This window comes from Cannabis sativa, chromosome X, assembly GCF_029168945.1.
Source record: "Cannabis sativa cultivar Pink pepper isolate KNU-18-1 chromosome X, ASM2916894v1, whole genome shotgun sequence".
NCBI classification, from domain to species: domain Eukaryota; kingdom Viridiplantae; phylum Streptophyta; class Magnoliopsida; order Rosales; family Cannabaceae; genus Cannabis; species Cannabis sativa.
Window position 1 is genome coordinate 12484036 of NC_083610.1, and position 70290 is coordinate 12554325.

At 35.2% G+C, this 70290-nt stretch overlaps 9 protein-coding genes across 11 annotated transcripts in view; 1 reads left to right on the forward strand and 8 right to left on the reverse strand.

Annotated features, from left to right (window-relative positions):
• Positions 1–1970: 1970 nt before the first annotated feature.
• On the forward strand, positions 1971–4756 carry LOC133032817 (protein trichome birefringence-like 6). The gene is made up of 5 exons (XM_061107339.1): positions 1971–3192; positions 3292–3484; positions 3611–3801; positions 4088–4246; positions 4344–4756. The coding sequence occupies exons 1-5, from the start codon at positions 2333–2335 to the stop codon at positions 4654–4656; spliced, it is 1716 nt and encodes a 571-aa protein (XP_060963322.1). The 5' UTR covers positions 1971–2332; the 3' UTR covers positions 4657–4756.
• Positions 4757–6175: 1419 nt separating this feature from the next.
• LOC133032816 (histone-lysine N-methyltransferase EZA1-like) lies at positions 6176–12021 on the reverse strand. 2 transcript variants are annotated; one of them, XM_061107337.1, is made up of 16 exons: positions 11871–12021; positions 11624–11720; positions 11251–11531; positions 10998–11162; positions 10397–10481; positions 10039–10233; positions 9888–9959; positions 9107–9735; positions 8830–8983; positions 8279–8499; positions 7715–7846; positions 7422–7509; positions 7287–7334; positions 7081–7209; positions 6773–6850; positions 6176–6675 (listed from the first exon to the last, which is right to left on the reverse strand). In XM_061107337.1, exons 2-16 carry the CDS (start codon positions 11687–11689, stop codon positions 6484–6486), a joined length of 2535 nt encoding a protein of 844 aa, XP_060963320.1. In that variant the 5' UTR covers positions 11690–11720; positions 11871–12021; the 3' UTR covers positions 6176–6483. The 2 variants fall into 2 exon arrangements, with proteins under 2 accessions (XP_060963320.1, XP_060963321.1); XM_061107338.1 differs by lacking the exons at positions 11624–11720; positions 11871–12021 and having other exon boundaries at positions 10998–11167; positions 11251–11392.
• A 4374-nt stretch (positions 12022–16395) lies between these two features.
• On the reverse strand, positions 16396–18279 carry LOC115715793 (DELLA protein RGL2). The gene has a single exon (XM_030644465.2). The coding sequence runs from the start codon at positions 18277–18279 to the stop codon at positions 16396–16398; it is 1884 nt and encodes a 627-aa protein (XP_030500325.1).
• A 1160-nt stretch (positions 18280–19439) lies between these two features.
• LOC133031939 (uncharacterized) lies at positions 19440–20642 on the reverse strand. The gene has a single exon (XM_061105728.1). It carries the CDS (start codon positions 20466–20468, stop codon positions 19566–19568), a length of 903 nt encoding a protein of 300 aa, XP_060961711.1. The 5' UTR covers positions 20469–20642; the 3' UTR covers positions 19440–19565.
• Positions 20643–30710: 10068 nt separating this feature from the next.
• On the reverse strand, positions 30711–33601 carry LOC133032638 (ATP-dependent Clp protease proteolytic subunit 5, chloroplastic-like). The gene is made up of 9 exons (XM_061106700.1): positions 33208–33601; positions 32632–32751; positions 32312–32426; positions 32127–32219; positions 31946–31991; positions 31786–31858; positions 31647–31681; positions 31471–31559; positions 30711–31176 (listed from the first exon to the last, which is right to left on the reverse strand). The coding sequence occupies exons 1-9, from the start codon at positions 33333–33335 to the stop codon at positions 30931–30933; spliced, it is 945 nt and encodes a 314-aa protein (XP_060962683.1). The 5' UTR covers positions 33336–33601; the 3' UTR covers positions 30711–30930.
• Positions 33602–34253: 652 nt separating this feature from the next.
• LOC133032032 (uncharacterized) lies at positions 34254–36237 on the reverse strand. The gene is made up of 3 exons (XM_061105845.1): positions 35685–36237; positions 34739–35420; positions 34254–34677 (listed from the first exon to the last, which is right to left on the reverse strand). Exons 1-3 carry the CDS (start codon positions 36235–36237, stop codon positions 34254–34256), a joined length of 1659 nt encoding a protein of 552 aa, XP_060961828.1.
• Positions 36238–40669: 4432 nt separating this feature from the next.
• Positions 40670–46319, reverse strand: LOC133031751 (proline-rich receptor-like protein kinase PERK3). Of its 2 annotated transcripts, XM_061105383.1 has the most exons (9): positions 46110–46319; positions 45785–45835; positions 44788–45186; positions 44152–44523; positions 42995–43213; positions 42234–42605; positions 41802–42045; positions 41581–41728; positions 40670–41433 (listed from the first exon to the last, which is right to left on the reverse strand). In XM_061105383.1, exons 2-9 carry the CDS (start codon positions 45798–45800, stop codon positions 41059–41061), a joined length of 2145 nt encoding a protein of 714 aa, XP_060961366.1. In that variant the 5' UTR covers positions 45801–45835; positions 46110–46319; the 3' UTR covers positions 40670–41058. The 2 variants fall into 2 exon arrangements, with proteins under 2 accessions (XP_060961366.1, XP_060961365.1); XM_061105382.1 differs by having other exon boundaries at positions 45785–46319.
• A 14571-nt stretch (positions 46320–60890) lies between these two features.
• On the reverse strand, positions 60891–61841 carry LOC133032033 (uncharacterized). The gene has a single exon (XM_061105846.1). The coding sequence runs from the start codon at positions 61839–61841 to the stop codon at positions 60891–60893; it is 951 nt and encodes a 316-aa protein (XP_060961829.1).
• A 5277-nt stretch (positions 61842–67118) lies between these two features.
• LOC133031774 (uncharacterized) overlaps positions 67119–70290 on the reverse strand; it is a 4571-nt gene continuing 1399 nt past the window's right edge. Inside the window, exons 2-7 of the mRNA XM_061105431.1 lie at positions 69659–70290; positions 68448–69087; positions 68247–68347; positions 68068–68157; positions 67833–67960; positions 67119–67653 (exon numbers count right to left, since the gene is read on the reverse strand). The exon at positions 69659–70290 is cut by the window's right edge and continues 77 nt beyond it. Coding sequence (XP_060961414.1) covers positions 67509–67653; positions 67833–67960; positions 68068–68157; positions 68247–68347; positions 68448–69087; positions 69659–70290 — 1736 coding nt within the window. The 3' untranslated portion in view covers positions 67119–67508. The remainder of the gene's footprint in view (positions 67654–67832; positions 67961–68067; positions 68158–68246; positions 68348–68447; positions 69088–69658) is intronic.

The window sequence follows — 70290 nt, forward strand, 5'->3', positions numbered from 1 at the left end:
GGATGTTCAAACACCCATGGAAAATTCATCATCGTCACATTGAATTTCATGTTCTTCACTTCTTCCAACTCACTGTAAATTTAATAACACATCAAATTCAAAATCCACAACATAAACTCACCTAAGAAAATCACATGCTTGGGATCGGCGTTGCAGAATCTTCCAGCGCCGATAGCGTGCTTGATTTCGACAACGGAGGGCTGCTGTGGATGTCGCGTGGGGTTTAGATTTTGGGGCTTATTATTCTGTTGAGTTGGGGATTTAGAAAAGTTAGATGGTGATGGTGAGGAGCCAATGGAGTTGGAGATATTTTTGGTGATGGTAATTTTTGGTGATGGTGAGGAGCCACTGGAGAAGGGGAAAGGTTGAAGAAGAAGGTAGAGAGAGGTAAAAAAACAAAAATGGAAAAATTTAAAAAGAAGAAAAAAAACGAAAAAAGAAAAGGAAAAGATAATAATTTATTAAACCAATTATTTATTGTCACATGGCATTTTGAATTAGAAAACAGATCCGTTAGAAAAAGGGACTAACAGACTAACAAATATTGCGACCTTAGGGACTATTACAGCCAATTTTCGAGGTTGGGGACTAACCTGCATTAACTTTAAGTTTTTGGGACTTTTGCCGCGCAATTATCCCTAAAGTTAACTATATGGCTGGGAGTCTCAGTCTCAGGATATTATGATATAGAGCATTGTTATTGGGTTCTAATGGTGCCCAGCACCATCCATAGGTGTCATCTTATTATTAGTTAGCGATATTTCTTAAAATTTATTTTTTTAAGTTATATAGGACCTGCTATTTAATTACACCAATAGCAGTATGACACTAAAAAAGGTGCTAGGCACCATTACTACTCTTTAGCAATTCTCTATTTATAGGTCTGGTAAGGTGTGAAAGAGATGGTATAATAGAAGGGAAATTTGATTTTCTATACTTAAAAAATCATAAATTTTTTTCCCTAAATACATACTTAATAATATTGGTCATATATGACCACATTCCTAATATCCCACAAATACCCCTCCCATTTGAAAAAATCAAAAACTCAAATCATCCATCCATGGCTGCCTCATCCCGAACCTCTCTCTCCCTCTCGCTGACCACGGCTTCAGCGCCCGACCACCACGCCCGGCCACCGACGACTACCCACCACCCCGACTACGCACGACCACCGTCCGAACCACGCACGACCCAACCCCTTCTCTCGGACCCAACCCCTCTCTCTCTCTTCCTCTCTCTCAAACTGAAAAAAAACCAGAGGTCCGATGGTCGGACCACATGGTCCGATTGGGTCCGACCAATCGGACCCATTGGACCAATGTGTCTCTTTGTTTTTTTTTTTGTTTCAGTTTGAGGAAAACAAAGAGACACATTGTTCCGATGGTCGGACCCAATCGGACCATGTGGTCCGACCATCGAACCTCCGGTTTTTTTTTTTTTTTTTTTTTTTTCAGTTTGAGAGAGAGGAAGAGAGAGAGAGAGGGGTTGGGTCCGAGAGAAGGGGCTGGGTCGTGCGTGGTTCGGACGGTGGTCGTGCGTAGTCGGGGTGGTGGGTAGTCGTCGGTGGCCGGGCGTGGTGGTCGGGCGCTAAAGCCGTGGTCAGCGAGAGGGAGAGAGAGGTTCGGGATGAGGCAGCCATGGATGGATGATTTGAGTTTTTGATTTTTTTCAAATGGGAGGGGTATTTGTGGGATATTAGGAATGTGGTAATATTATTAAGTATGTATTTAGGGAAAAAAATTTAAAATTTTTTAAGTATAAAAAATTAAATTTCCCTAATAGAAATGGCCAAATGGGACCTTAAATTTTAAACCAAAAAACATTAAAAACGGATATAGTTACTAATAAATTTATATTTGTAACCACTATCCGGTTATCAATACATTTTCAAATTAAAATTTGAATTATTATATTTATATATATTTTTCGATAACTGGATGTGAAAGAGGATATGACACAGAATAGAACCACACACGAACTAGTGAAGGAAGCCAAGCATTTTGGTTATCAGAAAACAAAAAATAAATAAATAAAAGGAAGCCAAGCATTCTGTGTTTGATGAATGGAGGTCAGAAAAGTAAATGCACATTTATACTTTACTATTCCACAGCGATTATTGCAACTTACAGGTATATTTGGTAAATAAATCAAACTACACGCTTTATATCACAAGTTCACATGTTCTACTCTTCTTTAAGAATTGTTCTTCATTATCTGGCATCAATCAATCATTAACATGCATACCATTTACTAGTATAATAAGATTCTCAACCAATCTCCTTGACTTTTCTTTTTCGTCTCTGTGTGTCTCTTCTTTTTTCCAAACCCAATGAAAGAAGTTTTGGGTATGGATAGGCAGAGAAGTTTCTCCTTCAAACCCAAAAGATTATTGGTTTTTTCTTTGACAATCTGTTCTTCTATTATCTTCATGGTATTATTTTCCATTTGGGTTATCCAACTCACCCCTTCAGTTTTTCAGCAGACCCATCTTCAGTTCAATGCTTCTTCTCTCTTAACTGCTCAATCTCTTACTGGTTTCAATCGAAGTTCTTCAGTAGTAAGTGGTGTTCAAGGTTCAATTTTGATTCACACCCAGTTCAGTAAACATGAAAATGATTCTGACTGGTCAGGGATTTCAGTTATTGGTGGTCTAGAGGAAGAGAATAATGAATCCGAAGTGGTGGAAGATGGTGAAGAAAATGAAGATACTTCAGTAGTAAGTGGTGTTCAAGACCCTCTTTTGATTGATACCCAGTTGAGTAAACCTGTAAATGTTTCTGGGTTTTCTGGGATTTCAGTTATTGGTGTTCTAGAGAAAGAGAGCAGCGAATCCAAAGTGGTAGAAAAAGAAGACGAAGATAAGGAATCCTTAACTGAAAACTCACCACCGCCAATAGTGCGAAGTGAAGTTTCAAGAGATGAAAATGTTACAGAAACTTCATCCAAAAAAGTTGAGATTATCGTGGAGGAGAAGAAGAGTAAAGAAACTGTATTAAGGAAGGCTTTAATTTCAAGTGCAAGAGATTGTGATGTTAGAAGAGGAAAATGGGTTTTCGATGAAAGCTATCCATTATATACAAATACTTCTTGTCCTTTCATAGATGAAGGGTTCAATTGTGAGAGTAATGGGAGACCAGATAAAGGTTACATGAAATGGAGATGGCAACCACAAGGTTGTGACATTCCAAGGTAAATTTTTGGTCAAACATTTGTGTATATGAATAGCTTAGACTTCATTTTCATTTGTTAATTTGAAGTTCTTGTATATTGTTATTTGTTTGTTCCTAGGTTCAATGCCACAAAAATGCTGGAACTAATAAGAGGGAAAAGGCTTGTTTTTGTGGGTGATTCACTTAATAGAAACCAATGGGAATCCATGCTATGCATGTTAATGGGGGCTATTAAAGATCCAACTAAGGTTTATGAGACACATAAGCGTAGAATCACCAAAGGGAAGGGAAACTATAGTTTCCGTTTTGCGGTAACTCTCAAAAATTATTATTATTATTATATAATAAAAATAATAACTCTTTCCTTGCTGTCATATTCAGCTGTAATTTGATGATTTGATTACTTACTTTTTTCTTCGTTTATGTCGTTTTCATAGGATTATAGATGTACGGTTGAGTATTACGTGACCCATTTCTTAGTTCACGAAGGTAAAGGAAGAGTGGGGCAGAAGCGTTTACAGACTTTGAGCATTGATTCGATTGATCGTAGCTCATCAAGATGGAAAGGAGCTGATATTTTAGTTTTTAACACCGCACATTGGTGGTCCCATTACAAAACTAAAGCTGGGTAAGTCTTTTATTGTTAGACAACACTTGTAGTGTTTTGCACCCACAAATCCTGAGATCCAAGGTCAAGAGTTGGGATTCTCTGGGAAGTATAGGACTATCTATTTTCAAAAACTTGCACATGATAGCTCAAATAGGTTGCCATGTAGTTTGCTCCCGTAAGTTTAGAGGTTCGAATTCGATTAGGTGGTTTGCTTCCACAAATGTGTTGGGATTCAACTCTTGGGCTGAGCATCCACATAGCAATATCTCGTGTTGTATTTTAACACTTGTGAAGCTCATTTCAGGATTAACTACTATCAAGAAGGGGGTCAAGTTTATCCACGCCTAGATGTTTCTACAGCATTCAGAAAAGCTTTAACAACATGGGCATCATGGGTTGACACACACATCAACCCAAGAAAAACAAGAGTTTTCTTTCGAAGCTCAGCACCTTCCCATTTCAGGTTTTCACTTTCTTTCTGGAAAGCTCACTTCATAAATGAGAGTTTGAACCTTTTCATGTTAAATGCTGAGTATATTTTATTGTCAATTATTGAGCAGTGGAGGGCAGTGGAATTCAGGTGGGCACTGTAATAAAGCAACTAAACCACTTACTGAAATTTCGAGCACATTTGTATCTGACAAAAATGTAGTAGTAGAAGAGGTGATCAAACAGATGAAAACTCCTGTTACTGTGTTGAACATAACCGGTTTATCCCAATATAGGATAGATGGTCATCCCTCTGTTTATGGTACAAGAAGATCAAACAGTCAAGATTGCAGTCATTGGTGTCTTCCTGGGGTTCCGGATTCTTGGAATGAGATACTGTTTGCTTATTTATACCAGTCCAAACATGGGTTAACAGGATTTTAGCCATGTAATCCAGTGATATTCTTTCTTTCTTTTATTTATTTGTTTGTTTATATCTTGGTTTAGTTTAATTTGGAATGAATGCTGACGATTTCTTTGTAAAGAGCAAAAAAATCTCCCATGATGGTACAGTTAAAAATGTAGACAGATTCTGATACAAAGCAGTTGCTGCTTGTGGAGGTGGAGATTTAAAGGGGTCTCAACATTGTGTAGCAATAGTACAATTACTCATACTAGGATAAATTTTATTTACCAATAAAATGTAATATTATAGTCATAACCCTACAAAAAATAAAATGTTTGGGGTGACATTTTATCCGGTCAACGAAACTGGCTACAGGGGTAATATTCTGCTTACATCACCAAATCCGTACCACTTTTAAAAATTTAAAAATTTTATTTTACAAAACCGGTCCCATTCTCATAATATATATAAATAGATTAATTTGTAATGAAGAAGCTACCTGCTAATAGCTAGGGTGAGACAGTGAGAGTACATTTTCGACTTTTTTTTTTTCTTTTTGAAGAATGCATTTTAGACTTTCAAATTTAAACTTGTACACGTAAAGTGTAGTTCTAATGGGATAGGACAAAATGGCTAATCATCATGTATGATTTATCTTTTTTTTTTTTTTTTTTAATTAATATTATTTTAAATTTTGTGTTTTACAAAAATTATCGATTTAAATGACAAAATAAACCATGTATTTTTTAAAATGATACAATAGTATCTTAAGCTTAATTTTTAATAATTTTTGTTTTTAATATACCAAATTTGAAGATAATTTCTAACACTAATAGATACAGAAAACATAACTAGTTGTGTAGATCGAGTTATTATTAAATTTTATTTTAACAAAAAAATTAATTTATAGTACTATTTTAAAAAATACAAAATTTAATTTATAATTTAACAAAATAAAAATTTCAATCGAAAACTTTTACAAGTTAAAATTTAAAATGATATTAACTTTTTTTTTTTTCAATTAAAAGTTGAAGAAAGAAAACTTGTCAAGTTTTTTCTTTTAAGTATTAAGCTGGATAAGATTTGACCCGCCCTAGTTAGGAGACCTTAATGGGGCAGGATAAGACAGGCTGTCCCATAAATAGTTTGATTCTTTAGTTATCTATAGCCATTTCATATGTTTTGAAATTCATAAAACACACGTTATTTTATAGGGAAATTTACATGGTATACTATTTTTTTTACAAAAATACTGTTAGGCGAAATTTTTTACTTTTTTTCTGTGTTTTTTTATAAGTTTCATACTGCAGTATACTGTGTTAAGTTTCACTGGTGTTCTACTGGTGTTTTTTAATTGTTCTACTGTTGTTTTGAGTTGTCCTGCTTAATGTTTTACTGGTGTTTTATAAAAACACAATATTTTTGAAAAAATTTCTGTGACAGTATTTTGTAAAAATTCACTCAAATTCCAGTATTTTTGTAAATTTCCCTATTTTATAAGCACCATTCTATAACTTATGGTAGTTATTTGATAGCATAATTTGACTGGTCATAATATAAGCAACCTAAAATACAAGTCTCCGTTATTGTATAAGAGCACCAAACGATGATCTTTGTAGTACCTTACATTGATAAACTACAATTTGATAAGTGCTAGTAAAAATTTCTAGCTTATTGCCAAATGTAATAGTACTATTAATTTGTTGGAAGAATAGATATCTAGAAGCATATATTCATCTATAAGACATTTCTCATGTATAAAGGTTTAGAATAACTTCACAAAATCACAAGCTTTCCTTATGATAGAATAATGTGAGAGTTGACTCAATAATAATTCATGGTATAACCTAATTTAAGTTTACCAATCAATGAGATTGGTGTTTCTTTGCCCTGCCTTGAGAGGCTGATGATTCCTCCCTCTTAGATCCCTCAGGTTTTCGAGCCCACACAGGAGCTTGAGCCGGTCCATAACGGTAATCGTAGAAGATCTCCTCACTAGCTTCGATATGATCTTTGGCAAAAATGCCAACCCGATGATCTCCAGCTACCAACATTACCTACATAGAGCAACATATTTTGCTCACCAAAACTCAAACTAGAAATGAAAGAGCATTGGTCAATCAGTGGAGATGGAACTCGAATGGAGATAAATACCTTAGCATAGCAGTTGGGATTTGATGAATGGTTTGCAAATTTTAACTTATCGCCTTTTCGATAAGCATCAAGGACATACTGTGACAAACAAGGTGGATAATTTCACATCTCAAATATTACAGTATCAGAATGAATTCAATGCAAACTAGGTCCATCTTACTACAAAAATATAGTACAGAACTTATTCTGAAAAACTTGTTATAGCATGTATAAACCCAAACCCACCCCCCCCCCCCCCAAAGTTTTTTTTTTCAAGATTAAAGATTTAAGCTCCAAACAAGGTGCCGAGAACACCAGAGAATACTTGCCTGGTCATTTAGGTCAAAAAGAAAAGATGAGTTTGCACGATCATATATCTTCCCACGCTTATCAGCTTCTCGATGGGAAATAAGTTCACCGGTATATTCTCCAAGGTAGTCATTTTTGTTGACAGAGTTCTGAAATTATGTTGTAATTTTGTTAGAACAATTCTTTATGAGTTACTATGCAACAGATTTTACATACATCCCCTAACCTTTATAAAGGCCCCCCATCCAGCAACATCAGACTTTGCAAGAAGAATCTGAAAGAAAAGAGGGAAAACCATTCTTTATAGTATTTTTCTAATATTTAAGAGACAATTTTACTAAATTAAGGCTTATATTCCCACCCTTTGTTGTTGCCTCAGAAGAAGCCTCATGTTTCCGCATTGGCCATCTCCTTGTCTGGGTGGCTCCTCTAGTGTACCATCTCCACAACTGCAATCAGAAAGAGATACTTATAGGCCACCACTAAAAGAGAATCAATTTCCAAAATAGGAGGCGAAATGAGAAACAATAAAGGAGATGTCGTGCAACTCTAAGGTTGAATTGTATTGAAAACATAATTGAGCACTATTTAAAAAGACAGGAAGTACCCAGGAGAAGCAAAGTAAACACATTTGCAAAGATGCACTTCATTTACCTGACCCAACAATTTCGACAAACATCTGGATCACATTCACGTCCAGCAGCAAAGCACGGGCATTGGCGACTTCTGCATTGACTCTTTGCACAATGGCATCCTCTAAACCGATTTTTGCAGCTCTTTGAGCACCTGAGATATACAACCTAACTATATTAATTGAAATTATATCTCATTCATCTAAACTCAAAAAAGCAGATCTTGCAAATTGGTTAGTTATATATTTAAATATCAAGTATAATAGCTCAGCCTTGGAAGTCTAATTTTATTGTTTTTGCTTACTATGTCAAGGCATCACTCTAACTGAAGTGCTAAGCCACAGTGTAAATGACCTTCATAGTTTTACATTGAGGGCTTTCTCTCAACTTGAGATAAGCGGGAATCAAATGAAGATACCCAGTATGGACCCTAAGGGAACATAGCTCGTAGGCTTATGTACCACTCATTGAACAATAAATGGATTTTCCTTTGATCTTGACAAACATGAAATATCCAAGATAGCACCTAAATTCTAAACTCCCCTTTTAATTCTAAGCTACCTACATTCAAGATAATTTAACATACCCACAGTATTTTTCACAGCAAGTTCCATTTACTAGGCAGGGGCACTGCTTCCCACACATAGATTCGCAATCACATGGTGTATATTGCTTACTGGACTGGTTCTTTCCATCGGCAATTCTTTTCCAAATTGATGGGTGACCAGGAGACTTCATAGAGTATTTAAGCTTTCGGGCTTTGCCCCTTCTACGGATCAAGCGAGACTTCGCTGGCATCTCTTGGTCCTTAGAAAAGGAAAAGGAAAAATAATGATAATAATAAATTTCTATTCTCGGGTTTGCAGAGCCAATCGGCAATCTACTAGGCATATTGAGTAAGAGAGAGTAAATTAACAAACCATTATACATGAAGAACTCAAAAAAGTGAATGAAATCTATAGTATCATCTTGATTATATCTTACCCTCTCCATCATCAAAGAAATATACTCAGAACACTTACTATCTTTTTGTCAGTCAGGAAAAAGGAAGAAAACATGTCACTTATCTTTTATCCTAAAAATTAAGCATGAAGCAAGCAAAAAATAATAATAGATTAAAAAAATAATGATACTAACTGTATAATCTGTCTCAGTGTTCCCATTTTCATCCATAAATAAACTTGGTCCAGCAAAAGATCTGCGCGGCATTGATACTCCACCCTCGCGCATGTAACTAGAGACCTCTAAGCAGGTCTTGAAGCCAGAAAGTAAGTTCCTGGCTATGAGGCAACTGAAAAACATGACATATAAATTATGTGGGGTCCAAATAAGAATTATTTAGCAGATTTCAGGTTCTAATGATGGCGTAAATAGTAAAATTGTCATGCAGAATGTATAGAACCTAAACACAGACCTATTTCTTCCAAATATCTCCAATCCTTTCATATATAGATCTTTCTCCATTTGTTTCCACTCAGTGCTACTAGATATTTCTAACACTTTTCCTTCTTTGGAGGAAAATGGTTTCAACTTCAGTGATTTCTCTACAGCTTCTGATTCATCAATGGAAAAATTTCCAGAATTCTTGTCAATCATCTGATGTTCACTTTTGGTATGTAAAACAACATCAAGATGTCTACTTTTGGTGCTAAGCTCGGAACCCTGAACTGGAATATCTTCTGTAGTTCCACTTTTGACATTGAAAACATTTAGTCTTTTCTGTTTTTTATTTGATGCGTCGAGATCATCAGAAACCCTGGCTTGTTCTAGTCCTGTGTCTATTTGCTTTATGACCTTGCGCTTCCCCGTGCTCTCGTAGCATATTGCCATCGTCGTAGTTATATCCACATTTGGAGCTTCAGCAGCTTCTGAAATGCAAATAGCATTTGAATTAGCAGGGACAATTTCTTGAGAAACGGATATATCATCACTTGTAATGTTTGTAATAATGTTGGCAGTAGTAATGGGTTCTTCAGAGATAGAAGACGGTAATATGACATTATTAGACTTTGGACCCCCTGGCAAGCTTTTAACAATATTTAACTGCAAAAAATATTGACATAATTAGAGTTTAAATTCTATGGGAATATGACACAAGAAGAATTTGAACATATATTGCATAATACAAATCCAATAGATACAATTCTCACATTAAGATATTGAAAAGACCAAGCGTTAAAAGAAAGAAGTCTCACCTTAAGATAACACTGATCACTGCAAGGCTTCCTATCATCTTCATGTTCAGACCAATACATCTGCTTTTCATTCTGTCAAAGCAAACTCTGAATCAAATATAACAACAAATGAGAAACTATAGGTAACCTACACACCAAAAACAAATCTTACAGGTAAAACAACTGTGTGGGAACAGCCATGAAGACGGCAGTCAAATACCATGCAACGCCGACAGAAAAGGTTATCAAAAGAATCTAAAGCATCTGTAAGACTCTTGTTCAGCAACATGCCCTTTCCAGGTTCAAATACCTTGCCATTATTAGGGTCGAGTTCTTCGTTCTTTCCTATGATTGTGTTATATCTTTCCTTCACATATAAAATTCGAATACATCCATGACCAGATCAGAAAACAGCAATGCTAACTACATTTAGTTTTGTTGTTTGGTCTGAGAATTAATACACATATAATGTGCAGAACTCAAGTTTCCTCCAAAAGACATTAAGTCATAAATAAATTAAACCAGACTACCTGAGCTTCCAGAGTACTGACTCCAATAAAATTGCTCACAGTTTTCACCACTTCCTCACCTAGCCCATGCTCGCCAAAGATTGTGCTGTCGATTCAAAAGTAAAAAACAAAGTATAAGTAGAGTTTTTCTGTTTTGGTAAGATCATTTCATAAAGATGAAATACGATGACATCACACTACTTGTACAAACCTCTTAGTTGGGTATGGCAATCCGCAACACTTTTAGGAACACTTTTATATTTGAAAAGTAAGATTGGATTATTTTTTTTCAACAAAGTTAGGGGGAATGAAGAAAAATTGAAAATTAATCCAACACACTAACTATTCCACCTAGAATTAAATAACTTTATCTCATGAAAAGCTTAAGATAATTTTATCCTCTCCAATTTCCTATCTTCATGTAAGGAAAAAAAAAAAAAAAAAAAAAACTATTTTCTCATAGGCAGATATGATCAACTCTCATTCGGATATTTTCTTATATATCATGATCCAATTACATACAACAGTCTCCTGCTTTCAAGACATGACTTCAAGACTGTAGCTCAGTATAATTTAAGCCCAAAACTGTACATTATTGTCTAACATATCCTGTTAAACTTACCACAGAATTCGGTCTTCTCCTTTAGAAAATTCTCGTTTAGCTTCCTCGGGTTCTAGAATTTCTTCCTCGCTATCACTGCATATCAAAGCCTCACTCCCATGTTCTTCATCATAGTAAATTCTCCTCCTTCCAAGCACTGATTGATCATCAGCCATTCTCTGATTTCTGTACTGTGTATGGCACATCTCAGATAACAATACAAAATCTATAATAAAAATATTAATGAATATAGAAAAACGAAATGTGCTCATACTTTTGCAAGAATATCCAAGTGGTATAAGGTGGTAGCCTCTCAACATAAGGAAGCTTAATACTCGATTGGGGTACAAAATCATGATAGCTAACATGATCTTTATCACCAAAACCTTGAGCACATCCACTGAACTTGCAAAGAGGATTCTCTATTCTCCAACAAAGCGTTTTCCCACCTCCATTCCCCTCCTCTAAATTTGAATTACCTTTGGTAGTTTTTGCTAATGACAATGTCTCCAATAAATTAGTTTCTAGACTCCTCCCATTATTTTCAACCTTTTCCTGATAAAAAAAACTCATCAAAAGTGAGTGATTTTCAATCAAAACACCACAAAAAAAGAATAAAAAAAAAAGGAATAATTATGTATACACACTCTTATTTCAACAAGCCTCTCTGCCAGAATTTGCTTCTTCAGCTGATTCATCTTATGATGAGCCATGGCCTCAAGACCATCACTTGGCTATTACCCCCTGTAATAAAATACAAAAACAAAGGTATAATCAGAGTCAGACAGGCTATATGGTCATCGGATATGATCCAATCAGAAATCGAAACTCGATTGATTGAATTATTGGTTTTCAAAAATATAATTGAGAAATAAAATTTTAGAATCAACATACCGATTGTGATGAGAAAGCAATGATCATAAACCAGAGAAACAGTAAAATTGAAGAGAAAAGGGTTAGAGAAGAGAAAGGCTGACTCAGCGCTTTGGAGTGGAGTCGCTTGGTTTGGACACCATGGCTGGCTTCGACGCTAATCGAGTGAGGAAAAAAACAAAAGCCTCAACAATAATAATAAAACGGACGTCGTTTTAGATTGCCACGTGTCAGGATTCACTGACGGGGCACCATGCTGACTGACTTTAATTCTTTTTTTAAAAAAATTTAAGAGTATTCATAAAATATTTAACCTAATTTAATTGTAGATATTTTTACTTACGAATTAGATTAAATTAAAACATTTAAAATTTATAAAAATATTGATTGATAGGTAAAAAAAATTATACATATTTGTATATATATTTTATAAAAAAATTATATACACAATTAATTTTTTAAGAGTGCCTTTTTATAGGTTAATTTACAAAACTATTAGTTAATTGACTACAGTATTTGAATCTCGTTCATCGAATCGTTTTTAAGTAATTTGCTGAAAAAATCGTATCTATGTTAAGAACAAATTTTGGACTTGAAATTTTTAGAATTGCGATATGAGTGTGAGACATGACTTGATGGATCTCTGAAATAGTTTCAAAACACAAGTTGAATCGTGTAAATCAGATCAATATTGAGGGAGTTATGATCATTTTACTGAAGGTTGTTCAGCACCCTATGGCCAAGTTGACACTGAGTGCCCAAACTTTAATTTTTTAATGCCTAAGTGATATGTTGACACCACTTAGTCAGATTCTGCATCCTGGTGAAGTTGTTCACGTTAGTCTTTGTGCCCTAAATAAAACTCTATTTCAATGTAATCTATTCTATTCAATTATCAATAAAGAAACAGATTTAATTACATTACTTGTTTAATGTGTTATTTGGTTCATGTGATCATTTATTTACTTATTTGATTAATAAATTAATCTAAATCCTTATCACACTGATATTCTTGTTTATTGTGTTATCAACACAATGGAAAGTAAACAAGATTGTGTAATTAAATGTATTCCTAGATTTATTAGTATACAAGGTTTAATTGATATGATAATCTACAACATAGTTTACTTGCACCTTGGATAAGTGTTATGTCCTTTCTAGGGCATTGGTTAAAGTAAGCTTGGGTTGGATGTATGGAGTATGCATCGGAAGAGACCGATATTGAACTTGAATTAGATATGATAAATTTATCGTAATATCTATTCAATTCAATATCACCTAATTGATCATAGATCAATTGATCTCAATTCTGAGATGGTTAGGTTCGATCTCAAGAGTGTTATTTGTTTTCTTTGATTTGTTAGTTAAGTCTACCTTTTAGTCTGGGTGATACATACATTTTGGGAACACGATAGTACAATTGAGTGGGAGCGCTAATCATAGATATGGAATCTATAACTTCTATCCAGACATATATAGAAGTGAAACGATGATTTCCTTCGAGCTTAGCTAAATAAATAAATGATAGAGCGATCATTTTAATGATTATGTTAGTTCACTAAAATATCATTTATAAGTGGCTAAGTGTTTTAAAAATAAAATACATTAAAAGGGTGTAACGGTAGTTTTGTCCCTATGCAATGTAAATCATCTATAAAGGATCATTGATTATTGGGATTATAACAATGGATAATTAATAGCGTATCTATATTGTGGAATATATAGAGCGTTCTATGTAACTGAGAGTGCAATTCCAAGTTTTATAGTGGTTCAACGAGGAATTAATAAGTTAGAGAATTTACCTGGTAAATTCTAGATCTGCTTATTGGAAGCTCGATTATATAGGCCCATGGTCCCCATACTAGTTGAGACAAACTGCTTGTAAGACTCAGTTAATTGATTTTAGTTAATAAATTTCAATTCTAATAAAATTAGACTATGTCTAGTTTATGAATTTTCACTATGTTATGGCTTGATTGTGAAGAAATGGTATTTTAGAGTTAATTTACTAATTAAGAGACTTTGTGGAGTCTAATTAATAAATATTATAAATGACAATTTTATTTCATAATTATTTTAATTATTAAATAAATAGTTTTGGCATTTATAGGGTTGAAATTGCAAAAAAGTGGTAATTGTGAAAATAGATAACATAGCTGAGAAAATTGGCAAAAACCAAACTAATGTGGGACCCAATATGTGGTCGGCCTTAGTGTCAATTTTACTCTATTTTTATCAATTTTTTATTCCAAGTAATTCAACCCTAACCCTAGTGGAAATTAGTATAAAAGGAAGGCTATGGTCTCATTATCCAACTAATGCCTCCAAAGCTAAAAACCTAGTTTTCTCTCTAGGTTTATGAGACCTCTTCCTTCTTCTTTCTCTATTTCGAAAACACCATAGCTATTCTTCACAAACCAAAATTCAGCCATTAGTGATTGAGTGCATGCCCACACATCACAAGTGAGTCCTCAAGCATAGTATGTAAGATTGTGAAGAATCCAAACAACAAGAAGGAGAATCAAGCTCAGATCTTGGTGATACTCTACTACAGAAAGGATACAAGGGTTAGAGATCTGGGCATTGGGTGTTTCACAGGTGCCTTCCTAAGACTTATTTTGATACTTCTACGACATTCGAGATTGCGAACGAGGTCTCCTACCCCATTTTTGACTATTTTAAGAAGAATGTCCAGAGCAAAAGCAAAAATATGCAAACTAGGTTGCATGTCAACCTGGGTGCAGGGCCCAGTGCCATGTTAAACTGGGTGTTGGGGCCCTGTTCTGGCTCCCTGAAAATCTCATTTGCTCCTCGAGATCACATGCATCTTCGTTATTTCTAATGACAGAAAAAAAAGGTCAAAACACTTTTTCAAGAAAATGACTAAAAATAGCCCAGGTTGACAAAACTGGGTCTAGTGCCAAGTGTCAACCTAGGCGCTGAGTCTAGTTTTTAGCCACCAGCTAACTCAGTTTGATTCTAAAAAAATACATGTATCTTAATCTTTGACAAAAACAGAGAATATGCCAAGAAGACTTCTCAGAAAAACTCCTTGGAAATGATCCAGGTTGACAAAGTGTCAACTTGGGCGCTGGGCCTAGTACCAGGTCAGCTTAGGCGCTGGGCCCAGCACCAGGTCAACCTGGGCGTTGGGTCCCAGTTCTGACCTCCAGAAGACTCCGTTTGTTTCCTAAAACACTAAAATCTTAATTGTTGATGAAAACGGGGAATATGCCCGGAAGTGAAGAGGTTAATAGGGAGAACCTCGTGATCGATCTGGACAATGAGGAGACCTTGGAAGAGGTTTTAATCCTAAAGAGGAAAGCTAACGGTCGAGCTGGCAAGAAGATTAAGCTTGAAGGTATCACTTCCAAGGAGATGAAAGAAATGGCTCGCGAAGAATCATCTGGGAGTGCTTTTCCAGGTTGAAGAAGAGACCAATCTTCTCCAATTTTTCAAATCTTCTTTTTTGCCTAACTGTTTTGAGTTGATCATGACGTTTGGCTCAACGCAATGTGGATGTTGTTGCTGAGACTATGTTGCAGCTAAAAACTATCTGGATTGAGTGTGGCACATCTATCCGATAAAAGGAAAGTTGCTCTTGAAGAGAGAGATGACGCAAAAGATGCTCTTGACAAAGCTGTTGAGAAAAATTTTAGCTCTCTATTTTGTGTGACGATTTTTTGACTTCTAATCTTCTTTTACTGTAACATTTGAATGTATATTTTTGATTTCTTTCTTTTTTAGATAAAAAAATAATATGATTATTTTTTTTTTCTTCTAATAGATTTATTAAATAAGGCTTATAAATTAAATTTATTAAAATAATTGATTTTTTTTTAATTATTTTACTTTAGATTTAGTATCTAAAAAAAATGAAAACTGAAAAAAAGACACATTTTTTTTTAGTTTTTTTCAGCAATTTTTTTTCCTTAATTTTATTGATTTAGTTGTTATTAAACAAAATATAACCCCGAGTTTGTTTCCTAATATATGTAAATTGATCCCGCTGTTGCTGAGGCGTTGTCAATGAAAGAGGCTTTGAGTTGGGTTAAAGCATGCTGGGAAGAAAGCAGTGCTGTTGAGGATTTTCGTCCTACAGCGGTGACTATGGAGTCGGATTGTCTCTTGTTGGTTAATGCTATCAATAGCAAGAGCCAAATTCTTTCTTCTCTTGGTCTTATTATTTCGGATTGTATTAATCTTATACGGTCATTTACTACTTTTCATATTTCTGTCCAGTTTGTTAAACGATATGGGAACTAAGCAGCTAACTGGTTAGCTCATTCTTGTTCATATCCTGATCGTATTTCCAGTAGAAGGTCTGTCCCTTCTCATTTGGAAGCTATTTTGATAACTGATTTGCTATAATAAAAATTACAATCTTTAATACAAGTGTAATTTACGATATGTAACTACAAGCGGAATAAACCTATTCTTAAAAAAAAAAAAAAAATATTTCAAATTCCAAGTCTCTTCCAATATTTAAATAAACAATTAATAAAGAGAAAAAAATTGAGAGACAGAAGAGTTTACATAATAATCATTAGAGAAATTTCCAAACTGAAAGGGAATTAATTGGAGTACCTTTCCACCCAACAATCAAACCCTTTCCATTCCTTTCCATAGTCAAAGAACTTCCATAACCAAACTTCTTAGCCACCAAGCTAGCTTGGTACAAAGAAGAGTCACTCAACTTACTCTCCACCATCCTAAACCTCTCAAAGAAAGCTCTCCAAACTCCAATCCTCACACTCCTAATAACTCTCTCACCATTTTCCTTACTCACAATATTATCAATCCCCATTCCCAAGACCTCTTCCATTGTCGTTTTAAGCTCCTCTTCCTCTTTAAAACAAGTCTCGAAACAGTCAAAGAAAGCCCCATAGAAGAACAAAGCTTCTATGAATCGGTTCGCAAACGACGGTGCGTTTAGATTAACTTCTGTTTCTATGACAACCATTACAGATGGCTTTAGTGTTTTAATAACTCTCATCAATTTCTCCAAACTTAGTGGCTTATACAACATCATTCTTAGTAATAACGAGGTGAACACAGCTAAAACCTCGTCTTCCTCAGTTTCGATCATACCTTCATTGATGTCATCCAGTTCTGTTAAGATCAAGATTTTAAACGAAAAGGGTACGTTCAGAGACTCAGCTAGATTCGTCAACCGGTTCTGGGTTTCCTCAATTTTGACCTGATTCTCCGGTGTACCAATGGCTGTGATCTTAAGAAGCTGAAATAATGGACGGTCTTGATTATTAATATTATTATTATCATTTCGCTCTGCTAAAGCTTTCATTAAAAGTGTCCATTGAACCCCACTTCTAATCTCGAGATCGATCACATGAAGCTTATCATCAAACTCATCCAAACTCTCGATTATAGCTTGAACAGCTGGGAAATGAAGTACCTGAGGAAAAGGGAGTCGTTGAAAGCAGGTAACGCTTAAAATGCTTGTACCCAAACCACGACTTAATTGATCTTTGTCATTATTAGTAGTATTAGTTGTACTGGTCATTGATCTTCTTCTTCCTCTTCTTCTTCTAGTAATAAAACCAGTTTCTGAATCGATTTTCTGTTGAAGAGCTTCAATGAAAGAGAGGACAACTCGCTCGACTGAGTTGGGTTTATTATTAGGTGATGAGGAATAATAATAAGAGGGAGTGAGTTGAGGACTTTGGAGGAGTCTGGTGGCTTGGTCAAACTGTTGGTCGTTGACTTTTTCAGCTACGGATAAGAGAAGGTGGACTAGTTGTACATCTTTGGTTTCGCCATGGGATAAACCGGAGATAGCATAACAGCTTCCAAAAGGGGGCATCAAAACGGTGTCGTTTGTTCCCTGGACACTCGAGAATGTTATATAGCATGATCCGGCAATTCTCATGATTTCTTCAGTTGATAGCTTCGAACGACGTGTCGTATAATGATGACTATTCATTATTTGGGTGTTGCTTTCTGTTATCTTCGTGTTCTTGTTAGGACTACTCAGCTTGTTATGTCCACTAGTTTCGCATTGGCTAAGAAACTCTAAAGAAGCAAAGGGAGGAGGAGGAGGAGGAGGAGGAGGATCATCGAAATTCATTGAAATCGCATCGAAATCATCCAAAATTGAGTAGTCGGACTTGGGCAACTCTTGTCTTTGTTGATCTTGAGCAAAATTTTTTGGTACTAGTACTTCTTTATTACCAGCCATATTCATCATCATCATCATGTTATCTTGTTGATCATAGAACAAGCCAAATCGATCATCATCATCTTTATTGTTCACCATTCCTCCAAATGAATGGTCTTTATTTTTTGGATTGAAGATCACTTCTAATTCATCTGTAATAGTAGGGCCGCAATGATTATTGTTCTGAATTTCTTCGAAGTTGAATGGTGGAACAAAGAAGAAAGAATTATTATTATCATCATCATTAGCCATAATATATATCTGTATTGTATCTTATTATAGCTATAGCACAATGTTGTACATTATAATGAGTTTTATTATTTGCACAAATATCATGAGTTGCTTAGCAGGACAGCATTGGTTAATTTTAAGATTTGATAATTATGTTTCGATACCATCAATAGTAAAGAACTGTTTTAATCCGCAGGCTTTGTTTATTTTATTTATACAAAGCAATATTTGATTAAACCAAACAAGACTTGGTGAGTGTTATTTATTTATTTTAAAAGGGTTTTATTTTTTGAAACTATATATGCATTGGATTATATAGTTTCATCCCAATACAAGGTAGACAAATGTCAGTAAGAGCACTTATTATAATTATCAAATTTTGCACGCCCAAAAAGTATTACTATATTAGAATAGATTATGAAAGTTTGTTATTGTCAAATAATATGTAATAAAGATATAAACATGATGTAATTGATTTGGATGTGTGTTTTTTCTTTTTACCTATAGTAGATTTGGATTTTTTTGAAGAGACAAATTCAAAAGGACAAACATTAGTATAGGGCACAAATGAGAACCAAAAACATACTTGCTTGGCTAGCTAGCTTTTTCTTTTTCATAAAATTAAAATTAAAAAATTATTATTTAATTAGCTAGCTAGTCATTGTACCGTGTGGATGATCAGATTGGTGACTTCAAGATATATATTATTCTGCAATAACTTGGAAATTAATAAACCTAATCAAAATCTCCATATATACAACAAATGCATAATAAGTTATGATAATAAAATATAAAATATATATCTCCTAACATATTAGATGATCTAATTAAAAAGATGTACCCAGGCCTATCTACGGTTGTAACATCTCCAATGTATGCATCATACATGTTATAATATAAGTAATTAGATGGTAATTATATATATGCAATACAATATTAATCAAATTAACTAACATTTCTTCTAACTTCGAACATCTTAATTAATTATATTAAAAAAAATGTAATAATACTATTAATAGCTGTCATAGTGATATACAAGATCTTAATTAATTAATATTATAAATATAATAATAATTAACGTCACAACAACTAACCTAGCAGTAAGGAAATATCATAATATAATTCAACTATATATAGATAAGAGACCCATTATATATATTAATTAAAATAAAACCAAGAATAATAATATTCTTTTTCTTCTTCTTCTTTATTTCTTTTTCCAAGAAATTTTTTTATACATCTTAAAGAAGCAGTAAAAGAAAGAAAAAAAAATACACAGTAACATACAATTTTTTACTCAGTCATGATCAGACTTTTTCTTCAACAACAATATTTAAAGTAGCAATATTACTATTAGTATTGGAGTCAATTATTTCAGATGAGATTCTACCTACTCTCCTACAAAACAAAGACATTCCAACCCACATAAGACTCTTAATGACTTTCACCATACCAATAGTGACAGTCAAGTAATACAACCACCAGCCAGCAAAGTCAGCCAAACCAACCTCCATTAACATCTCACCTTTAGCCTCAGCCACAACCACCAACGACTCAACCTCGTCCCTCAGCCGCCAATACCACAACCCACCGAAACTCCCAGCTATGGCTCCTCTCTCGAACCACTTCTCGTTCCTCGAAACGACACCAAAAATGGTGTCGTCCACCACAGGCTTAACCACAAGCCTCGACCAATGAAGCATCGTTTCGTGCAAGCCGAGAAAGAAAATGACTCGACTCACCAAAGTCCTGTCCGTACCGAAGCTCGAAAAATCTGTTCCCAATGAAACGGTTCCTTCGATCCCTAAACCCACGCACACTTGTAATGTGATTAGGAAAATCCAGGCGGCGCTGAGGCGGAGTCTACGGCTGAGGAGAGCGGTGGTCAACGGTAGTGACTCGCTGAGGAGTGTGAGCTTGCCTACTGTTAGGGTGTGGACGAGTGTAGCTATGCTTATGGTGGAGACTATGAGATAGAGGATTGAAGGGCTTGTGTGGAGGAATATGGAGAAGAAAGGTGGAGACGGTTGTAGCTGGTTGAGGAGGAAACGGGCGCAGGCGATCCTAGCCAAGAGGAGAAAAGATAATGGAAGTAAGAGGCTTAGTAATGTTGTTGTGGTTATTCGAAATGGGACTCTTACTAAGGCTGATTTTATCAAAATCTTGTTGTGATGAACAACTAGTGTATGATCATGATCATGGTCACTCATTTTAGAACAAAGATTATTTATAAATGTACCTCTAATCTATGTGTTTTTTTTTTTGTTTGGATGAGAAGGTGGAAAAGTTTATGATGTATATATATGTGAGGGTTTTATATTTGTAGCAACGACTTGTATATGATCATTATTATTTATTTGTTTGTGAACATATTTATTGTTAGAGTGGTTGACACGTCTATATATGTATGGCGTTCTTTTAAGTTTGAATTATTTATTGTTTGGCATAAATTATTAAGACATGTAAATTATTATTTTTTTTAAGTGAAAGTATACATATGAAGCATTGCGCGCTATATAAACAAAGATTTTAGCCTATCAATTCTTGTTCTATGATTTTCTTTTTCTATGTACATATATATATATTGTTCACATATATATATATATAGTTATAGTTATAGTTTGTTTGTAGCGTTTGAATTTTGTCTCGATTGTTTATATTCTTTTTTCTCAAATGACATTTACATGTTTAGGTATAATTATACAATGTGGATCTTATATTTTTAAGTATTTGTTTGTTAGATATGTGTATATAAAATGTAATGTAACAATGAAGTATAAGGTGGGAGTTGGTTTCTTTGACTTTACGTCTCTATCCATTCTGACGTGGCAAGTTGCAGCCATATGATTGCGTAGTGGAATATTACTCCCTTTTGTTTATTATATATAATCATAACAATATATTTTAAAATATAGTTTTTAGAAACAATAAATATTATTATCGATATATAAACGAAATATGTTAGTTTGTTTTTTAAGTAAACAATTTCAATAAAAATGAAAAAAGAAATAAAAAAGAAGAAGCATTTAGTAATGGAGGGCTTGTATAGTACCACTACCTATCCATGACGCGCGTTGTCTAAAAAGAATAGCTGATTAATTAATAATAAGAAATATGGATCCAATTTATAATTTCTTTTAATTAACTTTTTAAAAAATATATATTTTTCAAGTAATAATTAGTATTTAGTATAACTATATATATGTGAGATTAAATTTATATAAAACATATACAATTTTTTTGCAGCGATCAATTGAGAGATGGATCACAATCCTAAAGTTGAAAATTAAGGATCCAAATCCTCTAGTGCACCCACTTTTTTCCTGATTATTTCTTTAAGACTATTTTATGTGTTTTATGACTGATTATACATATGGGTTTTAATATTAGTTGTTTAACTTTATTAATTACAAAACACATATATGTATTAGGTAAAATTAAATTAACACGTTATACATAATTGTGATGTTTCGTGATAGGCTGTTGATTCTTGATATGAAGGTCAACGATCGTACCTTATACATTAACACAAACGTATACATATATATATATATATGTAACTTATATATCATGAATACCAATATCTTTTGTAGCTATACATTATAAAATTAGCAACTTTATAAGAGAATCACAAAAACACTCCTTGACAAACCTCAAGAAAAACTAATATTAAATTATTCAGGACCCCAAATAATGAGTATAATGACAGTACACCATATAATATGAAACATATAGTAGGAAATGCCTTTACATAATATATATATATATATATATATATATATATATATATATTTGAGACATATTGAAAATTTAAAGAAAGTAACGTAAAATAGCATCAAAAAGGTGTAAAAGGAAATCATGTGTTATAATTAATATGCAATAATCAACAAATATATATGACCCACAGGCTGCACCATTCAAACCCCCGATCGCCAGTGATCTCAATCCCCCAAGCGGTGCCTCCCCATTTGCGCTACCGTAAGTGAGAGATCGCAAGTCAAAGTTTGGAGGTTCAAACTTTGAATGCACTTTTCGATCACTTTTGGTGTCCGTTTGATGATCTGTCTTAACAACTAGAATCAGACGTTGAGGAGAACAATCTCATCATTTCGCCCGACTCGATAGTTTTTTTGGTGATATTTTTGTAGCTCTGCCCCTTTCCAACGATTTTTTAGTGATACCGTGTACTTTTTTGACAAATAGTTGGCATGAGCATGATCTACTCGTATGTACTACCCTTATTTTCAGTGACTTTTTCGGTACACCAATTTCTACCGCCACTGATAGTTAGTATGCACCGCTTAGGTGAGGTTTTGAACTCTAAACTTTAATATAGTCATTTTATATATTGTTGGACTTGATTTTGAATGTAGAATGCAATAATGATGATTATTTAGCCATTTGATGGTATAGGTGAAAGTGATATATATGATTGGACTAAACATTTGGAGCTTGGGACTTGAGAGCTTAGGATCATCGTTTTGGACAAAGTTTAACAACTTGAGAGAGGTAGGAACTCAACTTGATTATTGGACTTGATTTTATTATGATGATTAACATTTGACATATTCCAATTTTAGTGATTTATAAATGTTTGAAAAATTGAAAACTTAATCTGCATGTTTTTTGGACTGTTCTGGAGGCACTGAGTGTTAAATATATTTTTGCACAATTATCTATGTAGGTTATAATTCTTGGGTTTTATCAAATTACAGCTCGTATGGTGCCAAATTTTCTAAAATAAACGGAATATGTACTTTTACTGTTCTTAGCGCCAGTATTGGTTTCGCTGATGAGAGCCATATTTATCTTGTGTATCATAGGAAGATCAGGTGTGCATTCACCTGGTGTAAGACCAATAATCTGTACATGAAGTAAACTGAATTTGAGCCTCAGTATTTTGGTGGTTCGCGACTGTTAGGCTATTTTTAGCCTATGTTTTGGATCCAATTTATGTGCGTTTTTAGCTGTGTTGGGACGGAATTACGCTTGTTTTCTATGTTTTCAGGTTCTTTGGAATAAAAGAGATCTCGGGTGCAGAAATTCGTTAAAAGACGTGCTGAGCCGAAGAAAACTCAATTTTTGAGCAATTGTGCATATCTGGCCGCGGCTAAACACAACTTGGCCGCGGCTAGATCTCGAAAACTCAGAAGGCTTCAGTCGCCGCGGCGATGAAGAGGCTCGCCGCGGCGAGTTACGAGATACAGAGAGCACCCAAATTTGGCGATTTCTAGCCGCGGCGAGAGGAAGCTTGGCCGCGGCGAGATCCCGTACGGACCAGGGGCATTTTCGTCCATCGAACCCTAAATTTCAATTATAAATAGAAAATTGCGATTGGAAGTCTGAGAGAGGCGATTTGGAACCCTAAAACACAGCAGAAAGAGGCAAGAAGAGCAGAGTGATTCAAAGTGAAGATCCAGAGTCAATCCACCAACAGTTTCTTTCTCTATTCCTCTTTAATTTCTTTATGTTGAATATTGTTATAGGAATGGTTATGGATTTATTTCTGAACTAAATTTCCCATTTAGGGAGGATGATGATTGTTGTTTAATGTTTTGCCTAGTGTTGTAATATACTTGCCTCTTGTTCTTTCGATTCCTCCTGCAAGTTTTCTCAATTTCAGGATCAACTGGTAATATGACTGTTTGTCCTTGACGGCGCATGCACTTAGGATTCCTGAAATAAATCAAGAAAATATTGCAAGAAAAAGGTTAGAAAAATCAGCAAGAGAAAATATACCAAAGTAGAAGTTAGTATAATTTTATGTAATATTAATCTTTAACAATTCCCCGGCAACGGCGCCAAAAACTTGTTGCTATAATTTTAAACACTACGCAAGTATACGCAATCAAGTAGTAAATCTCACACAGGTGAGGTCGATCCCACAGGGAATTGGATTAAATACCACTAAACTATACTTATAATTCTATCTGGCAGATCAAAAGTAATTATGATTTAAAAATAGTAAATTATGAAAGTAATTCAGAAAACTTAATAACACAATTGAAAGTTGAGCAAGATGAGATAATAGGGAGGAGAATCCTGTTGTTGTTTACCCAAATCGTTAATGCTTAATTACTATCCTATTCTTGAAGTGAATGACAGATTATGAAATAACCTAGCTCCTTTCAGATCTTCTAGATTCTAAATCACATGTTATCTAATTAATTCCTTAATTAAACTAACATGAAATCAGCATTAAGCAATAATCTACTCGTCACATAAGTCATGCAAATACTTTCGTTTCACATAGAACATCGATTATCTTAATTTTAGCATTCTCAATTCTCACTTTTCAGATTTTGAATTGAGATCATAGAACATGCACAAGGTGATCAATCTTAAACATGAAATTAAACACAAATTAAGATAATTTCACAAACAAGAATGGAGGAATGGTAATTAAACATTAACTAGGCAAAACATTAAACAACAATCATCATCCTCCCTAAATGGGAAATTTAGTTCAGAAATAAATCCATAACCATTCCTATAACAATATTCAACATAAAGAAATTAAAGAGGAATAGAGAAAGAAACTGTTGGTGGATTGACTCTGGATCTTCACTTTGAATCACTCTGCTCTTCTTGCCTCTTTCTGCTGTGTTTTAGGGTTCCAAATCGCCTCTCTCAGACTTCCAATCGCAATTTTCTATTTATAATTGAAATTTAGGGTTCGATGGACGAAAATGCCCCTGGTCCGTACGGGATCTCGCCGCGGCCAAGCTTCCTCTCGCCGCGGCTAGAAATCGCCAAATTTGGGTGCTCTCTGTATCTCGTAACTCGCCGCGGCAAGCCTCTTCATCGCCGCGGCGACTGAAGCCTTCTGAGTTTTCGAGATCTAGCCGCGGCCAAGTTGTGTTTAGCCGCGGCCAGATATGCACAATTGCTCAAAAATTGAGTTTTCTTCGGCTCAGCACGTCTTTTAACGAATTTCTGCACCCGAGATCTCTTTTATTCCAAAGAACCTGAAAACATAGAAAACAAGCGTAATTCCGTCCCAACACAGCTAAAAACGCACATAAATTGGATCCAAAACATAGGCTAAAAATAGCCTAACAGCGACTACCCAGTTTAGGATGTTGTTTTCTATAAAAACCCTTTCATTTCTTCATGAGGGGGATCAAAAAGAGAAATATATAGTCGAAGCTCTGCAAAGATATCCTCTATGCTTTCTTCTTCGAGAGAGAAACCTATAGAAATAGAATTAGGATTTTATATTGTAAACACCACTTGTAATATATTTCAAAACCCTATAAGGCCAATATACTGACTCGTGGACTATGGATAATTAATGCCCGAACCACTTAAAATCATTTGTCTTAGTTACTTAACATTTATTTAATTTCTAAAGCTTTCAGCTAATTAGTTTCTGAAAATCTCAGTAAACATTTATCATTAATGAGTTTCCTAACCTCTTGATGCTTCCAAGTTGAGTTTATCCCTCGAACATTGCAACACAAGACCTTATCCATTAGGTCTGCGAGGAATTCCTCCTCCCTCATCTGTTTCCATCATTTCACACAAAATCTAACCCACTTGTAACTTAGTATAGTTTCGACATTCAAGGCTTAGTAAGGCTTAGTACTTGTTCCTTAATTGGATTGTGGGAATACTCTTAACTTCTGTTTTTTCCTCCTTGGTACCTTTCCTCTGCCAGATGCCATTTTTCTATTTTATAGCCCCTAGAGGTTGCACATTCACTTCATTAACTGGTAAATTATCAATAGGATGACCCTTCTCATTAAGAGTCTCATTAGATTTCTCAAGGGTAGCCTTCTTTTTCGAAGCCACTATGGAAATCTATTTCAGTTTCTGTTTTAGGCCTTTTTTACATAAATGTTGTGAGTGACCAAATCTCTTGCATCCCTTTCAATTAATGGGCTTCCATTCATAATAGATGTTAAGATAAACTCTCCGACTTCATTCTCAAAGACAATTTATTCAGGCAGGTCTTGATTAAGAGAGACTTCTATCATAACATGTGCATAAACTAATCTATCTCAATTTCTAGTAGCTTGATACTTTTTTAGGATACACCCAATTTGAGGAAGAATTTTCTTCATGGTCTCTAAATCCCAATACTTAATATCAAGGTTAGAAATTTGAATCCACATAGGAAGTTTGCTCAAGTTTTCTTTATGGAATTTGAATCCACTATGGAATTTTCTTCATGGTCTTGATTAATAGTTTTCTATCAAAGAAAACATATTCACCTACCAAGACCTTAATCCTATCTTCCAAAGTATAGAATCTGACAAAGAAAATTCCATGAGCAATTGAGGAAACTATGTCAATTCCTTTATCTTTCCAAACTCTATGGAAAATACCTTCCATGACATGCAAAGGAGGGTTAGCCACTAGCACATAACAGGCCAAGGAGGAATTCCAATAGGAAATTTCCTCTGCAATATCCCCAATTCCAATTTTAACTCTACCAGACTTCCCATTTTCTAATTAAAGGCACATTACTCACAGATTGTTCAACACACAGAACAGGGAAATGAGCAAGGCCTGGAGAATTACCTGACTTTCTCATCTTTTTTGAAGCTTGAGTAGCCCTAATCTAGGAGGAGATGGTTCATTTTGCACTAGTAATCTCAGTAGGGGCCAGGGTTGCCAACAGTGAGTTTTCCATAGAAAGTGGAGATTGATCTCCACTGGAATGAGCTTGCGATGTTCCAGGAGGTCCTTGTATTGGAGACTTATAATCGAAACTCAAGGAGAGAGGTTCTGACCATGAGCTTCTAATATCGGGGATTCCCGAAATCTTAGATTCGAAAATAGGAGGTTTTAAAAAAGAACCTACAATCTATTTTGAAGCCACTGAGACCTCTTGATATGGATTGAGGTCAGTGAGATTAGTCTTTGAAGTTCCACCAAAATCATCATCATTTTCAAATTCCAATAGCTCAAGAGCTTGAATCCCTAATAGTTCCGCCATGGATTTAGTCTTGAGAATAGGGTGCTTGGAAATTGGACTCTCTATCTTGCTTTTTTGAGTGATTGCATTCCAACTTTCCAAGATTGAGTTTTCCCTGCCATAGCCACAACTTATGTTGAGAGGAAAATCCTAGTAGAGCAATCCAAAAAAAATAATAATAAAGAAATATTTGTTCACTCTAATATGCAACCTATATTCAAACAAGATGCTCTAGCTAGATAATTAATAATAATTCTAAAAAAATCAATTACCATTACACAAATAAAATTTCCCATTCAAAATGTTAATGAAATATATGATAAATATACATTTTTATTAGGCACTATACACATTTACATGCAAGTGCTTAAGATAAAGAAAACATCTATGTCAAGCCGGGCACGTACGTTATAAATTATGCAACATTGGAAGGTTTTTACAATGTATACATATAAAAAATAATAAAGGTTAAAACTTTAAATACCCAGCTTAAACTTTGTCTTCATTATCTAAAAAAAATAAAGGTTCATCATCGGATGGTGATGTGATTCCAACTCCATTATTATTTATTACTCTAAAGAAATAATAAAAAATAGACATGGAAACCCACACCAGTCCCTTGATGACCTTCACAACACCAATCATCACCGTCATGTAATACAACCACCACCCAACAAAGTCAGCCATTTCCAAATTCATATTAATATTATCAAACAATATTAATTCCCATTTAACCTCAGCCACAAACACCAAAGCCTCAACCTCTTCTCTCAACCCTAAATAACACCACAAACACCAAAACCCAATACTCATCAAAACTCTCTTCACCATCTCCTCCTCCTTCTTTCTTCTCCAAACGACACCAAAACTTGTGTCGTTTATCACCGGCTCCACTACTAGACTTGACCAACGAATCATAGTCTCATGCAAACCAAGAAAAAATATTGCTTTACTATACAAAGTCCTGTCCGTACGGACACTTGAGAATTTATTACCTTCTACTACTAATGATAATAAGTCGTTATTCCCTAACCCTAAACCAATGGAAACTTGCATGGTTAGAAGTAAAATCCATGCTACGTAGTTCCCTAGAGTAGTAGTAGTAGTGGTGAGACTAGTAGTAGTGAGTTTATTATTGGTTAGGGTGTGGAGGAGTGTAGCAAGGCTTAAGGTGGAGACTATGAGATAGAGGATAGCTAGGTTTGTGGTGTGGAGATACGAGTGATTGGGATATTGAGATGATGAAGAAGAAGAGAGTGGTATAATTGGTATTAGAGCTACTTGGCTTAGGAGAAGAAAACGAGAGAAAACAATCTTTGCAAGGTGGAGAAAAGCTAGAGGGAGTAAAAGGGCTAGTAGGGTTAGTGTAATTATGCGAAATGAGACTCTCACAATCGTTGATTTGATTATGATTAACAATATCTTCTCATCGTGGTGATCATTAGCCTTCTCTTCCAAGTTTTGATCATCCATTTTTCTCTTATATATGTACACTAAAACCAAATTTTATAAATGTACAGTTATATAAAGAGTTGTAATAGCTTTTTCAATTGTGGATGAGAAAAATGGACATTATATATACATATATATACTATAATATATTATATGATAGCTAGAGTGGTTGCCATGTCTATGAAAGTCATGATTAGGAATCAAATTAAGTTATATATATATATGGAAATAATTATATGCATAGTTTTCTTTCTTGGTTTGTTGTTATGATTATGCATTATACGTTTTGTATCAATATGCATTATATATAATAGCATATAATACATTAATTAGTTGATGATTTTGAAGTCTAAACTAATAAAAGTTGCAGCCAACGTGGCATTTTTATCGATTCCAACGTGGCGAGTTGCAGCCAGATAATTGTGTAGTGAAATATTATTTGTTTGACTTATATTACAAAATTAATAATTTGAATCTATCTATCTATATATAAATATATATATATATAAAAAGAGAGAAATGATAAAGGGTATCAGTGGTGTTTAGCATCCTCCTATATGTTAATATCGCTATTAGTCTAACTAAGTATTGAGTCTCATATAGTTTAATATTAGCTTTTAAGGAATATCGCTAACCAATAACCCGACATGTCGATAAAGTGTTAAGCACTACTGGTACATAATAGCAATGCTCATAAAGAAATAAGACGGTGACATGTTCCAAATATTTTTATCTATTTTCTTCTTAATTCTTTTATTAAGTTTATAAATATTATTTAATTAATTTTCCCTATTTTGAATTTTTTATTAAATTTATAATATTATTTTATTAATTAATTAAATATAAGAAATTAAATTAAAAAAACTATACACATGTAATTAAAAATAATCCTAATGTAACTATTAATTTTTTTTATTATTTTTATAAATATCTATTATAATTAAATATATATACTTAATTATATTCATAACCTTAAACCTAATTATTTTTGTAAGTCTCTCTCTCTCTTTTCTTTCCCTTTGTGTTCCTTTATATGATTAGTATTTATTAATTCAGGTTTTGATTACACATATATATATAACTCTCTAATTCTTCCATATCAACCATTCACTGCTTAATTGAAATTAGAATAAATACCATTTTGGATTCTGTGTTTTGCAAAAGTTACCAATTGGACCCTCTGTTTTGTTAAATGACAAAATGGACCTTATATTTTTCAAAATAGTAAAATTTGGACCCTGAGCTCAATTTTTTAAAAAAATTATTTTTTTAATGTAATCAACTTTAAAACAATTTCTAACACGAACAGATATAGAAAATGTAACCAGTTTTGTCATAATATCTCTAGATCAGATTATTATTAAGTTTTATTTTGACAAAAAATCAATTCAAGGTCCCATTTGTACAATTTTAGAAAATACATAATCTATTTTGTCATTTAACAAAACAGAAGGTCTAATTAGTAACTTTTGCAAAACACAGGATCCAAAATAGTATTTACCATTTCAGTTGGAAAAATCTAACATATAATTTGATCAAATCTGGATAGTTATGAGCTGAACCTTTCATATAGTTAGAATCATTGATAAATCTTAATTTGTAATTATTACTACTTTGCCTATGATATTAAATGTCATTGATGTATATGCATTCAAGTAATTTTATTGTTTAAAATGTTTGCTATTGTTTTATTACCTTATTGGCAATTGAGCCAATTGTCAAATTTGAAAAAGTTGTGATTAATAGACGCAAAATTTGAATGTTGCATGATAAATTCTTTGATTTTAATTTTGTAATGATAGGCATATATTATTATCATGTATCTTATGAAGTTAATGCTTGAATTTGTATCCTTGAAGCAAAAATTGATATAGACATATATTAGTTTCATAACTTGGACAATAGTCTAATATTAATTGAAATTCTTGATTAATAAACTGTTAACTTTCTATGGCTATATTGACACTTTTATCAATTAGTTATAGAAAGGAAAGAATCCTATCTCTCAATAATTTTTTTCCTTCCATTTCTCTTTCACAAATTTATCTCCAGCAGTTCACATGAGAAAAAACTCAAATAAGTCAATTGCAAATAATCTATTTCTCAATATGTATCTCAGAGGGACGAAATGTCAAAACTTAAAGATTTCCTACTACTCTGTCTCAAGTCTTAACAAAAATACTAAATTGCTCGACATTAAAATGAGATGGGAAAACTATAGGAATCCTTTCATCGAACTCTACAACAGTTATTCATAATCATATGCTTTTTGGGAGAAGTTTACAGGCCATATCACCTTAGCTGTCTGATGTAGTTTCTGCGGCAGATTTACCAGCTTCACCGTCAGCTGCTGCAACGGGCAAAGGCTGGAGAGCTTTGAGAGGATTCAAAATCACACCATCTATAAGTCCATATTCTTTGGCTTCTTTTGCACTCATGAAGAAATCGCGATCGGTGTCCTGGTTAATCCTGTCTAGACTTTGACCGGTGTGATAAGAGAGGTAGCCATTTAAATTTGCCTTGTGATGCAACATTTCATTTGCCTAAACAAATAACTCATGTGTTAGGGACTGACTGACCAATCATAAACTAGTTATGGAAGAAAAAAAAAATAGATACAACTCCATTTCTGCAGTTACCCTGTTTAAATAAATATTGAAGTAGAACTTGTAAGAACACAGAGAAAAATAAAAGTTCAATTCTAATCTGTAACTTTATATGTGATAGGCCACTATTTGGACATAAGCACTCTATCAAAAGACCACTTTTAAGCATGTTAACCAACAAGGAGTTAAAGGTATGATGACAAGTTGAAGTCGAGAGAAAATATTACTTACTTGAATATCTATATCGGTTTGCCCACCTTGAGCTCCACCAAGCGGCTGATGGATCATAATCCTTGAGTTTGGTAAGCTGAATCTTTTCCCTTAATTTATATAGCAAACAAAAGAATTGCTTTAGAAAACATGAAATGAAAAACTATAAACAGAACCTGTCATCGAAACTGTTTTACCTTTAGTGCCAGCGCTTAGCAAGAACGCTCCCATACTGTACACAGAAAAGTGGAGATACAAAATTAGCACACAGAGTAATTTGTCTTTAATTAAAAGTCACCAAAAGGCGACTAATTTTGTATTGAATCAATCAAGTACCTAGCAGCTAGTCCAACACATACAGTGGAGACATCAGGCCGGATATGCTTCATTGTGTCAAATATGGCCATTCCTACAAATATAGAGCATTAAATAAATTAAGTGGCAATACATTTCATAAGAGAGAATAATGCAAACCAGCTTCGGATGTATATATTACCAGCTGTAACCGATCCACCAGGTGAATTTATGTACATGACAATATCCTGAGTACAATTTAGTGTCAGAAAGCATAATATGGATTAATCATAAAATCTTTAAAATTTTAGTAGCCATGAGAAAATATTAAAAATTAAGCTGATTGATAATAATAATAAAAAAAAAAGCATCCATCGCCGGACCTTGCTAGGATCAATAGCATCGAGATAAAGAAGTTGAGCAACAATTATGTTGGCCATGTCATCATCAACAGCACCACCACATCGAATTATTCTCTGAAAACCATACCCAGAAGGAAGAAACTGATTGAGACTAACAAGCCAAAGCCAAGGTAATCAGTTAAAACATCAAATACCTACTCCCTTACATGCTGAAATAGCTGACTAATGACACTCTGAAAGCGCTCTTGCACCATTGGTGGTGGCCCCTGTCCCTGTGCATATGTGGGGAAGTACGGTGATGATGGGGTTTGCACATCCTCCCTACAAAATCCAGCCACAAGTACATAAATAGAAGAGGGGAATTGTTATGAAAACATAATCAGCAACGGGCCTAGCAAATCCTTCCTAAAAAGTCCAGCCACCAATTTTAAAACTATAATAGGTAATAATCAATAAACGATAGAAAAATGTAAGAAATAAAAAACAGGCATTATTAAGAGAACATAATCAACTACATAAAACCAACCTTATGGACCAAATTCCCTCGCGCGAGTTCTTCTCTGGCACCCAATACTCACTAGAGTAAACGGCCTTGATGCGTGAATTTTGAGCATTATTCACATTACCAACTAGCTTTCTTGATTTCCTATAATAAAATACTAAATGGCTCAGCCGAAAAACTAAATAATACTTCGTTTATTCTTCTGTGGTCTTTACTGATTGATTTTGAAGAGTATACGTACATGTCAAAAAGATTTAAGAATACTCTGCCTAATTCAATACTTTGGTCAACATTTTTCTATTTCTTTGTTATAAAACCAAATCAAAAAAGACCCATTCTCATCTCTTCCCTCCCATAATTATACACAAGCACACAGATATATAAATATATATATGTACACGCATCTTAAACGATTCTAAACAAGGGGAAAATATTTATAATTAAGCAATCTTCATATAAATATATATATATATATATATATCATAACATGAGCATGCACCACATCCAAAATCGTAACTCCATAGATTTAGCGAACAGAAACAACAACAACAACAACAACAAAATAATCAAAAATAAATGAAGAGGGAGAAGAGTGAGTACCTAGAACGCAAGGGTTCGAAAGCGAGAGAGAGCTTGGGAGAGTCGGAGTAAGAAGTAGGGTTTGGAGCCAAAGCAAGGGAGTTGAATCGGAGTGAGGAAGTAGAGGTGGAGACCAAAGTGTGAGCCATTTAATTTTTTCAAAAGAAAAAATTAATATAATTTTTTTATAATTGAATATGTGGAAGCGAGTTGAGGATTTTCTTATCCAGTGAAACGAAGGCAGTGGTTGACGGCGCAGAAAGAGACGATAGATAACGGAGAGAAGGAAAGCGAGCGAAGCAAGCAAGCAAGCAGGACCTCTCCAGCTACTCTCCCCCAATTCTAATCGGATTGTATCTTCTTCAGTTCAGACACATTATCGGAAAATGCCCCTTTATTTTGAGTTACATTTTACCCCTTATTGATAAGCCCAATTATTCGGCCCATTTATATGGCCCACTAGTAAACATTCTCTTCAAAGAAAAGAAAATTACTTTTTTATTCATAATAAATTAAACACTTCTTCATGTTTATCAATAATAATAATAATAATAATAATAAACACTTCATGGATAACAATCAGAGTTTTAAAGAATACATCTGGCAAAAAAAATAAATAAATAAATAAAGCCACTATTATAGATCATTTGAAATGTTCTAAACCTTTGCAAAAAAAAAAAATCTTAAATAACAGAAATTCTCCCATTTCAAAAAAAGAAAAAAAAACTGATATATTTTTTTTTTTTTAGGAAATAAACTTGTTATCATAAATTAAAAGGTATAGTCATTTATAATAACAGAGTTTATAGGCGGAGGTATACAATCTGACCAATAACAAGCCTCATCCACCCCTAAAGCAAACTTAGCCAACCCGTCCGCAGCCATATTTGTTGAACGTTTGACATGAGAAACATTTACATTAAGAAAAAAAGATAAAAGACTAGTGATATCAGCAATTAAATCTTGAAAAGAAGAAATAGCTGATGAATATTTGCATAAAGCATTTGAAACTCGAAGGGCATCCGTCTCAACAAGGCTGACCGGCAATTGAAGTTGAATGGCCCAGTTTAAGCAGTGAAACATAGCAATTGCCTCCATTTCATGAGATGCATAACAACCAAGAACTGGATGGCTGCTACAACCTCACCATTTGAACTTCGAATTAAAGCACCAATACCAGTAATTTTTCGTGTGCTATCTACTGCCGCATCGACATTCATCTTCAGCATTCCAAGTGGAGGAGGAGTCCACGGCATCAATGGTGCAGCAGGAGAAATTTGTGGCAAAGAAGCAGTAGTAGCTGCAGCGAGCGAGTTGGGATCTGGTGCAGAAGAAGAGCACTTCAGTTGGGCAGCAGTGTAGTTATGCCAATAGTTTTTTGCAAAAAAAAGCAAGGTCTTTTGCTGGTTTGGCTTTGTGACCATGAACCACACGGTTCCGTTCAGTCCAGATTGCCCAAAGTGCACCAAATAATCACCTTTGTGCATAAGCCTAGCAGTATTCCAGTCATGAGTAATATCAAGATGTCGCCAAACAGATCGAGCATACTTACAACTGAATAGTGCATGCCCAGCAGTTTCCCAAGCTTGTTGACAGATGGAACAAGGAACAAGTTGAATCTGTGATAATCTTGCGCTTTACAAGGGCTGTTGCAACAGGGAGAGCATCATTAAAGGCCCGCCAAATGAAAATCTTAATCTTTTGTGGCAAGGACAGTGACCATAAGAAGTTCCACCATGAAGCAAACGTTGAAGAACATGAGCTGTCATCGGTTTCTGCTAGGGAAGCAGCTAGGTGATAGCCTGTTTGGACCGAATATATTCCAGAGGAGCAGGGGTTCCAAGCAAGGGTATCTTCATAACGGAAAAAGCTCAGCGGAATAGTTAAGATACGATCTACATCTGGAGAGGAAAACCATTGATTTAGGAGTGCTAAATCCCATTGCCTTTCATCTGCAATTAAGTTTGAGACAGTCGTATCAGGTGGTCCGGAGAAGTGGTATGGCCGAAAGGTGGAATGTCTTGGAATCCACGGGTCATCAGCACAATTTATCCTACATCCTTCTCCAATTTTCCAACGTAAACCAGCAACAAGAAGGCTTCTACCCCAATGGATGCCTTGCCAAGTTAAACAGGGGGAGTGACCAATGTTAGCTTGAAGGAAATTGTTATTCGGGTAGTATCTACTCTTCAGCACCTTTGCAAGTAAGGAGTCTGGTTGTTTCTCCAAGCTTGCTTTGCAAGCATTGCTTGATTAAATGCATGAAAGAACGAAACCCCATACCGCCACTGTCTTTCCTTTTACACAGAAGCTTCCAAGAGCACCAATGAATCTTGTTGCCATTCTCATTCAAGCCCCACCAAAAATTTGCCATCATAGACTCAAGTTGGTTGCAAAAGTAAATCGGTAGACGAAAGCAACTCATTGCATATGTAGGAATGGATTGGACTACCGCTTTAGGAAGCACTCGCGACCACCAGCTAAAAAAAAATTCTCACTCCAAGTATGCATTAGTCGCCATATTTTCTCCTTAATATCACTAAACATCCTCTTATTATCCCTCCCAGAGTAGGAAGGCAAACCAAGGTATCTTTCGTGGCATTCACAGATTGGCATGTTCAGAGGTCGATGGAAAAAAACTTGAGCCGCCAGTGTTGTATTGGGTGAGAAAGACATAACTGATTTGTCTGAATTGAGAACTTGACCCGAAGCTTTGTGATAGAAATCCAATGATCTTTTAATGGCAAGGCAAGAGGACTCATTTGCTTGACAGAAAAGAAGGCTATCATCTGCGAAAAACAAATGAGAGATGGATGGAGCATGTCTTGTTAACTTAAACCCATTAAGATGACCAGCTTCTTCTTCATGTTGGAGTAATCTGGACAAGGCCTCAGAACAGATTAGAAACAAGTATGGCGATAGTGGACAACCTTGACGGAGTCCTCTTGATGGAAGGAGTGATCCCGTGACCTCACCATTTAAGATAAAGGAGAAGCTATTAGTACGCAAGCAACTCATAATCAGCCTTATCCAATCACTAGCAAACCCCATCTTACCCATGACCCTCTCAATGAAACTCTATTCAACCCGATCAAATGCTTTACTCATGTCTAGTTTCAACGAAGTAACACCTTTTCGACCCGATGTTTTGTTCTTAATAGCATTGACCAACTCAAAGGCTACTAGAACATTGTCCGTAATTAAACGATTAGGCAAGAAAGCACTTTGTGATTCTAAAATGACATAAGGAAGGACATGTTTAAAGCGGTTAACAAGCACCTTGGTGACAAGCTTGGAGATAACATTACAAAGGCTGATGGGACGAAAGTCTTGCAATCGTTGTGGTTTCTTGATCTTGGGAATTAGTGTAATAAGTGTTTTGTTAAGACTTGTAGGATCTGCTCTGTAACTAAGTGACCAACCACAGCCCAATTATGTTGATAAAATAGTGGAGACATTCCATCGATACTCGGGCTCTTATCGGGTGCCATTGAGTGCAAAGCAGCCTCGACTTCAGTAGCTTCAAAGAGTTTTAGAAGGGTGGCATTCATCTCAGCTGTAACTGTTGAAGGGATGGTGTTTAAAGTGGTAACAAGGGCAACTTCATCCAATGTAGAAGCAGTAAAAATTTCAGCAAAGTAGTCGTGGATGGCAGCTGCAAGTTCAGATTTAGAAGAGACCCGATTACCATTCTCATCAAGCAAAAATTTAATTGTGTTATTTGACTTTCTTGCTGAGGCTTTAGCGTGGAAGAACTTAGTGTTCCGGTCTCCTGCATGTAACCAATCAACGCGAGAGCGCTGCTGCCAATAAATCTCCTCTTGCTCCAATAATTCATCTAACAAAGCCTCTGAATTTTTCAAAGAATTCATAGTTGCTGGTGTTCGATGGGGACTGTTATTGAGAGTTTCCACTTGCAATTGTGCATCAGTTATTCTCTTCTTCATGTTACCATATTTATCAAAATGCCACTTCTGTAGATTAACGGCACATTCATCCAAATTACCAAGGACAACAGAGATCGGGTCAGAAGTTGATGATGATTTCCATCTAGCAACAATGATATCTTTACATTGGTCATCCGAGAGCCAAAGTTTTTCAAAGCGAAACCTACTACGTCGCTTGTCGTGCTGTACCCGAGAATTAATAGGAGCAAAAGAAGCGGAGATAGCCCTGTGATCTGAACTAAAGTAATCGAGATGAAGGACCCCTGGAGCTTGAAAGTGATTCTCCCAGTGATGGTTCACAAAACACCAGTCCAAACGCTCTTTAATAGTGCTCACACCAGAACGATTCTTAATCCATGTAAAAGGGTCCCCTTCAAACACCGTCTCATGTAACTTACAATGATCAAGAGTCTTACGAAAAGCTTCCATATGCCTTTCACTTCTGAGACAGCCACCCGATTTATTCTCATTAGAGAGAATCTCATTGAAATCACCAATGACTAACCAATGGAGAGATGGAGAAACATCAGCAAGTCGTTGCAAAAGCATCCAAGAATCAGGTTTATTTTGGGCATCCGGAGCACCATAGAAAGCTGTGAGATGGAAGCTAGCCTCATTATCAGCCTTGACATAGCAATCGAAAAAAGTTTTTCCAAAGTTCACCAATGTAACATCAATATTCTGGTACCACAGCAGTAGCAGCCCACCACTAAGGCCAGATCGTGGTGATTCCAATCCATTAGCGAAATTTAAAGTTTGACGAAAGCGAGAAACAGAATTCTGTGGTAGTTTTGTTTCCATAAGAAACAAAATATGGGGCGATTGTTGTTTGGCAAGCAATCGTAAATGCCTGAATGCAGACGGGTTCCCTAAACCCCGCGCATTCCAACTCAAGATTTTCATAATGAATCGCGGGATTGCAAAGCAATCTCTACAGAATCATCAATGAAGCCATCCGAATCCATATCATCATAGGAAACATTTTGACTTGAGTTTTCACCCACAAGAAAGGAGGAAGCATTTTGGTTACGGCATCTTTTAAGAAATTGCCTCATAGAGAGAGTGTCATTTTGTCTCTTGGTCACGGGTGTAGATGGGTAATTTTCTTTATTGGAAGCAGTTGTAACAATAGAAGAGGTGGATACTGACGGTGGAGTTGCAATGTGAACAGCAGAGGAGGAGGCAGATTTAAATGGTGATGGTGTTAAAGTTGGTGGATAAGTGGCAATGGGAAGGAAAGGCCTAGAAGCAGATCCAATATCAGGAGTAAATATTCCAGGCAAATTGGTGACAAAGCAGGTCGTAGCTCGCTTGCATATCAGAGTGTGTTGGTGATGTTGGTGGAGGAATAAATGGTGAAGAAGTAACAGTGTGTTGGTGATGTTGCATAGCAGGTGCGGGTCGATGTTGGGAAGTGATTGGGATTGGTGGGGGCTTGTTAGAATGTAGGATAGTGGAAGGTGGATGCAGTGTGGAGTTTAGTGTAGACAGAGGGATAGTTGAATGAGAGTAGTTGGTAGTAGGGTGACTAAGTGGTGTTTGGGAAATGATTGGGGCAGAGAGCGATTTCTGCAGCAGTCAGATATGGGGGCAGAGGGGGGCCAATGGTGTGCAAACGGGGGATTGTAGATGTGAGAGTGGTACGGGCAAGACGGGTTAATAATGGCCAGGCATTTCCCTTTGAAAAATCGGTGCGATACTTATCATAACCCGTGGAAGGAAGTTTCGATCCCTTCATCCAAGGACCATAAGGAAGATCATCGTCATTGCCATTATCCATACGCTCCATGAATTTAATACACTTCTCAAAAGGATGTCCGAGAATGCCACACTCAAAACAAAATTCTGGCAAGCGCTCATATCGAAAGTCTATCCAAAACTCATCTTGCACCTTAGGAAGGCTTATCATTCTGCCACGAGGAAGAGGCTTGTTGATCATAAGTTTCACCCGAATTCGAAGAAAAGGTCCCCAACCTTCATCGAGAGAGTCCTCATGGACATCTACATATTCACCAATTAAATTTCCTAAAGCTTTGGCAAGGGCCTTGGACTTACTTAAAAAGGGTAGGCGATATACTTGCACCCAGAATGGCGTTGACAACAAATCAGTGATTGCGACATTTTGCAGAGCACTTGGAGTGTGCATCACTATGAGATGATTTTGAAAGTGTCAAGTTCTTTATTCATAACCCGAAACTTATCCCCTGCACAACCAAAAGAAACCTTGAACATATCTTCACCATAGGCAGAAATCACAACAGGGAACCGGCCTTTCCAATGTCCAGACATTTGATCAATGAAAGATGGGTTATGGACATATGAATCAGTGAGAACCCGAGCAATGAACATGTGACTAGAGTGAGAAGTATGAGACGCAGCAGCCTCTTCAGGGAGGGTGAAAACTGATCCTTCCTCTTTAGTTAAAGATAAAGTATTGTGAATTGCATTCATGAGTGGATCCATTGTACAAAGATACAGGGACAACAACTGGGGAGTGAGTTGTAAGATGAGAAGGAAATCAATGAACATGAACCCAGGAGGCAGTTAGATTGATCAGGGAACGAGGGAGGGAAAAAAAGAATTTGAAAAATAGGTAGTTAAAAACCAAAAAGGTAGTTAAAATGTATAACTGCTACAGACCTCAAAATGGGCACAATTTACATTTAGAAATTGTCTCTTATAACTATTCGATATTAATTAAAAAGACAGTACAAAACAAATATCTCTCTTATATGTGGTTATTTAATAAAAAAAATGTTAGTTTAATAGTTTTTTCTCCTAAAATTGATAGTTTGAATTTAACATCGTTAAATCAATCAATTAATTATTTAAAAAATAATTTTAAATATTTAAATTTAATTTAAAAATATCAATTAAATAATTATTTTTTATATAAATCTTAATTTAAATTTTAATTAGACCTTAATTTAATTAACTAATTATACTTTATAACAAATTTATTAATTATATTATTTAAAATATCTAAACTTATTTACTTATTTTATTATTTAATAAAATTAATTAGATATAATTTTTATAAATAAATTTAAAATTAAATTAAATTTTATATATGTAAAAAAATATAATTAAATTATATTAAATTTTATTTTATTATTATTTAAATTAATAATTAAATAATAACAACTCCAATATAAACATTTTACTAATACTGTTATATTAAAAAGAAACCATTTAAAAATATATATACATATTAAAACGACTAAGAAAAAAAAACGCATTACTACAGGAGAGCTATAATATGTTGAAGCATCCAAAATGTATTTGCCTTTGCAAAAAAAGAGAGATTATAATAAAGGTAAATTTCACTAAAGAAAAAGAAATAAAAAAAAATACTAATCAAATTAATTGAGACTGCCAAACGGTGCAAGAAAAGGCAAGCAAGTAGGTAGTTTCAGTTACTTTCCCTTGATGACTTTGGATTGAAATCCATCAGAACAGGAGAGCTGTAAACACTTCTATCGAATCTGCCCAGATAATAACTTCCATCAGTGTTTAGTGTTATAGTCATGTTTCAATGAATGAACTTTCGGTGCAGGTGTGATTTGATATAGAAAGATATTTTGGCAAAGAGAACAAAAACAAAAAACTTCAAGTAGCCAATATCGTAAAACAACCTTACATGGAATATATATACAAAATTCACCAACCATTTGCCTAATGCTGGGGGAAACAATAAAATGGACACAAGAGATTATCCTTCCTTCCCTCAACCAATGACACACAACTACAAAAATACACCCTTTTCCCAAATGATTGTGCTCCAATTCAGGTCCTTGTTTCGAAGGGGGAGAACTCCAGCCTTGCTGTCTGCAAGTCTCGAGCCACATAAAATAGAACGAGTTCCAACCCTTGATGAGTGAAAGTCTGACTCGTTAAACAGAATGAAGAATGAGACGTATATTATTCATCGTCCTTCATGAAGATCTTCGGAGAAAACTGCTGTTCGAGAGATATTGTCATTGTCGAAGGCGCTAAGACCAGAGAAGGGACCAGAAGAGAATATTGAAGATGTCCCATCAGACTCGAATGTAGTTGATGACTGTCTTAAGTTTGGTCGCACATTGGAGGAGGCCATGGAATCCTGGTATTCAGTGACCCGTTGAACCATCTTGAGTGACTGTACAACTTCGCCCATAGTGGGACGCTGGTTTGCCTCAGGAGCGACACATGCAGCTGCAATTGTGCACACCCTAATAAAATCTTCCTTGGGGTACTTACCTCCAAGTTTTGGATCAGCAAGCTCATCCAGGCGATCCTTATCTCTAAGAATGGGTCTGGCCTGGAAGGATTATAACACATTTGTTAATTGTTAAGTGAAAGAGAACATTTCATGACATACAAATTAGTTAACACAAAATTGAAAGCAGTCTATTCTTTGGACAGTCAAAAACAAGAAATGAGGAAGTGATTTATGAGTTGTACTAACCCAACTGACGAGGTTTTCCTGGCCAGCCGGTTGAGACATATCCACAGGCTTCCTGCCGGTGAGTAATTCAAGCAAGACCACCCCATAACTGTAAACATCACTCTTGACTAGTAGATGTCCAGTCATGGCATATTCAGGAGCAACATACCTGTAGGTTAATTATAATTCATGTCAACACCAGATAGAGTTGTAAAAATAAAAAAGTTAGAGATGAGGCGAACCCGAATGTGCCCATAACACGAGTAGACAAGTAATTTGTTCTTCCTTCAGGTGCCTGTTTCGCAAGACCAAAATCAGCAACTTTGGCATGAAAGTTGTTCTCAAGTAAAATGTTAGACGCTTTAAAGTCTCTGTGAATAACACAGGGTTGTGAGTCTTCATGCAGGTATGCAAGTCCTCTGGCGGCATCAAGTGCTATTTTCATTCTGGTATCCCAATCAAGAGGACAATTTACTCCCATGGGACCTGAGGACAACAGAGAATCATTGGCACTAATACCAATCAAAAGAAATAATTATAATGCAAAAAGAAAAGGATTGCATGTATGATATACTCAACTGAAAACTTTCTAACTAAAGAAAATCTAGTAAAAAAATATATTTATCTAAAGCAGGGTTTTTTTTAGAAAAGGTTATCGGGGAAAAGAATTGTACCGTGGAGCCAGGCTTCTAGGCTACCATTTGGAACAAGCTCATAGCAAAGTAAGTTCTGCGAGGAATCACGATTGCTATAGTAACCTACAAGTTTCACAAGATTACGGTGGTGCAACCTGCTAAGCATTTCCACCTCAACTAAAAATTCCTTATCCCCTTGTTGGCCTCCATTAGTGAGCTTCTTGATTGCAACAGCCGTACCATCACTTAAGACACCCTTAAAAACTTTTCCGAACCCACCCTCTCCAAGTATGCTTGCAGATTCAAAGTTGTTTGTTGCTTCTTTAAGTTCTTCATATGCCAGAAATCGTGTGCTACTTGGATGGGGTAGAGATCCAACAACAGGAACTGGATTAACGGTCCTCTGTTTTTCTGGAATAAAAGATTCATCAAGTAAATTAAAAGATCATTACAGGTGCAGTACAAACTCAAATTAGATTTGGAACATGGTGTACTTCAAAAAAAAATGTTTTAATGCTACATGCATCTTTGTGGTAAAGTAGATTTTAGTATGAGAAATTCAACAAATGCAGTACTCCAAAATATGAATTCACTTGATTCTGATAAAGTACTAACTAACTCTTTTTCTTTTCCAATTTAGTCAAGTACATGTAAAGTTGTCGAAGGGGAAGGGGATAACAGAAATATATATATATATACCATCAAACTATTAAACTACAAAAGAAAATGAATATCTGCGAACCCATAATTTAGGATTTAACAAAATGAAGATGGACAAAAATTATTTTCCATAACAGTACCTGTATCCAGTTCCACAGGAGGCGCTTTTGTTTTATCTTGACTGAACATGCATAAACAAACAATAAACAAAGAGATGATGGCAACAATCAGCACACCAGCACCAATACCAAGAATAAGAATCAAATTTGGATGCCTCCCTTCGTTTGAAGTATTGGGAGATACAGAAGCAGGAGCACGATGAGGTGGGGGTTTTACAGGTGCTGTAGCAATGTGAGGAGCTGTGTAACAAACACAAAAGCCATATCAATGTTCATAAAATCGATTGGTTTGGACAACTGCTGGCTGCAAGGAGAAGTAAATTAAAATGCAGCATAACTACACCAGAGTTGTTTTTGATGGTTTAAAAGTAATATATTTATAAACCATGATGGCATGAAAATAAAGCTCAATCATACCAGCAAGATGCAGTTCTACTTATGAGATATCATATAGCTTATGCTATAGGCTATAGAAAATTAAAAAAAAAAATTAGGGTTATTGGTTTGGATGCTAAGATTTAATAATAATAATAATAATAATAATAATAATAATAATATAAAAGCATCTCAAATGTGGCTAGATAGCTTCTTGGTAGTTGGTATATAAAAAAAACACTCAACAGATTATACTGCATTATTAATAAGATTGACATCATGTATATCCTTAAACAAAATGATACATGCAGCCTTTAATCAGCGCTAATATGTATGGTCCCATCTCATGAAAAACTTACACAGTACTAATTTCTTACGAGAAACTTTTTGTGCTCCAAGTTTTGAAAACTATGCTTATCATAATGTTTCACTAGGATTTGAGGACTGAATAAGAAAATGCCCCTATGTTTTCAATCACTTCCGATCATTTCGTATGATTTTCCACCATGCTCAAATATTTAAATAAACTAGCATGTTTTGGTCTAGATAGCATTTTTCTTTCTATAGAAACAGTAAAGTCGGCATAGCTTATGTAGTTGTTCTTTACTAAAGCTATGGGATAGATAAAAGGTACTCTCAATGTCAAGTTTAATCAACAGTAAAATTCCAGCCTAAAATAAACTTCAAAACATTAAAAAATTCTTCACCTTTTGAATGTACATCAATCTCTTAATTAAATAACTCTAATAAGCATATCAAATTCTTCAAAGCTTTTTTATTGGCATGTCCAAGTTATTACATACCTTGAGAAGGAGGTGGAGCCTGAAACCAGGTAATGTTGAGAAGTTTGTAATCACCCACTAACTTAGGGTTCAAATGAACTCTATGCATGGCAAGAGAAGAGTTTATAGCAGATGCTTCGGTAAAAGAAAAACTGATTCCCGTGCTTGGAGTAATATCCATTGAAATATTTAATCTTGACAAGCTAAGTACGTAAAAGTTTATCAACTCAATTTGAGAAACTTTTAAACCAAGTTCCAAAGCCAAACTGTCTAAGAATAGAGTCCAATTAGGATTTTGTGAGACATTGAGAAGGAGAAGGTCAATTTTTATAGGATAAACACAGTGGCATTCTTTACTCCCCCGTAGCATCACCATATCTGGTTTGCAGCAATCTGAACAAACGAAATGTAAACATGCATAAATATAATCATAGCAAGGATTTAGATGAAAAGAAAGACACCAGAGTTGATGAGTTTAAAATATGACAACGCAGGTATGTGATGGAAATTCAATTTAAAGAAATTGCAAAAAAGGGCAAAATGAATGTGAAGCATTATGATAAATGTGTCATATACGACAGAAGAAAAAAAAAATATTAACATCTAAATATTGAATAAAATTAAAATTTAAAAGCAACTATACATGTTCTAACTTACTGGAGACAGAAGGAGACAGTGGTGGCTGAGCTAAACCAGAAGGCAACACACCAACGTCAGATTGTGTTGGAGCAATGTTTTTGAAGCCGACGAAGGAAGGTGCCAACTCTTTCCTCTTCATCAAAGGTTTTGAGAAATGTGAAGTCAAAGGAGGATGAGATGGTGATAAATGAATAGGTGAACCAAGCTGCAAGAAATGCTTTCGCCATGGCCCATTAGACTCTGGTATATTGGCTGGAAGGGGAAGATTAGGCATAGCAGGTGCCACCTCAGGGGTACCAACCGGAGATCCCGAACTTGTTATCAGTAGATTATCGGGTGCATAAGCTTCGGTGATTGACATCAAGAACCAAAAAAGGAGCAGTTTCCTTCTCAACCATTGGGACTCTTTCAACATCCCTAAATTATGCATCCCAAATCATTCAAAATGAAGCTACTAACAGTAACATTTCTCGCAATTTCTCTATCTAGTAATGTAAGTATAAATTTCTGAAAGAAATGAAAGCTCTAGCGATCTCAAATCTCCAAGGAAACTAATATAGAAAGTTAATTTCCATTTTGTTCCTTTCCCTACTGCACTATATCATCAAAAAGGAAACTACTGCTAGAAAACCATTCTATTAATAGTAAAGATGAAATCAATCCACTATAAATTTAATAACCCTAGCTCAAGCAAGTCCAAATTCTAGTCAAATTATCAATTAAAGCTCTAATTTGTCCTAAATTTTTGGTCAAGTCAAAATATTTGCGAACAAAACGGTAATAGAACCAACTTCCATGATACATAAATATATTAACCCCTAGTCAAATTCCTCTTCCATTTCGTTGTACTCGGTTCCTTTGTAACAACAAACCGTGGGTTATCTCACAATATCATTTTCTTTCCATTTCCTCACATTTTATCGAAATTGAAACGGAACTGAACATTAAAATCAACACCTAACGAATATAGCAAGTATTCCAAAAGCAAACCAAGAATGACCAGAATCGAAAGTACCTGCGAACGAAGGCATCACCGACGCCGTCAACTAGCTCGGAAGCTACAGATCTGCAAAAATAAATCGAAAGGACGTCGAGATCACGCTGCTGCGAGCTAACATAAAGGGAGTCGGAATCAAAACAGTAAAGAAGAAGAATAAGAGTGCGTTGAAGGCAAGGAGATGAGAAGGAGAGAATAAAGTTTGAAAGTGTGAGAATTAGAGTGAGAATCGAATCGGAGAAACAAAGCCGAGATGGAGCCAGCGACCACCACCGCCATGAACGTGGGAGCCATTTTTGATGTGAAACGAGGGAAAGCAAAGGAAAACAGTATTTATACTAACCGAGTTGAGGTTCTGTTGATGAGATTAAGCGAGTTTTGTTAAAATCGAGTGAGACTGAAACAATGAGAATGAGAAGGAATAATGGGGAAATTAACAGACTACTCCAATTCAATTTCATCTTCTTCTTCTTATTATTCTTAAATCTGACACTTGAAACACTTTTTCTTTATCTGTTTTTTATGCAGGGAGTAAATGAAACGATCTTCCTCTGTGTAATAAATTTAATTTAATTTGTATTATAATATAACTTTGAGAAAGTAGATTTTTTTTTAATATTTCAGATTCTACCCAATAGTTTTATTCTATTTTTTTTTTTAATATTTTACTAAAATTTTATTTTTTTTATTTTACCTCCCACACTATACATTAATTTTTTTATATTTTTCTCTATGTCATTTTAACTATGCAATATAACCGTTCTACACGCAGTCGTGGTCGTTATAATAATTGATTTAAAATAAAATAATTCAATTATAATTATTTAAGTTTAAAATATTTTTATATTGTTAGTGTAAAAAAGTATATCTTATATAGTTATTATTAATTATTAATTTTATGAAGGAATGTTACGATAAATATAGGGAATGAAACAAAGATTGATTACCGCTCCTGTGTTAACCTTACCGGTAAGTGATGAAAAGTTTGTGATTTATCGTGATGCATCCAAACATGGGTTAGGTTGTGTTCTTATGCAGTCAGGGAAAGTGATTGCTTATGCATCCAGGCAATTGAAAAAGTATGAACAGCGGTATCTCACCCATGATATTGAACTGGCAGCAATTGTTTTCGCATTGAAAGTTTGGCGTCACTATCTGTTGGTGAGAAATGCGAGATTTATATTGATCACAAAAGTCTCAAGTACTTTTTCACTCAGAAGGACTTAAATATGAGGCAACGACGATGGTTAGAACTGGTCAAAGATTATGACTGCGAGATTCTCTACCACCCTGCAAGGCAAATGTGGTAGCAGATGCTCTAAGTCGAAAAGGCCCAAGGCAGGTTTGTGAAATAAAGAAGATTTCAGCAGAGTTGGCTAAGGATATGACTAGAGCGGGAATTGAATTTTTAATTGGAAAACTTGCCAATATTACCCTACTGTCTGATCTGTTGGAAAGAATTAGAGTGGCTCAACAAAGTGATCCCGAGTTGTAGGGGCATAAAAAGAACTTAGAGGTTGGATCGACAAAAGACTTTTTACTTTCATTTGATGGGTTATTACGATACAAGAACAAAATTTGTGTACCAATTGACAAAGATATCAGACAGGAGATTATTAATGAATCTCATACTACACTGTACTCCTTACACCCGGGAACAACCAAAATGTATCATGATGTGAAAGCTTTATATTGGTGGCCGGGTATGAAGAGGGATATTGTTGAATATGTGTCAAGATGCTTAATTTATCAGCAAATCAAAACAGAATATCAGATGTCAGCAAGTTTGCTTCAGCCTCTAAAGATTCCCGAGTGGAAATGGGAAGACATCACCATGGATTTTGTGGTGGGATTGCCCAGAACAATAGGGTATTATGACTCTATTTGGGTGATAGTGGATCGATATACGAAGTTTGCACACTTTCTATCAGTGCGAACAACGTATACAGTGGATTAATATGCTGATTTGTACATTAAAGAGATAGTTCGACTTCATGGTGCCCCGAAGTCGATAGTTTCTGATCATGATCCAAAGTTTAAATCCAAGTTCTAGGAAAGTTTACAACGAGCAATGGGTACTAAATTAAAATTCAGTACAGCTTTTCATCCTCAAACCGATGGTCAATCTGAGAGGACTATCCTGATACTTAAGGATATGCTGAGAGCATGTGTAATGGATTTTGAAGGTTCTTGGAACAAGTACCTACCTCTGATCGAGTTTTCTTATAACAGTAGTTATCAGAGTACCATTGACATGGCTCCTCATGAGATGCTTTATGGAAGGAAGTGTCGTTCACCCATTCACTGGGATGAAGCCGGTGAACGCAGGTATCTTGGACCTAAAGCTATCCAAAGAACGAGTGAGGCTATTGAAAATATTGAAGCTCGTATGCTTGCTTCACAGAGTAAACAGAAAAGCTACGCTGATCCAAAGCGTAGAGATGTTGAACTCCAGATTGGGGATTTTGTCTTCCTTCGGGTATCCCTAATAAAGGAAATTTGAAGGTTCGAGAAGAAGGGAAAGTTGAGTCCCAGGTTTATTGGTCTGTTCGAGATTCTTGAGAAAGTAGGTCAGGTAGCTTATAGGTTGGCTCTACCTTCTGCTTTATCTGGGGTTCATAACGTGTTTCATGTCTTGATGATTGAGAAATAGGTATCTAATACAACTCATATCTTAAGTTATGAAGACATCGAGCTTCAAACCGACTTATCATATGAAGAACAACCAGTACAAATTTTAGACAGGAAGGAAAAGGTGTTGCATAACAAGACTATTCTGCCAGTTAAAGTGATGTGGCAGAACAACAAGGTTGAAGAAGCGACTTGGGAGCTAGAGTCGCAGATGCAGGAGCAGTATCCCGAGCTTTTTAGGTAAATTTCGAGGACAAAATTTCTATAAGGGGGGATAGTTTAATATCCCAAAAAATAGAATGATATTTAATTAGACAAATTTATTAAGTATGTAATTATTTTAGTAATGAAGTAAGATTATGATCTTACTTAGGGTAATTAGTGAGGATTTATTAAATAGTTATATAAAGCGTAATTTATTAATTACGAAGATTATATTGAGATATGTGGGTATCGAGGATAATATTTTTTAAATAAAAATATTTTTCGGGCCCAGCGACTGTGGAAGCTTGATGATGTGGTCAGAAATATCACAAAATTAATGGATGAATTATTTTGAAGGTATTCCAGACTAGTTTAGAATTTTAGAATGTCGGTAGGATAGATTAGTAAAATTATCATAATGCCCCTAGGTTATAATTTAAGACTAGGTTTCTTTGAGAGGTAGATTAGTCATTTTATATTTTGAAATTTTGACTTATTTACTTTGTGGGCTGATTTTTTATTTTAAAAAAGAAAAAAATAAAAGGAAAATTCTTACTACATAACTTAAGAACCAAGTAACCACACCAAAAACAACCTACTCCCTCTCTTTCTCTCTCGTGCAAGCCTTGAAGTTTCAAAATTTCCAATTTTGGGAGAAAACTTACTGTAATTCAGCGCTCTCTCTTGCTGAATCACTCTTTAGAGCAGCATAAAAGTTTGAGGTAAGTTCTTGTTGTGATTTCCCTTGATTTCTTATGGTTTTAAGTTAGTTTTGGTTAGAGTTTTGAAATTTCAAGGGGTTGTAAACTATATTAATGATGGAATATGATTTTATGGTAGTTTTTGAGGTTGTTTAAACTTGCAATAGTTAGATGTAGGGGCTGGTTTGGATTGAATAAGTTAGATGAGGCTAAAGTAGAGTTTTTCTTCACTTGAGTATGTGAATTTGATTAAATGATTGAGTTGTTGTGTTTTGAAGCTTGAGATATGTTGTTTTATAGCTATTATACTGTTCTGAAAAGTTTGGTTAGATTTGGAGGAGTTTTGGGTCAAAATTGGAGAAGAGAACCCTTAAGTTTTTGGTCTGCCAGAACCGTTCGACTGGTGGTTCTGGTGCACCAGAACTAGTCGACCGGTTGCCCTGCAGGGGAAATTTCTAGGTTTTCTTCCAGATCTGTTTTGGCTCCGGGTGTTGCGTGGTACCTGTTTTAGGTTGCTTATGGGTTGTTTGACCTATTTTAGAGTTGTTTGGAGTTAGGTTATGTTTGGTTTTGAACTAGGGTTTTATTCCAGAATTTCAATTTAAGGTATTCATGAGTTTTGGTTGTCGTGACATAGGACCGGGATCACCCAGCTTGCTTTCCACTCAAGTCGACCCATATGCTTGAGTTCTGAATTGAGGTAAGAAAAGTGGTAAGCACCATATGTGGCTAAATGTTAACGGTTGAATGATTATAGCCTTGATTATTATCATGATTCTGATTAAATATTTGTTGAGCCTCGGTTATGACCTAGGGTTAGAAACGGTTATTACAGTTACAAGTAATTACTCTTGAAACCGCAGATAGTTTTCTTACTTATCGTTTACTTCATCGGGCAACAATAGTGACATATTCAGCTCGTGGTTCACGAGTGGTAAAGGGGTACTTTATAAAGTACCAGGATTATATTTATAATATTGTGTAAATGTGTATGCAAGTTAATTTAAGATTGAATTGCTGAATATTACTGGTTATTATTTTATTCACTTTTCTTGCTGAGTCTCTGTGACTCACGGGTGCTTTATGGTGCAGGTAAAGGGCAGGCAAAGGTTGAGTAGCCATGAGTTTGAGGTCGTAGCAGCAATGTACATATCAGTCGCAGTGGCACGACCCAGTAAACAGGATGCTCTATTTTAAATGTATTTTGGGAATACAAAGTTTATGTTGTAAAGCACTATTAAACCAGTTTGTAAATATTTTTAAAACAGGGGGACCTCGTAGTTAATATTGCTTATCTTTTATTATAAAGAAGGTTTATATGTCTATTTTTAATTATCAAAATTTAATTACCCATACTTTTGGTATATTTATATAGTATATAAAGTAGGGGTGTTCGTGGTGCGGGTGGTGCGGTTTTTTACTATTTTTTCAAACCAACCCGCACATGCGGTTTTTCAAATTTCTCAAACCGCACCCGCACCACGAAATTAAAAACCCGCAAAAACCGCACCGCAAAAAATAGTGCGGTACGTGTTGGAAATTATTTTACCAGGATCTTAGATCTACTCACAAGTATGTTGATTAACACCCTAAATATGAACTTTCTAAAACGATGAAATAAACACATATAAAGTTTAGGAAACCTTACATTGGGTGCAGCGGAATAATATGACTCCTTCCGTTCAGATATCTAGCCCTTGATTCCTTTCTGTAGCGGAAATATCTGAACCTAGATCTCTTTCTCTGATTCTTTAGTGCTGAAACTCCTTCTTGCTGAAAGTCTTTCTTCACGATCTTCCTCACTATGGTTGAGGTATCACTTGCTGTGTGTGGGCACTACTCTAACACTAAGGATTTCGAAATCTCAATGAGGAAGAGAAAGATAGAGTGGTCGGCCAAAGATAGGGAGAGAGAAGGCTCAGGTTTTTCTCTGAAGGAAAAATAGAAAATTTAAGTGTTAATTTCCTGAAGCCTTCACTATCTATTTATAGCATTCCACAAGGGTTAGGTTTGAATTATTTGGCATTTAAATAATGAAAATATCACAGGAAAATTCCTATAAAAGTGGCCGGCCATACAAAGTGGATTTGGGCCTCACTTTTTACAATTTTGCAGTTTTATCTTTTCTGCATCTGATTTTCTCAAAAACGCCAATTTTCTAATTCAACCATTTAAATGCCAATTCTAACTATTTAATAACTATAAATAATTATTAAATAATATTGTCATTTATCATATTTATTAATTGAACCATACAAAGTATCATAATTAACAAATATGCCCCTAAAACTCTTTCTTTACAATTTCGCCCTTACTTAGTGAAAAATTCACAAATAGACATAGTCTAATTTGAGAATTATAATTGATTAATCAAAACCAATTATATGAGTCTTACAAGCAATATTATCTCAACTAGTGCGGGGACCATGGGTCTATACAACTGAGCTTCCAATAAGTAGATCAAGAATTTATTACTAAAATTCACTAACTTATTAATTCTTCGTTGAATCCACGCATAGAACTTAGAATTGCACTCTCAGTATATAGAATGCTCTATATGTTCTGCCATATAGACACATCATTAGTTATCCATTGTTATAATCCTAATTTGATCAATGATCCTCTATATGAATGATCTACACTATAAAGGGATTAGATTACCGTTACACCATACAATGTATTTTATCCTTAAAATACTTAACCCCGTATAAATGATATTTCAGATTATGTGAAATGAAATCTCCACCATTTATTTTCGTTTGGTCAAGCTCGAAGGAGATGATCATCCTTTACTTACTATTCGCCAGATAGAAGCTATAGATTCCATGTTTATGTTAGCGCTCCCACTCAATTGTACTACCGTGTTCCCAAAATGTACGTATCACCCTGACCTAAAAGTAGGCTTAACTAACAAATCAAAGAACACGAATAGCCTCTCGAGATTGAGCTTAATCATAACAAGATTAAGATCATTTGATCTAGGATCAACTAGGCGATATTGACTTGAATAGATATTACGGTAAGTTTAATAAATCTAAGTCAAAGTTCAATATCGGTCCCTTCCGATGCATACTCCATGCATCCAACCTGAGCTTTACTTTAACCAATGCTCTGGAAAGAACATAACACTTCTCCAAATGCAAGTAAACTCTGTTGTAGATTATCATATCAGCAAAACCCTATGTCTGATAAATCTAGGAAACTTTATTCACATAGTCATGTTTACTAGGAGTGTTCGCGGTGCGGGTGGTGCGGTTTTTAACCATTTTTTTAAACCAACCCGCACATGCGGTTTTTTCAATTGTCCAAACCGCACCCGCACCGCGATACTAAAAAACCGCAAAAACTGCACCGCAAAAAATGATGCGGTGTGGTGCGGTTTTTGCGGTTTATGCGGTTTGAACTATCACAATTTTTTTTTTGAAATAATTATAAAATAATTAAACTATCATTAATATAATTATTCCAAAAAACTTAAGAAAATACAACAAACTTGAGACTAATAAAAGTTATAACAACAACAATAAGTCAATAATCTTTTTAAAGTTTCAATAACACACTTAAATCAAAATAACAAACTTGAAACTAATTAAGTTCCAACAACAATATAAATGTACAACTAACATACTTACATCAATAGATTAAAAATAAAACAAACACAAACTTCCAACTCCAAATTTTAATACACATGTATGGACTTGGGTTTGTTGCTAAGAAGAGAGGATTTGTGAAGAGTTATGAATTTTGCCCTAAGATTTATAGGCTTGGGTTGGGCTCATATGTATGGGCTTAATAAAATAAATATAAAAATTGAAATTTTAAAAGATGCGGTGCGGTGCGGTTTGAATCGCGGTTTAATAATTCAAAACCGCAAACCGCACCGCACCGCGCGGTTTGGGAAAAATTCAAACCGCAACCGCACCGTGAAGAATTTCAAACCGCATTTTTTTTGCGGTGCGGGCGGTTTGAGCGGTTTGATGTACACCCCTAATGTTTACTTTCCAATGTGTTAACAGTACAATAAACAGGAAAGTATGTGAAAAAGGTTTCAGATGAATTCATACATTATGTACATATAATCATGAAATAAATCATGTGAACCATGCAACATTAAATGTTATTTCTAATCTATATTAATAAGTAAATCTGATTATATTGAAATGAGTTTTATTTAGGGCATAAAACCCAACAGTGCGGTGCGATTTTTGTGGTTTATGCGATTTGGACTATCACTAAATAATTAAACTATTACAAATACAACAAACTTTGAGCAAAACTTGTCAAAATACCATAAAGCTTGAAAATAAATATTAAAAAAAAAATATTAAGTGTCAACAATACAATAATTAGTAGACTTTAAGTTTTTTTTTTTTTTGAAAGAATAGTAGACTTTAAGTTGAATATTTACATATTGGACCTAAATAAATATAAAAATTGGTATTTTTATAATATGCGGTGTGGTGCAGTTTGAACCACATATTAACAATTCAAAACCGCAAACCGCACCGCACCGCACCGCGCAGTTTAGGAAAAATCAAACCGCGACCGCACCGCAAAGAATTTCAAACCGCATTTTTTTTGCGGTGCGGGCGGTTTGAGCGGTTTGAGCGGTTTGATGAATACCCCTAATATAAAGTATGAATTTTATAAAAGCACACACGTGACGTCCCTATTAGACAGGGCGTTACAGAGAGACAGTGTTTTAATTAGTTGCAATCATTTTCTTTAGTTTCTCTTCTATTTGGAAAAAAAAAAAAAAGAGAAGATAAAGAAGAAGAAAAGTAGAAGAAAAAATAAATAATAAGAGTTACTGGTTTGGGTTACAAAAAAAATTAATCTCTCTTCTGTATTGTATTAAGTGGGGGTTGAGATAGTTCTGGAATGAGATTGAAGTTCTTGGAATGTAAAGATTTTTTGGTATAGTTGAGCCTAAATGACATTTTCATTTACCTTTATCTAAGCCTAACATTATAACATTTTAAAGTCCTTTTGATTTCAAAACATTTGTTGTTGACATTAGTAGAGAATGTTAAATAATGCAAGCATATTGAAAAAATGGTTTGTAGAATTATTTAGTATGAGTTGAGCATATATGGTGGATTCTAAATATTGGGGTCATTTGTAAGTTATATTATCTATTTTTCTAATTGAACTTTAAGGTTGAACTTTGAGGCAGTTGAGCAAGAAATCTGGTTAAAAATCGCAATTGAGATTTCAAAGGAAAGACAATGTATTATAGATAGCAATGATGACTTACTTATGCGTTTGATGTTATTTTTCTTTTTCGTTTGTTTAACTTGGTCTTTACTGGAGGGCCAATAAATGATAAATTTTGGAGAATTTGTTAGGTTTATTTTTATGTATTTTTAGAGTCTATTTTAGTGTGTGTTTTAATATTTTTATCACTTTATTGTTCGAATTTATGTTTGGTTTTGTTTTTGTTTATTTTTCAGGAGAAATATTGGGAGATCTCCATTTTTACTTATTTTAGTGTTCTTCAAGCCTTTTTGAGAAAAGAAAATGGTTAATTATAAGGAAGAAGGAAACTCCAATAATGCTTAGTTAAATTCCTTATTGCCTCAAATTAGTCAAAGTTTGTATTCAGCTCTAAAATTCATGGTCTATAGTCAAGAGTGGGCACTTTTCATGACCTTTTTACAGCCTACCAAACAAGCTCTTAATATTTTTTTCAAGTGGAATTAATAGTTTATTTATTAATAATAAAAATATATAATAATTTCATGAATAAACTATGATATATTTCTTAGTTTAACTACATAATTAAAAATTATTTTTCGTTTTTAAAAATAAAAAATAACTTTTAAAAACTAATAAGGGGCATTTATATTTTTTGTATGGCATTTTATTTTTTACATTTTCTCTCACTGATGAGTGCACATTCATACACTCATTCTTAGTCAATTATAACATGGATTAGTATTTATTTTTGTATAAATTTGATGTGTTTTCTCCAAGTGTGTAGGTTTGTGCTTAAAAGATAATTTTGTGATGGACTGAGATTTTTCGAGTTAATTTTTGATAATATTTTCATCATTTTCTCGAAGAGCTTATGAAATCCAAAATGATAGAGCTCGTTCCTATCTTTTTAAAATATGTTAAATCATCTCATTTGGAGTCTGAACGCGAAAGTTATGCATGATTTACTGAGCAAGGTCGAAGCAGTAAAAAAGCGACGAAAAATGGCATGTGGCGCTATAGCGCCGATTCTAGAAAATATGATTTTTGCACTGAAATGAAGCCTCGAGGAAATCCGGATGGCGCTATAGCGCCGTACGTGTATTTTTAAATTTAAATTCTAATTCTAAATGGATTCTTTCTATCTTTTTGGGACTATATAAAGAATGATGTAATTCGACTTTTGGGACGACTGGGGAGAAAAAAACAAGCAACTTTGAGATTATAAAACACATTGAAGACAAGAGAGAAGAGATTTCAAACAATCATCATCAACTATCATCATTAGAGTCATTTTCTTCTTCTTCTTCTTTATTCTTTTGTTTAATTATTTAATTATGAACATGCTTATTGTGGTTATTATGTTTGTGATTATGAACTAAAAACTTTTTCTAAAGTGTTGATGAAACTATCTTAGAGTATGAATTAAGTTTTAGATTATTCTCATATTTGTTCTTGCTATTTGCTTGTCCAATTTTGTGTTAATTATCATCTTGTTAATGTTTTATCACCATTAATTAGTATAGAGATTTTAGGTTTTACATTTGAGAGAGATAATCTAAAATTAGACTTAGAATTGCATGACATAAGAAAAGTGTGAGATTGAGAGATTCCACTAATTTTATAAGTTTCATTTATAGAGAATCATATTGTTTTATTATTGCTTAATTGATTAACATTGAATAGAGATATCTTGTTAGTTAATTAAGCTAATTCTATCACCACTCGAGAGAGGTTACTAGATTACATTAAGATTCTTGAAACTACAAATTATAGAATAAACGATGCAACGATACCGCGCCTCGCGCGGTTATTTAATTTTTTTTCTTTACTTTATATATATTGATTTTTTTATTTATGTTGTAAAAAATAAAATTTATATTTAATATATTTAAATAAAAAAATTAGTCAATTAATATGTTAATATTCTATAAAAAAAATATAATTTTAGTATGTTAAAATATCAAGTCACATTATTTTATTAAATTATTATTATTATATTGATATCTATATATTTACGAGTATAATTATTTGTTAAAATATGTGAAAGATTTATTTTTTTTAAAAAAAAAGATGAAATTACTTTAAACGAAATTAACCACAAAATAAATAATTTAAAATTGATAAATTTTAGACTCGGCGCATCATCTTTGTAGTTTATATTATATATATATATATAAGGAGCATTAATTAAAAAATAAAAACACAAAATCTAATAAGTAAAATAAATTAAAGAGAATGAATAATTTAGAAATGAATATATTATCAAATATACAAAATCTCTCTTCTTTCATGGAAGCATATATATATATATATATATATATATATACACATATTTATAGGTATGAGATAGTTATTAAGTAAATATGTTATAATAATAATAATAATAATAATAATAATAATAATAATAATAATAATAATAATAATAATAGTGAGAGTTATAAAAATAAAAAGTCACCATTGATAATGGACGATTAATTAAAAAAATATTAAACACAAATATTTCTTTCATTAGCAAATAATAGTATAAAAATAGAAAAAATTAAATAAATTCAAAATAATAAGAAAATAGAGAACATAAAGTACAATTCATAAAAAATGTTATACGACCTATTTTGTGCTTTCTCTTATATTTATATATTTATAGATAAATAGATTATTATTATTATTATTATTATTATTATTATTATTATTATTATTATTATTATTAAAAAAAGGAATATAAAGTACTCTTGTGTATTCTTTTATATAAATAAATTTTATAGATATAAAATATTAATTATTATAACTTACTTTTGAAATAAAATAAATTTAAAGGAGAAATAGTTTTGAAAATGAATAATGTTTTTAATATGTTGTACTATTAGTTTTAAATGTTTTAAATTACATTAAATGGTAAATGGATAATAAATGATTAAGATAGTTTAAGAAATTAAAAAATAATAAAAAATGAGAATAGATTTAAAAAGGAAATTAATATTAAATATTTGACAAAGATTGAAAAATATAAAATATGTATTGCATTAATTTAAAGACTAAATTTATCATTCATACATCGTAAATAAATTATATTAATCACTTGCATATAAAATATATAATACTAATTTTAAAATGGACAATAATATAATTTATAAATTTAACATTCTCAATAGTCTCATATTTACACTAAGCATTAATTTGATTGTACATTGAACATTAATTTGATTCTTTTTTTTTTTTTGAGAGAGAAAAGGAGCCCGCTAAAAAGAAAGGAAATCCACTAGATTGCAGGGGTCATCGCCTATCCAAACAGCTACTTCATCTGAACCTGAAGCCCAATGCGCCAATTTATCAGCCAGCGAGTTTGCGTGGCGATTGATGTGGAAAATCTGAGCTGCAGGGAAAAGAGACAAAGTTTTCTTGATTTGCCGAATGAGATCTCCAAACACCGAGATATCGTCCTCGTGGTGACAAATGGCGTCAGTTACTGCTTTACAGTCCGATTCTACTTCTTGAACCAAAAAATGCTCGTCAATACACCAGCGAAGCAGAGAGAGGAGAGCCTTAGCTTCTAGAGTGGCGACAGAACCGCCTCCATAATAGGGTTGGGCAAAGGCTGCAACTACCAAACCTTCACTATTCTGGATTACTCCACCGAAACCCACTTTTCCACCATTCTTGGGAACAGCTGCATCTACGTTGAGCTTGAGAGTGCCGGGCGCTGGGGGAATCCAAGAAGCAGGGACAGTGGCCAAACTGGGTCGGCCTAGGGGAGGTGTGGCTGACGAGGTCGAGTTATAATCTGCCAAAAAACTTTGAGCCAGATTGACAATTGCATGAGTTTGATCGGATGGTTGACCTTTGAGAGCTTTATTCCTGTTAAACCAAATAAACCAAGCGATACACAGAAAGAGATCTACATCGTTCTTAGGAAAAGACGTATAAATTTGGTGAGCTAAATCATGAAACAAAATTTCAGAAGAGCAGGAAAAAATGTAGGGTTGAAATTGCGTACCTTTCCAGACTCTTCGGACACTCTGACAGTAGAACAGCGCATGAGACACCGATTCTTCATGGTTTCCACAACGGCTACAACCCGGGGATTGGATGATTTTCCTAAAGGCTAGATTTTTTGCAGTGGGGAAGGTTTGGTTTGTGGCTCGAAAAGCAAAGTGTTTCACCTTGGGAGGAATCGAAAGATGCCAAAGGTTTTTCCACCAAGGCGAGGGAGAGGAGGAGGAGGGAATGTCAAGTGGGCTAGTAGAGGAAAAACTGAGGTGATAGCCTGATTTGACTGTGTAAATCCCAGAAATTGAAGGTTCCCAGATCAGATCATCCTGGGTTGGGGTAAGGGGGAGAGGAATAGAAAGGATAATTTGGGCCACATGGGGGGGATAACAACGCTGAATCTCAGCAGTATCCCAGGATAAAGAGGGGGTAATGAGAGAGGCAACTCTGTCAGGGATAGGGGATAATGGGGAAATTTGTCGACAACCCGGAATCCAATAATCTGTGGTGGTGCAAGTGTTCTGCCCATTGCCAATTTTGGAGATGAGGCCTTTGCGGAGCAGCTCTTTTCCCCAGCAAATGCTACGCCAAACGAAAGACGGAGAATGCCCCGTGGAGCTACTAAGGAAGGAAGACTGAGGGTAGTATCGGGCAGATAAAATTCTGGACACAATGGAGTTTGGTTGCTTTAAGATGCGTCAGGCTTGTTTAGCAAGCATAGCCTGGTTGAAATGGACCAGGGAACGAAAACCAAGCCCGCCATCTTTCTTAGAACGACAGAGCTTTTTCCAGCTTTGCCAGTGGGTTTTGGGACAGTTGTTTTCATTAGTTCCCCACCAAAAATTTGCCATGGTTGATTCGAGGGAGCGGCAAGTGGCGACCGGAATGCGGAAGCAAGCCATGCTGTAAGTGGGAATGGCTTGAATGACCGATTTTAAGAGAATCTCTTTTCCTCCTTTAGAAAAGACTTTGTTCCGCCAATTATGAAGGTGGCCACAAACTTTGTCATGAAGGTAATGAAACAGTTGCTTTTTCGTTCGACCTATGTGCTGAGGGAGCCCCAGATATTTTTCGAAAGATGGACGAACGGGAATCCTCATGAAATCCGAAATCAAGGTTTGATCCCTCAGCTCTACATTAGGCGAGAAGTACAGAGAGGATTTCTGGAAGTTAACTTTTTGCCCAGTGGCCCTTTCGTACACGTCCAGAACCTCTTTGATGACGTTACAAGAGCTAATGGAAGCTTGACAGAATAGAAAACTGTCATCCGCAAAAAGTAGGTGGGAGATGGCCGGGGCCCGCCTTGCTACTTTAATACCAGGAAGGGACTTATTTCGCTCTTTCTGACGCAGGAGAGAAGAGAATCCTTCTGCACAGAGAAGGAAAAGGTAGGGCGAGAGAGGGTCACCCTAGCGGATTCCTCTAGAAGGGGAAACACGGCCAGTAACTTTACAGTTTAAGTTGAATTGGAAGGTAGTCATGGAGATACAAGAGAGCACCAGATTAGTGAATCTGAGAGGAAATTGGAATTTACGAAGAATAGCATCGATGAAGGACCACTCCACCCTGTCAAAAGCTTTTGCCATATCGAGCTTGACCGCCATCCAACCTTTTTTACCCCTAGTTTTTAGCTTGATGGAATGCGCAACTTCCTGGGCAATAAAGATGTTGTCCGAAATAAGTCTACCCGGAAGAAAAGCGCTTTGATTGGGGGAAATCAAAGTGTTGAGAACAAGTTTAAGCCGATTTGCAAGAGTCTTGGAGATAACTTTGTAGATGATATTGCAGAGACTGATCGGCCTGAAATCAGACAGGGAAGAAGGTCGTTTGACCTTGGGGATAAGGGTGATGAGAGTGGTATTTAGAGGGGCGATGTCCCCATTCCCATTAAGAAAGCTGGTTGCTGCTTTGAGAACATCATGCCTGACAGATGTCCAGTTGGATTTGTAGAAATTAGAATTGAAACCATCAGGACCAGGGGCTTTATCTGAAGGAAGTTGGAAAAAAACTTTTTCAATTTCGTCCAAGGAAAACTCCTCAGCAAGGAAAGATTTGTCCATCTCTGAGAGAGAGATTGTAATGCCTTGTAGGGCCTTATTGATATCCTCCTCCGAGGGGTTCGTGGACGAGAAGAGTTGGTTAAAGTGGGATTCCATTTCACGGGTGATGCCCTCATCGTCAGAGACAATACCTCCATTGGCTAGGTGGAGCTTATTGATTTTGTTTATTTTCTTTCTGTGAGAGGCATGTCGATGAAAGAATTTGGTGTTCTTATCACCCTGGGCTAACCACTGGGTCCTCGCTCTCTGTTTCCAATAAGTTTCTTCTTTGTACAGAAGAGAGTCAAGCCTGGGTTGGAGCTCCTTTATATTTCTGATGGTATTGTCATCCCAAACAGGAGCAGATCAGGCAATTTCCAGGTCTTTCTCAAGCTTGGTTATGTGCTTTTTAAAATTAAAGTCCTTTTTGTGGTTCCAATTGTTAAGTTTCTCTGCACAAGAGGCTTGAGTCGCGACTAGCTTGAGGATGGGTTCATGCAGGTTCGGCTGGCTAGTCCAAGATTGGTCAAAAACTTGGTTCCAATTTGGATCCTTAAGCCAAACATTCTCGAAGTGAAAACGTTTGTTATTATTATTAAGGCAAGTGCCCAGAGGATTGGAAGTGTTCAGTTCTAGGGCGCGGTGGTCAGAGCCGTAGAACCCCAAATGGGCAAGGGTGGCATCAGGGAAGATATCTACCCAGTGGTTATTGACAATGCCCCAGTCTAATCGTTCTTGAATGTTTTTTGGGGATGCGACATTATTATTCCACGTGAGCAAGGGACCAGTGGGGTCGAGAGGGGAGAGATTAAAAGAGTCAAGGAAATGTCTGAAATCCGAGGAAGGGCCCCTGTCGGGATTTCCCCCTTGTTTATCATGGGAAAAGAGAAAAGCATTAAAGTCCCCAATAATAAGCCACGGATCCCGAGGGTTACCCCTACCAATTCGGTTAAGAATATTCCACGTATGAGGCTTGAGAGAATCAACCGGAGAGCCATAAAAACAAGTAAGATGGAAGGATACATTAGTAATAGAACACGAAACGTAGCAATCAAAATGACTAATAGATTGAGAAAGCAAGGTGACAATTACATCATTAGTCCAAAATAAAAGCAAGCCCCCACTTCTACCTATCCTAGGCATTTCCAAACCCGAATCAAAATGGAGCTTGTGCTTAAGATTGTCAACAGCGTTCTTAGCCAGCCTAGATTCCATAATAAATAACATAGTAGGATTACAAAAAGAAACTAAACGGGAGAGATTACGGAATGCACGATCACTCCCAATTCCACGTGCATTCCAGCTGACAAGTTTCATGGCGGCGGGCAGGCCTGCTCGGTGGCAAGGCCTGCGCTTCCAGATGAAATCTTTGTGGCTTGAGGGATGTCGGAGCGGGAACGCTTGATTTGATGACGAAGCTCTCCATTAACCATTTCAGTTTGCCTTTTGAATTTTTCCTTTGAGTCAGGCTTGCTTCTCTTCCTTGAGGCCTTTGAACCCGTGGGGGTGGCGATTCCCGGTTGATAGGTGAGGTTCATGGCTTCGAGTCTCTTGCTGGTGTCAAGGAGAGGAATGTTCTCAGGCAAAGGCACATGGCAATATTTTGAGCTAGTAGAGTTGGAGCCACTGGAGTGTTGGGAGGTAATGGCTTGATTCGGTGTGGAAGTTGGTGAGGCTTTTTGGACACTAGTGTTGCTCAAAGTGGCGTTAAGAAGGGCGGTGTACGTTGGAGTGGTGGTGTCGGGTGGGGGGAGCTGTGATGGGTGAGGGGTTGGTGTGTTTGTCATGGGGTCGGGTTGGTTCCAATGAGAGTAATTTGGTGGAAGGGTGGATGGGCCGGATTTGAAGAGACCCACTTGTTGAGTTTGGCCTTGAGCCGGACCAACTTCTTGGGAGCCATAGGTAGGAAAAGGTGGCATACTCTCCGGGGGGGCAACACAGACAGCACTAGCTGGATTAGTGGTCATGAAGGAAGCAACCGGAGGGTTGACAAAATTACTCTGTTCAGGGGAAAGCAAGGCATTAGTGGAAACTTTAACTTTACCGAAAATGGTTTTGATGTCATACCTGAGCTCCGGGGGGAAAGGAGCTTCATCGCAAGCTTTCATGTAATCTATGCAGCCTTTATTGTAACTATGCCCCATTCGACCACAGAAAAAGCAAATGTCAGGGAGGTTTTCGTATTTTAGCTCCAACCAAACAACTTTGTTTATACCGGAGAAGTGGATGGGTATGCCACGAGGCAGAGGTTGCGCCACATCGAACATGACACAGAGCCTAAAGTAGGGTCCCCATGTCTCTCGAAGAGAAGGCTTATAAAGCTCCAACATGTGGCCGAGAGACGATGAAACAAGGGTCGCCAATTCTTCGGATCTTTTGAGAAACGGGGTGTTGAACACTTGAACCCAAAGAGGAATTTTGAGCAAACTATCCCCATTGAGGACATCCAAAGAGTTTGGGATATCCATAAGGATAGCTTGGTTGAGATAGGTCCATGGTTGTTGCAACAAAACTCGACGCCTATCTCCATCACAACCAAACTCCACTAGAAAAAGGCCATGAGGGCGCTCGGTATTAATCACAGGGCTTCGAGAGATATGGTTCCAATTCTTTGTCATTTTTTCAATGAAGTTCTTTCGGTTAAAGGACTTGACAGTGTGCACTTTGGCTACAAGGAAAAGGGGGGCTTGTTGTGTCTCGGTTTCAGGTGTAGTTGCAGGAGTGAGTTCATGAAGTGTTTGAATAGTACACTCGATTTCTGTGAGGTTGAGAGCAACAGAGAGAGAATTTGTTAGATCATCCATAGGATAGGAAGCTAAAATGTAGTACGAAACCTCAAACAATAAAGGACCTGGCAGAGTGTGAAAGATAGAAGGTGATTGAATGGAAGTTAAAAGGCACAAAGGTTTGTATGGGAAAAGGGTTATGACAGCACGGTTGTTCAAGAAAGTGAAGTTACTGGGAAGGGAAAAAGTATGAAGGGGAACCACGACTTCAGGGAAAACAGTAAGAATAAACCAAGAAACACTTCCAAAAATAACACACACACAGAAAAAGAGACTGCCCGATATGGTACTCTGATAATATAGCAACTTATGAAGAGAAAATAAAATTAAACTTGAAGTAGGAGTAGGAGTCCACCGGTGGGGAGAATAACTAGAAGACACAAGAGGATTTAGCAATGGGGACAATCGGTTGGTACTCTTATTAGAACATAACCTAAAGAACAATGAGCTTTGCAGAGAGGGTAAGCTAGAAATGACTAATTCGCACACAACAAACCACCTCCTAGGCTTAACTATAAATAGACAAACACTCACGGTAGAGGAGTGATACGAGGCAGTATCAGTCAAATCGAAAGTATTTAATACTGGGTAGATCTGCTGCACAAAGTATTGGAATATGGCAATAGACAGAACACATTTGCAGACCACATTAAATGGGGGGTTCAAACTCAAAATAGCAAAGGGGATTAAGTACCTTCTGTCGACAGATTTTGGAGAGTTCCCATTACCCCAAATCCTTTGTAAAGTACAAATTTCAGGGTAGAATTTAATAGGCAAACCAAACATATATTTGTATTGTTCAATAAAAAACCATTTCCTCTGAAACGATTTAACAGTGAATAGGGAGAAATGTAAGAGGAAATCAATACCTGTAAGAGGCTCATTAAACACGGTACGATTTGAAGAAAATGGGAGAAGGCCGGAGTTAATGGTGACGCGACTGGAGTAGTTGGGTACCTGCAGAGGAAGACGGCTTGCTTGGCTCGGACGAGTCGAGCTGTGTTGTGTCTAAATAGAGGAAGAGTCGGAGCCACCATGATCGAGCGATCTGGAGCTGGGCATGGGTTTCACCTTGTGGAAACATTCAGAAAACCAGTGTGAACATGCAAGGGAAGAAGATGAACCCTTGTTCATACTGAAAGAGTCAAGAGAGAGAGTCTGGAAAAGTATCTTTCTTAGTATAACATTAATTTGATTCTTACACTATACACTTTTGCAATATTTTTGTTTTTGAGATCCTCATCAGTAATCTTAAAACTGTAAATTCAACAAATTTTTTCTATTCTTTATTATAAAATTCCAAAATTATATTCAAAAGTATTCTCAATAATTATATATATAAACATTCTCAATAATGAGTCAAAAGCAATTTTGACTAATTTACATAAATATTAGAACAAAACATAGAGCAAAAAAAATTATATACCTTTGCAATATGATCACAAACGCCTCACCTAAAACTAAAAAAGAAGGTACAGCATTTAGTCTTGGAAACTAACATCTTCACCTTAAAAGAGAACCTTGATTGTGTTTGTACAATTTTATTAGGATATATATAAAGAGAAAGAATGATATAAGAAGTCCAACTTCTAAATTGCACACAACTAATACATAGTAAACATATAAAGAGGGGAGAGGAAGGGTTATATAAGAGATGGATAGTCACACATTATAAATTACCACCAATTACAATATAATTTATCTATTTATTAGTTCGTTTCTATAACCTATAATTAAATGATACTAAATTGTAAGAGAAAAAAATATATTTATATATATGTTATTACTATCCATTTTTTAATTTTTAATATTAATATAAATAGATATAAATTGTTAGTTTGTTTTTATAACCTACATTTATAGGTTTAAATGATATTAATGTAAGAGAAGAATGTATTTATTTGTATTATTACTCTTATTATTTTTTTTATTTACTTTAATATAGATAGATACAGATTGTTTGGTATTAAATAGAAAGAATAAATTAAAAAAATGAAAGAATGAAGATTAGAGAAAGAAGCTTATTTAGATTGCCACATGCCCTCTTTTATACTTTACTTTATATATTGTTATATTGATTTGAATAATTGGTAAGTTGAGATTCATAATTTAAAATAGGAAAATCAATGTTTTATGTCTTTACTTTCTGATTAAAATCGTTGTTTGTCTGTTTACTTTTCTGTTATTTTATTATTTCATTCTTAATCATTATTTACTTTCTATTCTCTAATTAAAGCATAAAACCAAATAGTATAATAATTAGTGAAATTTAATAATCAATCTATGTGGGTTTGACAACCTTTTAATTAAAACTTTGATATAATAACAATGTATGCTTGCAGTAAAAATTGTGTATCACTCACATACCTAGGTCTGGGTCTAAGGCTGAGGTCCAGGCCTGGGTTTGTGGCCAAGGTTAGGGGTTGAGTCCTGGGTCGGGGTTCAGGTTCGGGTCCGAGGTCTGAGGGCTAGGTTAGGGTCACGGGTTTGGATTCAACGGTTGGGTTCGGGACCGAGTCCCGTGGCTGTGTATGGGTCTAGATTTGGAGCCAGGTACAGATCTCAAATTTTGAATTTGAGGTCCGAGGTTAGGGTCCGGGTGAAAGGTTAGGGTTTGGACCGAGATTCGGGTCTTAGGGCCAAATCCGAATTCATGTCGAGGTCCTGGGGCCGGGTTTGGACCAGGGTTAGGTTTGGATTTGGGGTTTGGGTCTGGGGCTAGAGCCAGGTCCCGAATCCGGAGTCTGGGGTGGGGTTAGGTTCATGTCATATTATGGTGTAGAGTATTGAAATATTTTTTTAGTAAAAAATTTAAAAATAATTTTTAGAAAACATTAGCCAAACACAATTAAATTTTTAAAATAGAAAAACTATTTTCTATTCTCACTTTTAAAAACACAATTCTAAAAACTTAAAACAAAGGTGGCGTTTGGTAACACTTTTTTAATTAGTTTTTAATTTTTAAAAGTAGAAAAGTGAAAATATTTTTCAAAAACATGTTCTATAAAACTGTTTTTACTTTTCAATTTTATAATTAGAAATCAAAATTTTAAAAACAAAAAAAATAATCACTTTCAATATTTTTTTAAACAGTTTTTTTTTTTCGTAATCATTCTTTTGGATTACGACCAGACCCGGACCAAATCTCCTCCCCACGGCCCTGGCGCTGAACCCGTCTTTTGATTCGAACCCGAATCCGACGATGGACCTAGACCCAACTTAATAAATAAAATCAAAAAATAAAAATGAACTTTACAGAACACACTTTTGTTTTCTGTTTTAAAATTGAAAAATAAAAGTTGTTACAAAACGCATTTTTGTTTTCAAAAATAAATTTTTTAAAAACAAAAATTTTACATTCATTTTGTGATTAAAAAATTAAAAAACAAAAGTGTTACCAAACGGCACCAAAGTCAAACAACCTCGAGGCTTCATTGTTCTTTGTATGCTCCTATCAAAATATTTGTAAAAAATGGAAAAAGATAGTAGGAAAAAGAAAATTGTTGTAGAAGCCCCTTAAATTTCCTATTTTATTATATTGCACACAACCCTTCGACCAAATTATTTATTCCGAAGAAAGTATTTGTTTTATAGATATTCCCTTAAATTAACAAAATGATTGGCTACATACCAACCATAAAATCAATAAACACGTTATTGAAAATTGTATATTCAACAAGTATTTGATTAAAATTGGATATTTTCAATTATTTTTTTTCAATTAAAATAAAAATAACACATGTTAAACCTCAGCTCTTAAAAGCTTCGAATATTAAATAGATTGCGTGCTATGATAACAAGAATCAAGAATCAGAAGTTAGAAAATACAATCAAGTTTGAGAGAATCAAATGAATAGGAATAGTAGTGACTAAGGTAAAATATTCCTTTGGCTCATAAACACATGCATAATCAGTGCCGCGGAGGGTTATAAGAACCCTCCCTAGAAAAAATTATAATAATAATAATAGAACATTATTTCATCTAACTATATTATATATAGAAGGAACTAGAGCTAAAGCTAATTACATCAACTGAGAAATCGATCAAAAAAAAAACATGTTAAAAGAGTTGCAACTCAACAAAGATGGCTCAGCCTCACCATCCTCCAGATTCAGAGTGCCATATAGAAATAGATATATATATTAAGAAGGGTATATATTATTAACATAAAAATGAGCAAGAAAACAGCCAGGTGCATCAGCAGGTAGTTTCAGACAACACCTTTCCCTGAATAGCTTTGTAGCACTGGAGGCTGCAAAGAGGAAGCTTTGACTTGGAATCCCTGTACTTGTATGGATTTTTACACGAAGGACCGGCACAGTTTTCCCGCGGAGGAGGGTAGCTGAATAATCATCATCATAAAAAATAAAGGTTAAAATAAATAATAACAAGATATAGAGGCCAGAAAACTACAGCAAGGAACTCAAACTTCATACTTTGACCATTTGAACTACACAGCCAAACTAGATATATAAATAATAGAGAAAAGAACTTGAGTTTACAAGATAGGTGATATTTTACCCGCAAGGCTTGGGGTCGAAAATACTAGGGAGTCCCATGTCCTTCGAAAAGGTTACCACAGTCCCAGTAGGACTCATCACCCATCTGATGGTGTGTGATGCATTCAACAAAGCATTAGCATTCTTCTCCTGTCAGAGAGGACAGTATACTATGCGTTAGAATTAGAACAATAATATAAGTATTAACTAATGCTAGTTTTGTTAACCCACAAGAGCTACAGAGAGGGTTTCAGTACCTGTGCCAATTCCTCCCGACGCTTCTTTATTTTATCTTCCTTCTTTTTCCTGCTAGAATCTTGTCCAAGGATTTTCTTGATTGCTACAGCCTGAAAGATTTGATTGAAATAAGCAAAATGCCATAGCCACTTGACATCTCCAAAGCAAGTCAAAATAAATCTGAATGAGATATGCGAACCTCAGATTCTCGAGCAGCTTTCTCTACTTGCATCTTCCGTCTCTGAGCAGCCTCGGCTTTCTTCAGCTGCTGCTCCACCTCTGTAAGCTTCTCTTTTTGCTCTAAAGCCACCAAAAGCAATCAACATATTGAAATTTATAGCTGACAAATCCTACAAAAGAATTATAGGTCACAGTTCAAATCATGTAATTAAAAACTTACTTCTTGATGAAGCAGGTGGTAAACCATTTGGAAACTCGATAAAGCTAGCACCAGGTGTTGCTGATGAATCTTTGCTGGACTGCAGGGCTCGTTGACGCGTTGTCAGGGTCATTTCCCTCCTGCCGTCCAACAATGAATCTACAGATTCCTTCCTTGGCTTCTTCCTCTTCTTACTACCATCACCTTCACCATCAGAAGCTGAATCTTCTTCATCCTCGTAATCAGTGTCCCCAGATACTCCATCTATTCTAGACTTTTTCTTCCCATCTTTACCACCTGGCCTTGATGCACCAACATTTTCAATATTTGAAACCATGGAAAGTTTTCTATGTTTCCTACTGAATTCTTCATCGTCTTCTTTGTAAACTACAGCTATCTTCGACGTCTTAAGTTTCTCCAGGTACCTAATTTCATCATCCACATCATCACCAAACTCCTCATCAAGTAGTCGCCTTTTAGGAACCCGCTTGCTCTTGCGCACTGACTTCTCCTCCTCCTTTCCAGAGGTGTTCTTACGAGAAACCTTTCCCATCATAGAATCCTCCCTGCCAAGACTAAAAGTAAAACCAGCTCTTGAGTTCCAAGGTATTCCTTGCAAGCCACTCTTTTTATCCGAACAGGAAATGTCACCGTTATTTGCCTGCAAAAATATATAAATAATAAAAAGAGATCACCCTGGACTCTGAGAGTTTTCAAAAGGCTTTTAACAAGAAAATTTGTGCAAATATTATTACGACAGGTATTATTACTTAAAACACAAAATTTGAGATTTCGGTTACCAAATAGTGAAATTGTTAGCTAATCTAATAAACGCGTCATTTTTATAAGGCAAGTACGAATCCCTATACAAGGAATTATTCAATGATAAAACAAAAAACATAAAATTTGAGATTTCAGTTACCAAATAGTGAAATTGTTAGCTATACTAACAAAATCGCCATTTTGTATATGGTAAGTACGGATCCATGTCCATCTATGAGGAATTTTTCAATGATGAAACAAAAATGGGAGTGTAACCCATTTATACTTAATAAGACGATTTCTTTCTATCGAAAGGAAAGTTTTTTACAAAGAAAGCAACAACTACTCTTTTTTGCAGCAATGATTTCATTGATAAAATTCAAAAAATGATTTCTTTCTATAAAAAGGAAAATTCTTTACAAATGCAACCAATACTCTACACTCAAGCAAATAAGAAAACCCTTTAATACCTGCTTATGCCGCAGTTTAGATGCATCTGCATGCCGAGAACTCTTTAAAGAGGATTCAACAACCCCTGAAACACCATTAGAGGCAGAGTTGGCTTGAATTGTACGTGTCACACCATTAACCTTTAGCTTAACCATTTTAACCTTATTATCGTTTCCAAATCCATCTCCTGACTGCTTAGAAGTGGAGCTTTCACCATTCCAACCACTACTTACATCACAATTTCTTAATTCTGATTCAGCGCCATCTTTAATTGCATTTGAGCTTTTCCAATTTGCTGGTGCAAGGACACCTTCACTTGAACGCTTGTTATTAAACCCATTTCGTCCGGGCTCATTACTATAATATGAATTAAACCCACCATCATTTATATCCATTTTATGGAGGTTATCATCTTCATCACCATTAGAATGAGAAACTGTAGAACCATAATGATTAAGACTAAATTCTTTCCCATTTGAATTCGAATCACAACCAACAATTTCATCGCTAGATGCCTTATTTGCATCATCAAAAGGTGGTGTTGAAGACATGGGTGAATCATCATTAATTTCCGCATTAGGCTGTGAATCAGGCCGAGGGCGGCGACAAGCTTGGCTCCTCTTCTTCCTCACAGCAACATTGATACCCTCAA

Bases quoted from the DNA above. Each gene is read 5' to 3' on its own strand.
- LOC133032817 (XM_061107339.1), top strand. From the start codon at position 2,333: ATGAAAGAAGTTTTGGGTATGGATAGGCAGAGAAGTTTCTCCTTCAAA. The intron at 3,802-4,087 runs GTAAGTCTTTTA...AGCTCATTTCAG, and splicing joins CATTACAAAACTAAAGCTGG to GATTAACTACTATCAAGAAG. The intron at 4,247-4,343 runs GTTTTCACTTTC...ATTATTGAGCAG, and splicing joins TCAGCACCTTCCCATTTCAG to TGGAGGGCAGTGGAATTCAG.
- LOC133032816 (XM_061107337.1), bottom strand. From the start codon at position 11,689: ATGGCTCATCATAAGATGAATCAGCTGAAGAAGCAAATTCTGGCAGAG. The intron at 11,532-11,623 runs GTGTGTATACAT...TTTTTTTATCAG, and splicing joins AGAGGCTTGTTGAAATAAGA to GAAAAGGTTGAAAATAATGG. The intron at 7,510-7,714 runs GTAAATGAAGTG...TTCTGATTGCAG, and splicing joins TGTCGAAATTGTTGGGTCAG to TTGTGGAGATGGTACACTAG.
- LOC115715793 (XM_030644465.2), bottom strand. From the start codon at position 18,279: ATGGCTAATGATGATGATAATAATAATTCTTTCTTCTTTGTTCCACCA.
- LOC133031939 (XM_061105728.1), bottom strand. From the start codon at position 20,468: ATGAGTGACCATGATCATGATCATACACTAGTTGTTCATCACAACAAG.
- LOC133032638 (XM_061106700.1), bottom strand. From the start codon at position 33,335: ATGGCTCACACTTTGGTCTCCACCTCTACTTCCTCACTCCGATTCAAC. The intron at 32,427-32,631 runs GTTGGTTTTATG...TGGATTTTGTAG, and splicing joins GAGGGAATTTGGTCCATAAG to GGAGGATGTGCAAACCCCAT. The intron at 32,220-32,311 runs GTAAGGGAGTAG...TATGGTTTTCAG, and splicing joins TTAGTCAGCTATTTCAGCAT to AGAATAATTCGATGTGGTGG.
- LOC133032032 (XM_061105845.1), bottom strand. From the start codon at position 36,237: ATGGGGTTTGCTAGTGATTGGATAAGGCTGATTATGAGTTGCTTGCGT. The intron at 35,421-35,684 runs GTGAGAATTTTT...ATGCTTGCAAAG, and splicing joins GCGACTAATGCATACTTGGA to CAAGCTTGGAGAAACAACCA. The intron at 34,678-34,738 runs GTAAGTATGCTC...GAATACTGCTAG, and splicing joins TGGGCATGCACTATTCAGTT to GCTTATGCACAAAGGTGATT.
- LOC133031751 (XM_061105383.1), bottom strand. The intron at 44,524-44,787 runs GTAAGTTAGAAC...TCGTTTGTTCAG, and splicing joins ACTGTCTCCTTCTGTCTCCA to ATTGCTGCAAACCAGATATG. The intron at 42,606-42,994 runs GTACTGTTATGG...CTTTTATTCCAG, and splicing joins TCCTGTGGAACTGGATACAG to AAAAACAGAGGACCGTTAAT.
- LOC133032033 (XM_061105846.1), bottom strand. From the start codon at position 61,841: ATGAAACTTGTCAGCTGGAATGCACGTGGAATTGGGAGTGATCGTGCA.